At 39.3% G+C, this 72,089-nt stretch overlaps 4 non-coding genes across 4 annotated transcripts; 2 read left to right on the top strand and 2 right to left on the bottom strand.

Annotated features, from left to right (window-relative positions):
- Positions 1 to 5,055: 5,055 nt before the first annotated feature.
- LOC112752813 (small nucleolar RNA R71) lies at positions 5,056 to 5,163 on the bottom strand. The gene has a single exon (XR_003177227.1). It is a non-coding gene; the product is annotated as a small nucleolar RNA R71 (small nucleolar RNA).
- A 41,471-nt stretch (positions 5,164 to 46,634) lies between these two features.
- On the top strand, positions 46,635 to 46,738 carry LOC112753389 (small nucleolar RNA R71). Its single transcript, XR_003177778.1, has one exon. It is a non-coding gene; the product is annotated as a small nucleolar RNA R71 (small nucleolar RNA).
- A 12,873-nt stretch (positions 46,739 to 59,611) lies between these two features.
- On the top strand, positions 59,612 to 59,715 carry LOC112753635 (small nucleolar RNA R71). The gene has a single exon (XR_003178010.1). It is a non-coding gene; the product is annotated as a small nucleolar RNA R71 (small nucleolar RNA).
- Positions 59,716 to 64,535: 4,820 nt separating this feature from the next.
- On the bottom strand, positions 64,536 to 64,639 carry LOC112752993 (small nucleolar RNA R71). The gene has a single exon (XR_003177397.1). It is a non-coding gene; the product is annotated as a small nucleolar RNA R71 (small nucleolar RNA).
- Positions 64,640 to 72,089: the final 7,450 nt, after the last annotated feature.

The raw sequence follows: 72,089 nt of genomic DNA, 5'->3' as shown, positions 1-72,089 counted from the left end.
AAGTTAAAATGCTAGGGGCGATTTCTGAGATTCCCAGGCCCAGATCCAACTCATTCTCTAAGCCTATTACATGCAAAATTGAGGAGAGTCAAGGGGAGAACATATAGTTATAGTTTGGTTCACGCTTTAGTTAGTTTCTAGGGAGAGAAGCGCTCTCTTCTCTCTAGAATTAGGTTAGATCTAGGGATTTCTTAGATCTAGGTTTAATTCTTGCTTTTATCTACTTTTCCTTTACAATTTCTTGTTCCTCTACCTTTTCTTTCTCTAGTTTAGTACTTTAATCCTTGTAATTATTTACGTTGTTGTTGATGCACTCTTGCTCCTTTTATTTTCCTTTAATGCAATTTATGTTTTATGTTCTTTTATTGTTGATTTGAGTTGTTGTTATTAATTTCCTTGCTATTAGTAGTTGTAGATCAACCTTTCTTGCAATTTTATCTCGCTTTCCTTTTATGCCTTCCAAGTGTTTGATAAAATGCTTGGAAGGATGTTAGATTAGATTTTGTGTTCTTGGCTTGGGATGGTAACTTAGGTGAAATTGAGTTGCGAATGTCCAAGTCTTGATAATTGGTGTCCACTGACTCTAGCTTCCACTAAGTTAATTAGTGAGGTGGTTAGGACTTATGGATTAGGATTGGTGTAGCTCATTTGACTTTCCTTCACTTGTTAGAGGATGACTTAATGAGATCGATCCTTGCTAATTATCATGTTGTGATTAGTTACAAGGATATAGATCCTTGACCATCATTCCTTGCCAAGACCTTTTTACATTTGAGTTTCTCTTTACTTTTCTTGTTCCTTATTGATGAGCGGATAATTTATACGCTTTTTGGCATTGTTTTTAGTATGTTTTTAGAAGGATCTAGTTACTTCTAGGGATGTTTTCGTTAGTTTTTATGTTAAATTCAAATTTCTGGACTTTACTATGAGTTTGTGTGCTTTTCTATGATTTCAGGTATTTTCTGGCTGAAATTGACGGACTTGAGCAAAAATCAGATTCAGAGGTTGAAGAAGGACTGCTGATGCTGTTGGATTCTGACCTCCCTGCACTCAAAATGGATTTTCTGGAGCTACAGAACTCAAAATGGCGCGCTTCCAATTGCGTTGAAAAGTAGACATGCAGGGCTTTCCAGCAATATATAATAGTCCATACTTTGCCCAAGTTTAGATGACGCAAACTGGCGTTCAACGCCAGCTCTCTGCCCAATTCTGGCGTCCAGCGCCAGAAACAAGCTGCAAAGTGGAGTTCAACGCCCAAACTGGCACAAAAGCTGGCGTTCAACTCCAGCAAGAGCCTCTGCACGTGTAACATTCAAGCTCAGCCCAAGCACACACCAAGTGGGCCCCGAAAGTGGATTTATGCATCAATTACTTACTTCTGTAAACCCTAGTAGTTAGTTTATTATAAATAGGACTTTTTACTATTGTATTAGACATCCTGAGTTTTATCTTTTGATTATCTTTGGACGCTTGGTTCTTAGATCAGAGGGGCTGGCCATTCGGCCATGCCTGGATCTTTCACTTATGTATTTTCAACGGTAGAGTTTCTGCACTCCATAGATTAAGGTGTGGAGCTCTGCTGTTCCTCAAAGATTAATGCAAAGTACTACTATTTTCTATTCAATTCATCTTATTTCGCTTCTAAGATATTCATTCGCACTTCAACCTGAATGTGATGAATGTGACAATCATCATCATTCCCTATGAACGCGTGCCTGACAACCACTTCCATTCTGCATTAAATTGAATGAGTATCTCTTAGATCTCTTAATCAGAGTCTTCGTGGTATAAGCTAGATTGATGGCAGCATTCATGAGAGTCCGGAAAGTCTAAACCTTGTCCGTGGTATTCCGAGTAGGACTCTGGGATTGAATGACTGTGACGAACTCAAAACTCGCGAGTGCTGGGCGTAGTGACAGATGCAGAAGGATAGTAAATTCTATTCCAGTATGATCGAGAACCTCCAAGATGATTAGCCATGCAGTGACAGCGCATCGAACCATTTTCACAGAGAGGAATAGGATGCAATCAACGACAAGGGTGATGCCTCCAGACGATTAGCCGTGCTGTGACAGAGCATTTGGACCATTTTCCCGAGAGGTTTGAAAGTAACCATTGGCACCGGTAACATCCTTACAAAAAGCCAGCCATAGAAAGGAGTAAGACTGATTGGATGAAGACAGCAGGAAAGCAGAGGTTCAGAGGAACGATTGCATCTCCATACGCTTATTTGAAATTCTCACCAATGATTTACATAAGTATTTCTATCCTTCTTTTATTACTTATTTTCAAGAACCCCATTACTATTTTATATCTGCCTGACTGAGATTCACAAGGTGACCATAGCTTGCTTCATACCAACAATCTCCGTGGGATTCGACCCTTACTCACGTAAGGTATTACTTGGACGACCCAGTGCACTTGCTGGTTAGTTATGCGAAGTTGTGAAGATATGTTTAGACCATGGTTCTGTGCATCTGTTTTTGGTGCCATCGCCAGGGAATCCATTTCGAACAATAATTCACAACCTGAGTAACAATTTCGCATACCATGTTTTTGGCGCCGTTGCCGGGGATTGTTCGAGTTTTCGGCAAGCTTTTGGTCCGGTAACATCAGTGCCAAGTTTGATCCGGCAACAACACCAAGTTTTTGGCGCCGTTGCCGGGGATTGTTCGAGTTTGGACAACTGACGGTTCATCCTGTTGCTCAGATTAGGTAATTTTCTTTTTGTTTTCTTTTCAAAAATTTTTCAAAAATTTCTCCTTTGTTTTTGAAAAAAAAAATTTGTTTAAAATAAATGTTTTCAAAAATATATTTTTCTTCAGAATTTTTAAGAATGAATTCTAGTGTTTCATGATGATTTGTTAAATCCTGGCTGGCTGTAAGCCATGTCTAATTTTTTGGACTGGGGTTTCAACTTACCATCACAAATGAAGAGATTCTCACACACTTAGTTGCTTTATACATGAAAAGTATCAATACATACTAAAGCTTGGCTGGCTATTAAGCCATGCCTAACCCTTTGATTGGAGCTTTAGACTAAAGAGCATAAGATTCCTGGAATTAATATTAAAAATTTTGGAATCCTTATTTTTATTTTTCATAATAATTTTGAAAAAAATACAATTAAAAGAAAATACAAAAAAATCATAAAATCATAAAAATCAAAATATTTTTGTGTTCTTGTTTGAGTCTTGAGTCATGTTATAAGTTTGGTGTCAATTGCATATTCATCTTGCATTTTTCAAAAATTCATGCATTCATAGTGTTCTTCATGATCTTCAAGTTGTTCTTGGTAAGTCTTCTTGTTTGATCTTGATGTTTTCTTGTTTTGTGTTGTATGGTGTTTTTCATATGCATTCTTGCATCCATAGAGTCTAAGCATCAAAGGTTTCTAAGTTTGGTGTCTTGCATGTTTTCTTTGCATATAAAAATTTTCAAAAATAAGTTCTTGGTGTTCATCTTGACATTCAAAGTGTTCTTGGTGTTCATCTTGACATTCATAGCATTCTTGCATGCATTCATTGTTTTGATCTAAAATTTCCATGCATTGAGCATTTTTAGTGTTTTTCTCTCTCATCATAAAAATTCAAAAAAAAATAAAAATAAATATCTTTCCCTTTTTCACTCATAAATTTCGAAAATTTGAGTTGACTTTTTCAAAAATTTTTAAAATCTAGTTGTTTTTCTGAGTCAAATCAAATTTTCAATTTAAAATTCCTATCTTTTTCAAAAATAAAATCTTTTTCATTTTTCTTAGTTATTTTTTAAAATTTTAAAAATATTTTTCAAAAATCTTTTTCTTAATTTTATATCATAATTTTCGAAAACAACATCATCAATTAATGTTTTGATTCAAAAATTTCAAGTTTGTTACTTACTTGTTAAGAAAGATTCAAACTTTAAGTTCTAGAATCATATCTTATGATTTCTTGTGAATCAAGTCATTAATTGTGATTTTAAAAATCAAATATTTTTCAAAAATAATTTCAATCATATCTTTTCAAAAATATCTTCTTATTTTATCTTTTTCAAAAATTTGATTTCAAAATATCTTTTCTAACTTCCTAACTTCTTATCTTTTCAAAATTTGTTTCAACTAACTAACTAACTTTTTGTTTGTTTCTTATCTTTTTCAAAACTACCTAACTAACTCTCTCTCTCTAATTTTCGAAAATATCTCCCCTCTTTTTCAAAAATTCTTTTTAATTAACTAATTATTTTAATTTTCGAAAAAAAAAAACTACTAACCTTTTTCAAAAAACTATTTTCGAAAATCACTAACTCTTTTTCAAAAATTATTTTCGAAATTCACTTCCCCCTCTCATCTTATTCTATTTATTTATTCATCTATTAACATCTCCTCACCTCACATCTCTGCTCTCCACACCCTCGTGTTTCTTTCTTTACATTACATTCTTTGTCCCCTTCCTTTCGTCCACTCACAGAGGGACTTCTATACTGTGGTATAAAGGATCCCTATTATTATTGTTATTTTTTCTGTGCCCTCTTCTTTGTCATATGAGCAGGAGCAAGGACAAGAATATTCTTGTTGAAGCAGATCCAAAACCTGAAAGGACTCTGAAGAGGAAACTAAGAGAAGCTAAATTACAACAATCCAGAGATAACCTTTCAGAAATTTTTGAACAAGATGAGGAGATGGCAGCCGAAAATAATAATAATGCAAGGAGGATGCTTGGTGACTTTACTGCACCTAATTCCAATTTACATGGAAGAAGCATCTCCATTCCTACCATTGGAGCAAACAATTTTGAGCTGAAACCTCAGCTAGTTTCTCTGATGCAGCAGAACTGCAAGTTTCATGGATTTCCATCTGAAGATCCTTTTTAGTTCTTAACTGAATTCTTACAGATCTGTGATACTGTTAAGACTAATGGAGTAGATCCTGAAGTCAACAGGCTCATGCTTTTCCCTTTTGCTGGAAGAGACAGAGCTATAATATGGTTGGACTCTCAACCCAAAGACAGTCTGAACTCTTGGGATAAGCTGGTCACGACTTTCTTAGCCAAGTTCTTTCCTCCTCAAAAGCTGAGCAAGCTTAGAGCTGATGTTCAAACCTTCAGACAGAAAGAAGGTGAATCCCTCTATGAAGCTTGGGAAAGATACAAGCAGCTGACCAAAAAGTGTCCTTCTGACATGCTTTCAGAATGGACCATCCTGGATATATTCTATGATGGTTTATCTGAGCTATCAAAGATGTCATTGGATACTTCTGCAGGTAGATCCATTCACCTAAAGAAAACGCCTGTAGAAGCTCACGAACTTATTGACATGGTTGCTAATAACCAGTTTATGTACACTTCTGAGAGGAATCCTGTGAGTAATGGGACGCCTATGAAGAAGGGAGTTCTTGAAATTGATACTCTGAATGCCATATTGGCTCAGAATAAAATATTGACTCAGCAAGTCAATATGATTTCTCAGAGTCTGAATGGAATGCAAGCTGCATCCAACAGTACTCAAGAGGCATCTTCTGAGGAAGAAGCTTATGATCCTGAGAACCCTGCAATAGCAGAGTTAAAATACATGGGTGAACCATATAGAAACACCTACAATCCATCATGGAGAAATCACCCAAATCTCTCATGGAAGGATCAAAAGCCTCAACAAGGCTTTAATAATGGTGGAAGAAACAGGTTTAGCAATAGCAAGCCTTTTCCATCATCCAGTCAGCAACAGACAGAGAATTCTGAGCAGAATCCATCTAGCTTAGCAAATTTAGTCTCTGATCTATCTAAGGCCACTGTGAGTTTCATGAATGAAACAAGGTCTTCCATTAGAAATTTGGAAGCACAAGTGGGCCAGCTGAGTAAAAGGATCACTGAAATCCCTCCTAGTTCTCTCCCAAGCAATACAGAAGAGAATCCAAAAGGAGAGTGCAAGGCCATTGAATTACTTACCATGGCTGAACCCACAGGAGAGGAGAAGGACGTGAATCCCAAGGAGGAAGACCTCCTGGGACGTCCAGTGATCAATAAGGAACTTCCCTCTGAGGAACCTAAGGAATCTGAGACTCATCTAGAGACCATAGAGATTCCATTGAACCTCCTTATGCCATTCATGAGCTCTGATGAGTATTCCTCTTCTGAAGAGAATGAGGATGTTACTGAAGAGCAAGCTGCCAAGTTCCTTGGTGCAATCATGAAGCTAAATGCCAAATTATTTGGTATTGAAACTTGGGAAGATGAACCTCCCTTGTTCACCAATGAACTAAGTGATCTGGATCAACTGACATTGCCACATAAGAGACAGGATCCTGGAAAGTTCATAATACCTTGTACCATAGGCACCATGATCTTTAAGGCTCTGTGTGACCTTGGTTCAGGAATAAACCTCATGCCCCTCTCTGTAATAGAGAAACTGGGAATCTATGGGGTGCAAGCTGCTAAAATCTCATTAGAGATGGCAGACAATTCAAGAAAACAGGCTTATGGACAAGTAGAGGACGTGTTAGTAAAGGTTGAAGGCCTTTACATCCCTGCTGATTTCATAGTCCTGGATACTGGAAAGGAAGAGGATGAATCCATCATCCTAGGAAGGCCTTTCCTAGCCACAGCAAGAGTTGTGATTGATGTGGACAGAGGAGAATTGATCCTTCAATTAAATAAGGACAACCTTATGTTTACAACTCAAGGATCTCTCTCTACATCCATGGAGAGGAAGCAGAAAAAGCTTCTCTCAAAGCAGAGTCAACCAAAGCCCCCACAGTCAAACTCTAAGTTTGGTGTTGGGAGGCCACAACCAAACTCTAAGTTTGGTGTCAAACCCCCATATCCAAACTCTAAGTTTGGTGTTGGGAGGTCTCAACAAAGCTCTGCACATCTGTGAGGCTCCATGAGAGCCCACTGTCAAGCTATTGACATTAAAGAAGCGCTTATTGGGAGGCAACCCAATGTTTATTTATCTAATTTTATTTTTGTTTTTCATGTTTTCTTAGGTTCTTGATCATGTGGAATCACAAAATAAACGAAAAATTTAGAAACAGAATCAAAAACAGCAGAAAAAAAATCACACCCTAGAAGAAGCACCTGCCTGGCGTTCAATGCCAGAACAGAGCATGGCTCTGGCGCTGAACGCCCAAAATGGGCATAATCTGGGCGGTGAACGCAGAATTGCACCCTGGAGAAGAGCTGGCGCTGAACGCCCACAACAAGCATGGTTCTGGCGTTCAACACCAGAAATGGGCAACAAATGGGCGTTGAACGCCCAAAATGGGCACCAACCTGGCGCTGAAAGCCCAGAGTTGTGTGCAAGGGCATTTTGCATGCCTAAATTGGTGCAGGGATGTAAATGCCTTGACACCTCAAGATCTGTGGACCTCACAGGATCATCTCAGGATCTGTGGACCCCACAGGATCCCCACCTTCCTTCCTCATAATCCTAGTTTTTGTTCTCCACATCTTCTTCTTCATCTATTCCTTCTTCTTTTGCTCGAGGGCGAGCAACATTCTAAGTTTGGTGTGGTAAAACAATTATGTAAAGGATCTATAGCTCAGTGGTAGAACATGTGGCTGCAAATCAAGAGATCCCTGAGATACCTTAGGGGATGCACTTCCCTCCACATAGTTATTGGAAGCAACTGAGGATAGAAATACCAAAAATCACTAGGAATCAAGCCACAAAGGCAAGGAAGAGACATAGAAGAGCTCAAGAACATCATTGGTTCCTCAAGAAGGAAATGCCGTCATCACTAAGGTGGACTCATTCCTTGTTCTTACTTTCTCTGTTTTTCGTTTTCTATGTTAAGTGCTTATCCATGTTTGTGTCTTCATTACATGATCATTAGTAGTTAGTAACCATGTCTTAAAAGTTATGAATGTCCTATGAATCCATCACCTCTCTTAAATGAAAAATGTTTTAATTCAAAAGAACAAGAAGTACATGAGTTTCGAATTTATCCTTGAACTTAGTTTAATTATATTGATGTGGTGACAATGCTTCTTGTTTTCTGAATGAATGCTTGAACAGTGCATATGTCTTTTGAAGTTGTTGTTTAAGAATGTTCAATATGTTGGCTCTTGAAAGAATGATGACAAGGAGACATGTTATTTGATAATCTGAAAAATCATAAAAATGATTCTTGAAGCAAGAAAAAGCAGCAAAGAACAAAGCTTGCAAAAAAAAAAAAAAGAGAAGAAAAAAAAATATAAGCGAAAAAAATAGAAAGAAAAAGCAAGCAGAAAAAGCCAAAAGCTCTTAAAACCAAAAGGCAAGGGTAAATAAAAAGGATCCCAAGGCTTTGAGCATCAGTGGATAGGAGGGCCTAAAGGAATACAATCCTGGCCTAAGCGGCTAAACCAAGCTGTCCCTAACCATGTGCTTTTGGCGTGTAGGTGTCAAGTGAAAACTTGAGACTGAGTGGTTAAAGTCAAGGTCCAAAGCAAAAGAACAGTGTGCTTAAGAACCCTGGACACCTCTAATTGGGGACTTTAGCAAACCTGAGTCACAATCTGAAAAGGGTCACCCAATTATGTGTCTGTGGCATTTATGTATCCGGTGGTAATACTGGAAAACAAAGTGCTTAGGGCCACGGCCAAGACTCATAAAGAAGCTGTGTTCAAGAATCATCATACTAAACTAGGAGAATCAATAACACTATCTGAACTCTGAGTTCCTATAGATGCCAATCATTCTGAACCTCAATGGATAAAGTGAGATGCCAAAACTATTCAAGAGGCAAAAAGCTACAAGTCCCGCTCATCTGATTGAAGCTATGTTTCATTGATAGTTTGGAATTTATAGTATATTCTCTTCTTTTTATCCTATTTGATTTTCAGTTGCTTGGGGACAAGCAACAATTTAAGTTTGGTGTTGTGATGAGCGGATAATTTATACGCTTTTTGGCATAGTTTTTACTATGTTTTTAGTAGGATCTAGTTACTTTTAGGGATGTTTTCATTAGTTTTTATGTTAAATTCACATTTCTGGACTTTACTATGAGTTTTTGTATCTTTCCATGATTTCAGGTATTTTCTGGCTGAAATTGAGGGACTTGAGCAAAAATCAGATTCAGAGGTTGAAGAAGGACTGCTGATGCTGTTGGATTCTGACCTCCCTGTACTCAAAATGGATTTTCTGGAGCTACAGAACTCAAAATGGCGCGCTTTCAATTGCGTTGGAAAGTAGACATGCAGGGCTTTCCAGCAATATATAATAGTCCATACTTTGTCCAAGTTTAGATGACGCAAACTGGCGTTCAACGCCAGCTCTCTGCCCAATTCTGGCGTCCAGCGCCAGAAACAAGCTGCAAAGTGGAGTTCAACGCCCAAACTGGCACAAAAGCTGGCGTTCAACTCCAGCAAGAGCCTTTGCACGTGTAACATTCAAGCTCAGCCCAAGCACACACCAAGTGGGCCCCGAAAGTGGATTTATGCATCAATTACTTACTTCTGTAAACCCTAGTAGCTAGTTTATTATAAATAGGACTTTTTACTATTGTATTAGACATCCTGAGTTTTATCTTTTGATCATCTTTGGACGCTTGGTTCTTAGATCAGAGGGGCTGGCCATTCGGCCATGCCTGGACCTTTCACTTATGTATTTTCAATGGTAGAGTTTCTGCACTCCATAGATTAAGGTATGGAGCTCTGCTGTTCCTCAAAGATTAATACAAAGTACTACTGTTTTCTATTCAATTCATCTTATTTCACTTCTAAGATATTCATTCGCACTTCAACCTGAATGTGATGAACGTGACAATCATCATCATTCCCTATGAACGCGTGCCTGACAACCACTTCCGTTCTGCATTAGATTGAATGAGTATCTCTTAGATCTCTTAATCAGAGTCTTCGTGGTATAAGCTAGATTGATGGCGGCATTCATGAGAGTCCAGAAAGTCTAAACCTTGTCCGTGGTATTCCAAGTAGGACTCTGGGATTGAATGACTGTGACGAACTCAAAACTCGCGAGTGGTGGGCGTAGTGACAGACGCAAAAGGATAGTAAATTCTATTCTAGTATGATCGAGAACCTCCAAGATGATTAGCCATGCAGTGACAGCACATCGGACCATTTTCACAGAGAGAAATAGGATGCAACCAACGACAAGGGTGATGCCTCCAGACGATTAGCCGTGCTGTGACAGAGCATTTGGACCATTTTCCCGAGAGGATTGAAAGTAACCATTGGCACCGGTAACATCCTTACAAAAAGCCAGCCATAGAAAGGAGTAAGACTGATTGGATGAAGACAGCAGGAAAGCAGAGGTTCAGAGGAACGATTGCATCTCCATACGCTTATTTGAAATTTTCACCAATGATTTACATAAGTATTTCTATCCTTCTTTTATTACTTATTTTCGAAAACCCCATTACTATTTTATATCTGCCTGACTGAGATTTACAAGGTGACCATAGCTTGCTTCATACCAACAATCTCCGTGGGATTCGACCCTTACTCACGTAAGGTATTACTTGGACGACCCAGTGCACTTGCTAGTTATTTATGCGAAGTTATGAAGATATGTTTAGACCATGGTTCTGTGCATCTGTTTTTGGTGCCATCGCCAGGGAATCAATTTCGAACAATAATTCACATCCTGAGTAACAATTTCGCATACCACTTATTCAAAATCCCAAAATATGCATCTCATAACCAATAACAAGAACACTTCTCTGCAATTCCTTTGAGAGACGACCCGAGATTTGAATACTTCGGTATTTTTTATTGGGGTTTTACTTCTGCCAAACAATTTTTTGCATGAGAGGATTGTTTGTTGGTTTAAAAACTATACTTGCAACGAGGATTTATTTGTGAAATTCTAAACCACACAAAAATCCGATCATTACTCTATCCTTCACTACTCTCTTGATCAACACTATTCGGGTGGAATTGAGATCCTGAGAGTTAGTGTGGCTTATGGATGAGAGAAATGCACTTAACCTCTTCTCATGACAGTTGGATCAAGGAATTGGCAAGATTGATTGTGATTAGAGAGATTGGATTACCAAGGAATTGGGATCCAATCAATTTCAATCTCCCATAGATCTACCCATATGATTGAGAAAGGAGTTGAGACCCATTTCATTCATGAAGGATTATGATATCTCCAATCCCTGATGAATCACTTTCTTTGAATTTCTTCAACTTAGATCTCTCTGATTTCACTGCAATTCACATTGTCACCTTCTGTTTTAATTTCCTGCACCCAATTCCCTTTATACTTCATGCAATTTAAGTTTTCGTGCCTTTTAAGTTTCTGCACTTTTACTTTCCTCCACTTTGAGACTCAGTTATTTACATTCCTTGCAATTTAAGATTCAGTCCTTTTAATTTCTTGCACTTTAAGTTTCAGTTAATTAAGCTTCTTGCCATTTACTTTTAAAGCTTTTTACATTATGCACTTTAGATTTCTTGCAATTTACTTTCTGTCAATCCAATTTTACTCAATTCATAAATATTAGCTTAACTAGACTAATCACCATATTAAAATTGCTTGATCAATCAATCCCTGTGGGATCGACCTTACTTTCGTGAGTTTTACTACTTGATGCGATCCGATACACTTGCCGGTTAGTTTGTGTGGAATCGATTTTCACTCATCAAGTTTTTGGCGCTGTTGCCGGGGATTGATTTAGATCGACAATGATTAAGTAGGTGATAATCTAGATTAAGCCTTTTTCTTTTGTTTTCTATTAAGCATATTAACTGTTTGACACATTGTGTCACCTAACTCTCTAAAGACATTCTAACACTAGAATGTCCAGTTTTCATTTGGTTTGTTTGTGATTATGCAAGTCATGGAGGATGAGGTGCATGAAGAAGGAGTGACCAACAATGCCAACCTGCAATAAAAGTGTTGGCCTCTTATACTATCCCCAATCCCAGACACTATGGGATCAGCATTCTCACCCCAAATGTTCATGCAAATGAGTTTGAGTTGAAGCCTCAACTAATCACTTTGGTGCAGAACAATTGTGCTTATGGAGGCAGCCCTCTTAAAGACCCCAACTAACATTTGTTTGTTTTCTTGAGGATTTGTGAAACTGTCAAGACAAATGGGGTACATCCTGACATCTACAAATTACTTTTATTCCCATTCTCCTTGAGGGGCAATGCTGTCCAATGGCTAGAAACCTTTCCCAAGGAAAACATCAACAATTGGGATGATTTGGTGAGCAAATTCCTAGCCAAGTTTTACCCACCTCAGAGAATCATCAAGCTGAAAATAGAGGTGCAAACCTTCACACAAAAGGAGGGAAAATCACTCTATGAGGTGTGGAAAAGATACAAGGCTGTCATAAAGAAATGTCCACCAAAGATGTTCAGTGAGTGGGTTAAACTTCAAAACTTTTATGAAAGATTGACCATGAAGGCAAGAAAAGCATTAGATTACTCCTCGGGAGGTTCACTCCAGATGATGAAAACTACCCAAGAAGTATAAGATCTCATTGATATGGTGGCCAACAATCAATATTTTTACTCATCTAAGAGGCACCATGGCATAAGTCCAAAGAGGGGAGTGATGGAACTTGAAGGAGTAAATGCAATCCTGACCCAAAACAAGCAGATGCATCAACAAATTCAGCAACAAATGGAGATGATGGCCAAGAGAATTGATGGACTGCAACTTGCTGCCGTTAACACACAAAGCCAATCTCAAGTCTCACATGGAGGGAATCAATCTGAAGAAGGTTTTGGGGAATTCAACTATGAGCAACAAGGCCCTAAACAGGTGTAAATTATGAACAACACCTCAAGTTCATTCCAACATGACCTCCATGGTGATGCATACAATCCATCCTGGAGGACTCATTCTAACTTGAGGTGGGGTGAGCATCAGAATCAAGGACAAAGGGACTTCAACTCTAACAACTTTTGCAACACCAACAAGCACAACCAACCCCCTATTAACAACAATCATTACACACTACCACAAAATACATACATCCAACCTCATCACACTTCACAAACTCCCCAAAATAACTTCTCCACACCACCATTTAATTCACAAAACAACCCCTCCAATTTTTTAAACAACTTCCACCAACAACCATCACATCCCACACAGCCACATCCAGAATCTGAAAGGATCTCCAACATAGAAATGTTGATCGATAAACTCGTCAAAACTCAAGAGATGGCCAGACAAGATCAAGAAGCTTAAATCAGAAATCTTGAGAGACACATGGGACAAATGGCTAAACAAATTACATAGATGGGTGAGAAGCAACCAAATGCATTCCTTGGTGTCACTGAAAACAACTCAAAGGACAAAGGAAAAGCTACAAAATGGGAAGAGTGCAAAGCAATCACAGTGGGAAGTGAGAAGACTATGGGAAAAGAAGCCATCATTCAGGAAGAACACAACAGAGAAGTTCCGCAAGAAGAGATAGAGGAGAGAAGTGAAGAGGATCAGAAAACCAAGAATGCACAAATCTCAAAGGGAGACAAGAACATCCTTGAACCACAGCTACAAGAGAAGAAGGAAGGGGTGAAGCCATATGTCCCAAACTTCCATACCCTCAAAGGTTCAAGAATGAAAATGAGGATAAGCAATACCCAAAATTCCTGGACATATTCAAGACACTCAACATCAATATTCCTTTCTTAGAAGCACTTCAACAGATGCCAAAAAGCCCAATCCAAATACTTGAGGACTAAATTGGAAAGTGTATAAATAGAAGAGAATTTGATTTAGAAAGGGAGTGAGGCTGGCAGAGCTGGAAGGCCAGTGAGGCAGAAACCCCAATTGGAGAATTCTGCATAGATTTTCTTGTATTTTCCTTTTCTGTAATTTTCTACATTCTTTGTTTTCTGTTTTGATTAGAGCAATGATGAACTAAACCCCAAGATTCATTAGGGGGAGGAGCTCTTGTAATCTTAATGAATCAATGAAATTCTTCTTCTTCTCAACTCAATTGTGTAGCTATAGGATATCTTCTATTTTGATTGTGAATTACTCACTCCGGAAGGGGGTTTAATTCGATTGAATGTGGATGTGAGCCTCAGAAGGGGAATCACTTACATTAGAATTGGAGCTCTATCCTTCACTACTCTCTTGATCAACACTATTCGAGAGGAATTGAGATTTTGAGAGTTAGTGTGGCTTATAGATGAGAGAAATGCACTTAACCTCTTCTCATGACAATTGGATCAAGGAATTGGCAAGACTGACTGTGATTAAAGAGATTGGATTACCAGGGAATTGGGATCCAATCAATTTCAATCTGCCATAAATCTACCCATATGATTGAGAAAGGAGTTGAGACCCATTTGATTCATGAAGGATTATGATATCTCCAATCCCTGATAGCTTCTTGCCATTTACTTTTCAAGCTTTTTACATTATGCACTTTAGATTTCTTGCAATTTACATTCTGTCAATCCAATTTTACCCAGTTCATCGATATTAGCTTAACTAGACTAATCGCCATACTAAAATTTCTTGATCCATCAATCCCTGTGGGATTGACCTTACTTTCGTGAGTTTTACTACTTCATGCGACCCGGTACACTTGCTGGTTAATTTGTGTGGAATCGATTTTCACTCATCAAGTTTTTGGCGCCGTTGCTTTAGATCGACAATGATTAAGTAGGTAATAATCTAGATTAAGCCTTTTTCTTTTGTTTTCTGTTAAGCATATTAATTGTTTGACACATTGTGTCACCTTGATTTGTGTTTTTGGAAAATGAATTCCCAACACACAAATCTAACTGGAAAGTGTACCGGGTCGCATCAAGTAATAATAACTCACGTGAGTGAGGTCGATCCTACAGGGATTGAAGGATTGAGCAATTTTAGTTTAGTGGTTGATTTAGTCAAGCAAACAAGAGTTGATTTGAGTGATTTGTATCTGACAGAAGCTAAATTGCATGAAAAGTAAAGGGAGAGAGGACATTGACAAGAATTTAAAGTGTAGAAGAATTAAAGAGCCGAATCTTAAAGAACAAGTAAAGTAAATGACAGTGACTTAGATCGTAAGAAATGTAAAGAGCTTAAGCTTAGAGTGCAAGAAATGTAAATTGCTTGAATCATAAAAAGGGTCCGGGAGCTGGGAATGCAGAATTTAAACAAAAGACAGTAAACAGCAATCAGTAGAGGAATAGAAGATGACTTGAATTGAAACAGATCTCAAACAGAAGAGTAAAATTGCTTGAAAAAACAAACAACAAATGAACCAAACTTAAATTGCAGACTCTCACTAAGAGAGTAAAGATCTCAGGGGTTAAGAGACTAGAAAACAAGTCTAGATCTCAATTCCTTTCTTGATCCAACCAAGAACAATTACAGAAGAAGTAAAGACGAAAATCAGTAGAGAAACTTAGATCCCAATCACAATTCCTTGAATTATGCAGAAAAATCAACAGAAAGAGATTTCAAGGTGAGATTGAAACAGAATTTTTTTAATTCTCCACCCAAGATCCAAAACAAGAGTCAAGTAAGTAGAAAAGAAAATCCCAGAGGAAGAGAGCTCAATTCTCCTCCCCACTCTCCCAACTAACAGTGAATATTCAAAGATTAAAGTGAACTCCAATGAAAAAATTCCCAAGTAAAATCCCCTTCTTTCTAAATCTAACTAACTTCTATTTATACACTTCCTATTTTTGGAACTCAGAATTTGGAATGGGCCTTTTTTATTTTGTGAAGACTTTACTTAATTTGGAATTTTGATTGAATTTTTAGCCCATGGGTGTTACTCCCAGGGCAAGGCTCGGTTCATGGCATGAGCACAGCATTGGTGCTCCCTGGCCGTATCAATGTTGGTGCGTGACAAGGCTTGGCAAGACAAGGGAGAGCACTCGGTTCATGGCATGAGCGTAGCTTCCTCCTTGTCTCTAGTGTGAACTCAAGTTTGAATCCTTGGGGAAGCATTGCTGGCCCTTTTCCTTTGTGCAACAAAGCAACGCCTCCTTCCCTGCTTCCATGATGTGCATGGTTCGAACCCCAGGGAATGCACTTCAGGCAATTTTGGCTTATTTCCTTTCAAGGGTAGCGCTTCCCTTAATCCCCTTGCCCATGAGTTCAAACCTTGTGGCCTTCACTAGCAAATTTTTTCTTGAATTTATTTTTGGAAGGTTGATTTAAGAAAATTGTCGTGTCGGTACAGAATTTCACACAAAATGAATGAATTCTCGTTGCAAGTATAGTTCTACACCAACAAACAATCCTCCAAATCAAAAATATTGGTTGTGTCACAAGTACAAACCCCAAAAAAGAATTAACCGAAGTATTTGAACTCTGGGTCATCTCACAAGGAGTTGCAATGAAGTGCTCAATTATTGGTTATGAAGATGCAAGGGGGGTTTGGTTTATAAAAGGGGCAATAAAATAAATGACAAGAAAATTAAAAAGAGAAATCAAAGAAAGTAATTAATAAAGAGAGACATTTATGGCAAGGAATTGAGAATATAGGCTTTCTATCATAGTCATTCAATGATTAATTCATCTTATTTAGTTAACTCCAACAAATGGAAGAAGGTATCATGTTATCTTCACATAGGGAGAATGTCAAACAAGACTAGTTAATCTCAATCCAAATGTCCTAATCAACTCACTAATTGGATTAGCAAAAGATTAGCGTCAATGGAAATAATATTAACTAACAACTCTAGATCATCAATGTAAATTGGGTATTCATGACTCAAGATTGCCTAATTACTCTTTCAAAGCCAAGAATGCTCAAAATCTACTCTAAAGCCCAACCAAGCCTTTTGTCAAACACTTGGTGGGTACAAATGGAAATTATGGTAAATGTGCAAGAATAGTAAAATCTACCAACTACAAATTGCAAGGAAAGTAAATCAACAACTCAAATCATCAATAAAACAAACATCATCATTAAATTTCATCAAACGTAAACAAGATCCAACATGAGTGTTCATAGACATAAAAGAGACATAAAAATAAAATTAACAAGAAAACTAAGAAGAATAGAGTAGTAGAACAAGAAATTGTAAAGGAAATAAGATGAGAACATGGAATTAAACCTAGATCTAAGATGGATTAACCTAACCTAATTCTAGAGAGAAGAGGGAGCTTCTCTCTCTAGAAACTAACCTACATGATGCTATACTACCAAACAGTTTTTACCCCCTTGCCCAAGCTTGAATTTTGCATGAAATAGCATTAGAAATGAGTTGGGTTGGGCCCAAAGTGCTTCAAAAATCGATGGGGGCGATTTCACTTTAGTGGGCTACGAGCAGCATCGGCGCACACGCGTACATGACGCATGCGCACCCCTATACGCGAAGTAACATATGGAAAATTTTATATCATGTCAAAGCCACGGATGTTAGATTTCTAACGCAACTGGAACCGTCTCATTTGGACCTCTATAGTACAGGTTATGGTCGATTGAGTGCGAAGAGGTCAGGCTTGACAGCTTTACGGTTCCTTCATTTCTTCATGAGTTCTCCCACTTTGCATGCTTTTTCTTCACTCCTTCAGTCTAATCTATGCCTTCTAAACCTGAAACCACTTAACAAACATATCAAGGCATCGAATGGAATTAAAGTGAGTTAAATTTGGCTATTTTAAGGCCTAAAAAGCTTGTTTTCACATTTAAGCACAAATCAAGGGAAAATTGCAAAACCATGCTATTTCATTGAATAAATGTGAGAAAATGTGATAAAATCCCCCAAATTAAGCACAAGATAAACCACAAAATTGGTGTTTATCAAATCTCCCCACACTTAAACCAAGAATGTCCTCATGCTAAGAATAAAGAAGGACAAGAAAAGGGTTATGAACATTTATTCAATGCAAATAAACTACATGCACCTATCTATATGAATGCAACTATATACACAATGATTCTACCTACTTGGTTAAAAGTAAATCAATCCCCAAGACATACATGAGCAAGTAAGGCTAAGATCATATGACGACTCACAAACTCTACCAATTCAAATATCAAAATGAAGTTCAAATAGGCTTGCTAGAAGAAAAGCTCATGAAAGCCGGGAACAAGGAATTGAGCATCAAACCCTCACCGGAAGTGTATCCACTCCAATCGCTCAAGTGTATAGGGTCGATCACTCAATTCTCTTCTAATCATGCTTTCCATGATTTGTTTTTCATCTAACAATCAACAATTATTCAATGCATGCATACATTCATCATGAGGACTTGTTCATAGGTTGTAATGGGGCTAGGGTCAAGGTAGGATGCATATGGTCAAGTGAGCTTGAAATTTGAATTTTTGATTAGCCTAAGCTATCACCTAACACATATAACAACCTATACAATTCTAATACACAACCTAGCTACCCATGACTCCCACTTTTTCACATACTCATGCATTCTCTTTAATTAACATTTCATATGCATTGATTTTTTAAAGTATATACAAACACATCAATGCATATGGTTTTACATATAGTGCATGAATATGTACCCAATTTCCAATATTTTCAACAAAAATTATACTTTTACATCAACCAATGTCCAAAGTTTCCCATACCCAAATGATACACACCCTCACTAGACTAAGCTAATCAAAGAACCAAATTAAGGACATTATTGTTTTTCACTTAGGGGTAGTGATGTGCTAACATTAAGAACAAAAGGGATTAAATAGGCTCAAAATTGGCTAACAATGGTTGATGAAAGGTAGGCTATTTGGGTAAGTGAACTAAATGAAATGATAGCCTCAATCATATAAATGCATGAATACACAAAATAATGGACATAAAGAATCAAACAAATCAAAGATTACAATCATAGAAAAAGAATAATGCACACAAGAATGAAAATAAGTGATTATAAGTTGTAACCACACAATTGGGCTCAAAACTCACATGCTTGTGTTCTTAGCTCAAAAACCATGTTCCAAAATACATTCTTCAAGCAAGTTTAACAAGAAGGAAAATTTTTTTCAAATTGGTAGGGTACCCTAAAAACAGTTTCTTGGAAAAGAGATCATCACCCTAACCAAGTAGTCCTAAGATAAAAAGAAGTGGTAAAATATTTAAAAATTCTAACTAACATGCAACCTATCATGCAATGCAACAACTAATCTAACAAAGGCAAAAATTGAAAAATTGGTGTTGAAAAAGAAAATTGTTACCCATGGAGATCGATCAGACAACCTCCCCACACTTAGAAATTTGCACCGTCCTCGGTGAATGTAAAGAAGAGCAAAGTGGATGAGTTGCTACAATTGATGAGTGATGGTATTTTTGTGGAAAACTGAATTTTCCAAAACACCAAAAACTCACCGGCAAGTGTACCGGGTCGTATCAAGTAGTAAAACTCACTTAGGGTGAGGTCGATCCCACAGGGATTGATGGATCAAGCAACTTTAGTGGGTGATTAGTTTAGTCAAGCTAATATTTAAGTGAAATTGGGTGAAACTTGAAGCAACAGAATATAAATGACAAGGAATTATAAATTGCAGAAAGTAAATGGGCAGAAAACTTAAAGAGCAAGAAATGTAAATTGCAAGAATCTTAAATGACAAGAAATGTAAATTGCATGAAATATAAAGGGGAGTGGGTGCTGAAAATTAAAGAAAGCAATAGATCAAGCAACTGAAAATTTAAATTGCAGGAAGAATAAATCAAGATCACAACAACTCAACTGTAAAGTGCAGAGGAACAAAAGTGCAGGAAAGTAAATCGGGAACAAGGAGATCAGAGAGCAATCAATCTGAGAACTAGAATGTGAAATCAAATGCAGCAGATTTTAAAGAAAAGTGCTTGAAGAATTAAAAAAATAGAAAGCAATGCTTAATTTGCAGTAATTTAAAAGTGGTTGAAGATCTCAGGAAATCAAAGAGACTAGAAAACAAGTCTAGATCTCAAGTCCGTCCTTGATCCAACAAGAGAATAATTACAGAAAAGTAAAAGAACAGATTGCAGAAGAAGAAGATTTAAAACAGCAAATGAAATTTGAATTATGCAGTAAAAGAACAAGAGAGAATTCAAGGTGAGATTGAAACAGAATTTCTTCAATTCTCCACCCAAAATTCAAAGCAAGAAAAGTAAAAGTGTAGAAGCAAGAACAAGGAAGAAGAGAGATCAATTCTCCTTCCCAATTCCCCCTAGTGCTCTCTAAAATCCAGCTCCCCAAACAAAGATGAAAATAATGCCTTATATAGGCTTTACAAAATGAAAATGAAATGAAAAACAAAATACAATTAAATGAAATTCCTAATCTATCTAATCCTTGTGCCATTGAGTGATGATGTGGGCTTTGCTTACTTTGGATTTGAGGAGAAATGGTTTTGGTTGGCCTTGATGCAATTTGGAGAAGAATTGAATTTAAATGGAATTTTGGTTGAATTTTGGGCCCTTGTGAAAATTGCTTGGGGAAGGCATCAGGGGAGAGCTCAGCTCACAAAGTGAGCTGAGCATTGGTGCCTTGGTGCCAAATTTGTGCGCTCCTTGTGTGCCCCTGGCCGTGTCAAATTGTGCTGCTTGATGCCCATGGGTAGCGCTCTGCTCACTTTGTGAGCTGAGCCCAATATGAGGCCAAGAAACAAGGAAAGGAAAGACCAAGCTCAGCTCACAAAGTGAGCATTATGGAGAGCACAGCACTCTTTAAGTGAGCGCTACTTTGCCTTGGAGTGAGGTTCCAGCTTCGAGCCTTGGTGGAAGCATTTGCTGATTTTTTTGCTTGTTTTTGGCCCTTAAAGATGCATTTCATTCGTGCCTCTATTTCATGCCAAATATAGGTTGCCATACATCGTTGGAAAGCTCTGAATGTCAGCTTTCCAACGCAACTGGAAGCACATCAATCGGACATCTGTAGCTCAAGTTATAGCCCTTGGAAGGAGGCATGGTCATGCTGTGAGCGCTCAGATTTTAACTTAGCCAAAATTTTGTTTTCCAAGCTCATTTTGCACTCTTGTAGCGCTCAGCTCTCCAAGTGAGCTGAGCTTTGTGCTGATTGCCTATTTTCCTTTTATTTGGTCATGGGCCACGCTTTTAAAAGCGTGGCCTAAGGCTCCAAAGTGTACTCCAACTTCAAAGTGTTCCCCAAAGCTCTTTTTTTCTCTTTTTTAGCTTATTTTGTGCTTCTTTGCTTCTCTTTCTTCTTATTTCCTACAAGATTTATAAAATTAAAAGATCAAGAAAATATACCATTTAAGCACAAAAGCATTCAATATTTAAGCACAAATCATCAATTTCTTGTATGAAAAAGCATAGAAAAACATGACATGGTGACATGTCATCAATGAGCTCCTTCAAAATGTTGTGCATGAGGACTTGTTTGTTGCCCCATTTAGAAGCCTTTACAATCCTTTCCTTCTTGGTGGCCAACCTTAAAGGAGAGAAAAAGAAAGAAAATTAAGCCTACAACAAAGATATGAAAGCAATTAGAACATAGGAGGGGGCTAATGCCAAATAAAAGTATGGTTCTCACTACATGTTAGCTACGCATGTAAGTGAGAGAGCAATATAGGCAAAGGGCATATCGACTAATACTTGATGCAAGGGAAAAGTCAAAGCATGGGTACATGTCATGAAGAGCATGTTGCATCAAGCTTAATCAATATTTGACACAAACAAGATTAGTGATAAGCATGAGAGCATTTGGTCCCATCCTAACTCAATGATGATGAGGTACAAAAACAAGGGATCATGAGTCAGGAAGGACTAAAGCACTAATCTTGTGTGTAGCGTAAGTATAACAATTAATGCCAAACAAGTCACAAAGCACCAATAGTAACGAAGAAATTCTCAACAATTAAGTAAGAGCATTCAACACCATTATTAAAATAAGAAACTTAGAAAAGAAAATAAGAATAAGCTATAAAAACAAAATTAAAATACAACGAATGAAAATAGGCAAATGCAATAAAAGAAAATGGAAGAAAAGAAATTTTTTTTTTACCGGCGCGGACGCGTCATGCACGCTTCCGCGCCGATGCGCAGTTTGGCCAAAGGACGCGTACGCGCCAGGTGCGCGCACGCGTGGGTTTCAGGCACAGAATAGGCACAAACTGGGCAAAACTCTTTGGAACATGTACCAGGAGGGCAGGTGGGGCTATCGGCGCGCACGCGCACAGCGTGCGTGCACCCGCATTGCGCGATTAGCTTCAAGGACGCGTACGCGCCATGTGCACGCACGCGCGGGTGGTTTGTGCTTCAGGCATGGTGTTGGCAAAGTGTAGGCGCAACTCTCGGGTCAATGTATGGAGGGGTGAGATTTTTCAATCCACGCGTCCGCGCACATGGCGCGCCCGCGTGGATGGTCGAAAATGCTTGAGGCACGCGTACACGCCAGGTGCGTGCATGCGCGGGTAGGTGCTCTGTTTTTCAAAATTTTTCCATGTTCTTGCACCAATCCAAGCATTCCAAACCTCCAAACAGCTACCCAAATACCATAAAACCTTATTTAACATATTAGACCACCAAATAGATTCAACAAACTACTCTAAATATGAATTTAAACTAATTCTACCAATATTTACAAAAGAGAAAAATGAAAAGATATTACCATGGTGGGGTGTCTCCCACCTAGCGCTTTTGTTTATTGTCCTTAAGTTGGACTTATGGGGAGCTCCTCTTAAGGTGGCTTGTGCTTGAAGCTATCCTTGAACATCCACCAATGCTTGAATCTCCAATAAGCTTTAGTCTTCAAAGATGATAACTCCAAGCCTTGATGGAGTTCCACACAAGCCATGGGCTCCCAAATTTGATTTTCCTTGTGCGATCCGGGATCCCACACTTTGTTTTGACACCCATCTTCAAGTTGATCGTCACAATTCCAATTGGGTGAGAGGTGATCCAAATTCTCAAGTGAACACCCAAGCATCTTCCTAGACCCCTTTAGTTGAGAACTATACCAACCATTGTACTTAGACTTTGAGTTTCCAACCATAAGGAACCTTGATTGGCATTTCCACCCACTAACCAATTCTCTTCTACTCTTAACTCCACAAAGAGCTCTAAGTTTTCTATCCATCTCAAGCAACCCATATTCAAGTGAGAAATTAAAGCTTAAGGATAATAATTTTGCCCACTTGAATGTTGTGTTGGATGGTTGATGAGCGGATATTTTATACGCTTTTTGGGGATAATTTCATGTAGTTTTTAGCATGTTTTAGTTAGTTTTTAGTATATTTTTATTAGTTTCTAGGAAAAATTCATATTTCTGGACTTTACCATGAGTTTGTGTATTTTTCTGTGATTTCAGGTATTTTCTTGCTGAAATTGAGGGAGCTGAGCAAAAATCTGATTCAGGCTGAAAAAGGACTGCAGATGCTGTTGGATTCTGACCTCCCTGCACTCGAAATGGATTTTATGGAGCTATAGAAGTCCAAATTGTGCGCTCTCAATTGCGTTGGAAAGTATACATCCAGGGCTTTCCAGCACTATATAATAGTCCATACTTTGCTCAAGGATAAATGATGTAAACTGGCGTTCAACGCCAGTTCCATGTTGCATTCCGGCATTAAACGCCAGAAACAGGTTACAAGTTGGAGTTAAACGCCAGAAACAGGTTACAACCTGGCGTTTAACTCTGGAAACAGCCTAGGCACGTGTAAAGCTCAAGTCTCAACCCCAGCACACACCAAGTGGGCCCCAGAAGTGGATTTCTGCACTATCCATCTTAGTTTACTCATTTTCTGAAAACCTAGGTTACTAGTTTAGTATTTAAACAACTTTTAAAGATTTATTTTATACCTCATGACATTTTTAGATCTGAACTTTGTACTCTTTGATAGCATGAGTCTCTAAACTCCATTGTTGGGGGTGAGAAGCTCTGCTGTGTCTCGATGAATTAATGCAATTATTTGTGTTTTCCATTCAAACACGCTTGTTTCTATCTAAGATGTTCATTCGCACTTCAATATGATGAATGTGATGATCCGTGACATTCATCGCCATTCTCAATCTATGAACGCGTTCCTGACAACCACTCCCGTTCTACCTTCGATTGAATGAGTATCTCTTGGATTCCTTAATCAGAATCTTCGTGGTATAAGCTAGAATCCATTGGCAGCATTTTTGAGAATTCGGAAAATCTAAACCTTGTCTGTGGTATTCCGAGTAGGATTCAAAGATTGAATGACTATGACGAGCTTCAAACTCACAAGGGTTGGACGTAGTGACAGACGCAAAAGGATCAATGGATCCTATTCCAGCATGAGTGAGAACCGACAGATGATTAGCCGTGCAGTGACAGCGCACCTGGACCATTTTCACTGAGAGGACGGATGGTAGCCATTGACAACGGTGATCCACTAACACACAACTTGCCATAGGAGGAACCTTGTGTGCGTGAAGAAGAAGACAGGGGGAAAGCAGAGATTCAGAAGACAAAGCATCTCCAAAACTCCAACATATTCTCCATTACTGCATAACAAGTATTTATTTCATGCTCTTTTATTTTTTGCAATTCAAACTGATAATCATAATTAATCTCCTGACTAAGATTTACAAGGTAACCATAGATTGCTTCAAGCCAACAATCTCCGTGGGATCGACCCTTACTCACGTAAGGTATTACTTGGACGACCCAGTGCACTTGCTGGTTAGTTGTGCGGAGTTGTGAAAAGTGTGAATCACAATTTCGTGCACCAAGTTTTTGGCGCCGTTGCCGGGGATTATTCGAGTTTGAACAACTGACGGTTTATTTTGTTGCTTAGATTAGGAAAAATTTTTCTTTTTTGGTTTAGAGTCTTCTATCATTGTTTTTGGTTGAATTTTTTTAAATTCTTATTTTCTCTTTTTAATCTTTTTCGAAAATTTTTACAAACTAATAATTGAGTTTTCCTGTTTGATTTTAGTTTCATATTTTAAGTTTGGTGTCAATTACATGTTTTTATTTTCTTTTAAATTTTCGAATTTATATTCATTGTTCTTTCTTAATCTTCAAGTTGTTCTTGTTTATTTTTCTTGTTTGATCTTTAGTTTTTCTTGTTTTGTGATTTTTCTTTTTTTTCTTGTGCTTTTTCAAAATATCAGTTTTCAAAAAAAAAAAATTATACATTAAATACCGTATTAAAACACTTTAAATTTATAACTCAATTGGCTAGAGCGTTGTGTTTATGTTCCTGGTAATTAGGAATTTTCCTTTTAAAACTTTTTTAAAAATAATTTTTCTTTGATTAAATTTGGTGCCAAACTTTTAAGTTTGGTGTTCTCTTGTTATTTTTCTTTAATTTTTGAAAAGTTATTCTTAGTTTTCTAAAAGTTTTAAGTTTGGTGTTCCATTTTATGTTCTTGAATATTTGGATCTTGTTCTTGTTGTTCTTGTAAGTCTTCAAGGTGTTCTTGAGTCTTCTTTGTATTTTGATCTTAAAATTTTTAAGTTTGGTGTTCCTTGGTGTTTTCCCTCTAAAATTTTCGAAAATAAGGAGCATTGGATCAAAAAATTTTAAGTTTTGTGTCTTTTTATTATTTTTCTCTTTCCTCATTGAATTCAAAAATATCCTTTCCCTTTATTTTAACTGATTTTTCGAAAATTACCTTTAAAAATTCAGATTTTTATTTTAAAAATCAAATCTTTTCAAAATTCAAAATCTTATTCAAAAATCATATTAAAAAATTTTCAAATCTTTTCAATTAATTAGTCAATTCAACATTCAAATTTCTTTTTATTCTCTTTTTCTTTTAATTTTCGAAATCTATATTTTATTTTCTAATTATTTTACTTTATTTTATTTCATTTTTTTCGGTAATTTTTAATTAAATAAAACAAAAAATAAAATAAAATATATTTTACTTGCAATTCACATCATCTCCCTTTCTCCGTCATGGATCTAAGTAGAAATGAACAGTCCAGAAGGACTCTGGGGTCATATGCTAACCCCATTACTGCTGCATATGGGAGTAGTATCTGTATACCCTCCATCAAAGCAGGAAGTTTTGAGCTAAATCTTCAGCTCATTGTCATGGTGCAGCAAAACTGCCAGTATTCCGGTCTTCCACAGGAGGAACCTACTGAGTTTCTGGTACAATTCTTGCAAATTGCTGACACAGTACGTGACAAAGAGGTAGATCAGGATGTATACAGACTGTTACTGTTTCCGTTTGCTATAAAAGATCAAGCTAAAAGGTGGTTAAATAACCAACCCACAGCAAGCATAAGGACATGAAAATAGTTATCAGACAAATTTCTGAATCAATATTTCCCTCCAAAAAGGATGACACAGCTAAGGCTGGATATCCAACGCTTTAAACAAGAGGATGATGAATCCCTTTATAATGCATGGAAAAGGTACAGAGGGATGCTAAGGAAATACCCCTCTAAAATGTTTTTAGAGTGGGTGCAGTTAGACATCTTCTACTATGGGCTTACAGAAGGAGCTCAGATGTCCCTAGACCACTCAGCTGGTGGATCTATACACATGAGGAAAACTATTAAAGAGGCTCAAGAGCTTATTGATATAGTTGCCAGAAACCAGCATCTGTACATAAGTAATGGGTCCTCCATAAAAGAAGAAGCCAAAGCAGTATCTACTGAACTTGGTCCTCGAGAACAAGTTACTTAACTTAATCAACAATTGTGCTTTCTAACAAAACAGCTAGCAGAATTCAAGGAGATGCTACAAGACACCAAAAATGCTAATAAAAATATAAAGGCACAATTGAATCAGACAAAACAGCAGTTATCAAAGCAGATAATAGACGAGTGGCAGGCAGTTCAATTAAGAAGTGGGAAAACATTAAATACCTCGCTTCAGAGCAGCAGAAAGCCAAAGAAAGAACAACTGACAGAGGATGAGCAAAATATCATCCAAAATCCCTCTGAGGACAGTAAGAGCCCAGAGAGGAATGATTCTGGCGCTCAAACGCCAGAAAAGGATGGAGAGCTAGTCTTAAACGCCCAACCCATGCTCAGTTTTGGCGTTCAAATGCCACAAACAAGCAAGGAGTTGGTGATAGCACGGAAACTTGTCTCTCAACAATTTTCCTTCGGCAAGTATACCGAATTATCGTCAAGTAAAAACTCACAATAGAGTGAGGTCGAATCCCACAGGGATTGATTGGTCAAGCAACTTTATATAGAGGAATGTTCTAGTTGAGCGAATCAGAATTTGGTTTGAGAGTTGCAGGAAATTAAATGGCGGGAAAGTAAATAGCAGAAATTGTAAATGCTGGAAGTAAAGAACTGAAAGTAAATGACGGAAAGTAAATTGCAGAATTGTAAATGGGAATGGGGAAGATGCTCATAAAAGTAAATTACAGAAATTAAAGAGAATGGGTAAGATCAGAAATGGGGATTCATTGGGCTTAGGAGATGTTACATTCTCCGAATCAAGTTCATTTTCATCTCTTCCTCAATCAATGCATTCATTGATCTCCTTGGCAATCTTAAATGATCGAATTCCAATTCATTGGTAATTCAATCTCTCAAATCTTGATCAATAGCCAATTCCTTGGTCAATTGCTCATGAGAAGAGATGAAGTATGGTCACTGATTATACCACCTACATTCCCAAATCAAGTGTTGGTAGGATTATAGTCACCATACCCAACCAAACCCAATTTGGTCCAACATGAGAAAGCATTTCTAGCATGATCTCTTCATTCCTCTTCGAAGGTTCAGAAGAGATCCAAGTATGAATAGCTTCTTTTCCAAGATAACTACCCAATTGGATGAAGATTGAAAGTTTTCTAGTAAAATCAAGAGAAAAGATAGAAGAAGAGTAATGAAAATTAGTATTGATCCATCAAATTACAACAGAGCTCCCTAACCCAATGAAAGGGGTTTAGTTGTTCATAGCTCTTGAAATAGAAAACAAAGATGGAGAATACATCCTAAAAACTAGAACTAGAAGTGCAGAGAAAGTAAATTATACAGAGAGTAGTTCTCAATTTCCCGTCCCCCAAAAGCTCTTTTCTTTTCTTGATTCAAAACTTCCCCTATATATACTACTCTTCTGATCTTCTAGTTGGTTCTTCAAGTCTTAGATATGGGCCTTTAGATCTTGAGTTTGAAGCAGTTATACTCTTCAGTGGGCTTAGCTTTGCTTGCAGAGAGAAAGTGTGAAGTAGGCAGGGTGGTTAGCTCAGGACGTTAGTGGCGTTAACATTAAGTGAGAATGTGGGTTCGAAAACGTTAGTGACAATCACCTTTTTCACTAACGTTCCTCACCCAGGGATGATCCATGTTAACTTCAACGTTAGTGGCACTAACGTGATCACTAACGTTGCTTCTTGGTCCTTCGCACACGTTATTGGGACTGACCTTTTCCAATAACGTTGAGAGACTTCCCTCCCCCCACGTTAGAGTTCACGTTAACTTAGTTAACGTGGCTCTTAACGTAGGCTTGCCAATTCTTTGAGAACATTAGTGACACTTACCTTTGTCACTAACATTCCAAGGTGCCCCTACTTCCCATGTTAGAGCCCACGTTAACTAGGTTAACGTGGCTTCTAACATAGTAATGCTAGGCATCTCCAACGTTAGTGACAAAGGTGAGTGTCACTAACGTTGGCTCATCATCCCTCTTATCTACTTTAGCTTCCACGTTAACTTAGTTAACGTGGGAGTTAACGTTGCTCATAGTGGCTTGTGTGGGTTCACCCCAACGTTAGTGACAAAGGTAAGTGTCACTAACATTGGCGATCACATGCTTTCTCCACGTTAGCTTCCACGTTAACTAAGTTAATGTGGGAGTTAACGTGGCTCATTGTGGCTTGGCAAACGTTAGTGACAAAGGTGAGTATCACTAACGTTGGCTTCTCTTTTGCTTCCCAACATTAGAGTCCACGTTAACTAAGTTAACGTGGCTCTGGACATGGCCACTTATGAGCTTGGTCCAACGTTAGTGACAAAGGTAAGTATTACTAACGTTGGCTCCATTTTCTTTCTTCCACGTTAGAGTTCACGTTAACTTAGTTAACGTGACTTTTAACGTGGGTTATGATGGCTTCGAGGGCGTTATTGGCGATTACTTTTCTCATTAACGTTGTAAGCTAGCTCCCATTCCACGTTAGTGGTCACGTTAGTTAAACTAACGTGGCTGCTAACGTGGTTCTTCCTTGCTTCCTTTGTCCTGAAATCAAGCCATAAAGTGCATCAAAGTTCTAATCCACATCATGAGACATGCATCATCCAATTTGTCATCTAATTCATGCAAAATTCTCATGAAATCATGTAAAGTGCTCAATGTATGCTTAAATCAAGATGTAAGTTAAATTCTATCCAAAACTTGCTTATTTCCTAAGAAAATGCATGAAACTACCCTAAAATAGTAAAGAAAAGGTCAGTGAAACTGGCCAAAATGCCCTGGCATCACAAAACCAAACTTAAAGCTTGCTTGTCCCTAAGCAAGTACTGGAACCAGAGAATGATGAATGGAATGCCAAGAGGAATGAGTCATTATTGTGGAGGTCATACCCTTGGTTTTATGGTGGTTTCATGCATAGCAACTTAGGTTCATTCCTTCACTGGCTTTCAGACCTTTATCATGTCCTAGAATACTCACTTGATTGCACCCTATGAGACTCTTATTCATTGATCCTTTATTGTTTTTAGGGCTTATTTGTGTTCTTAGGCTAAGTGTTCTATGAGGGGGCAACTCTTTAAGATAAGCTTTCAGCCAGCACTCCCGAACCAGTTGGTTCAAGGTGCTAGGTTTTAAGACACCCCTAAGGACTTACTCCCTCAAGTCTCTTTCCCCCATACATATACACCACAGGCACATGGGTTGTTATTTCCTTTCTTGAGACCTTGGTGTCCAGCACCTCTTTGGGTTACTAAATGCTTTGTAGTGAGGGTTACTCTTGATAGTGGATTTTCAGTTGATAATCCCAGGTTAGTTAACCCAAGTTACCAAGTGATGAAGCACTCCTACGAACTTATTCATCCAAGCAGATCCTTGGTACAGGAGCACCACAGACACATCTCTCAAGTTTAAAACCCTTGGTGCCTAGCCTTATTCTTTATTAACTTTTCTTTCTTTTTCAACTCTTATTGTTCTTTTCCCTTTTTCTTATTAGGATCTTGTTATTTAGCTAGTCTCATGGGGTGTGTTTCAAGCATATGATTCAGGACAGATAGTTGTCTTCTCACCCTTGTTGGTGAACCAACTTAGCTAACTTATGACCACCTCACACACTAAGGAACTTACTCCACAATATGAACTCCACTCTGGTCTTTGATAACAAACATTCTCTTTTTGTTTGATTCAAAAGAAGACAAGCAACACAATAAGCAGGATGGAATTGAAAACAGGCAACTTGACTAGTAATCATAGACCTAGGCAATGAAAAACATAAAGACAGAATTGAAAATTTCTAAACTACCATGGAACATGTTCTATTTCATACATGATTTTCCTTATTTAAAGCTTGAAAAAGATGGAACAAAGAGGGAACTCCACCACCTTTTACTCATGGGGTTTTCCATGCTCTTCCTCTTGCTTGTCCTCTTTGTGTTTCTCTTGAGTGCTTGTACTCCCACTTCCCTTGCCTTTTCCAATCAACTTCTTCCAAAAACCAGCATCTTCCATCTTCTTTTTCATGTTTCCTTCTGCTGTTTTACCTTCCTTTCTTCTTGTTCCATAAAATCTTTTTGGACCTCATCATATGTAGGGATGGCATAGTATAGATTATGCATATGACTAGACATGTAGTTCAACTTGGCTTGAGTGTTTATGTTGAACTCCTCCCTATGTAGTTGCCGTCCTTCATTAAGTACACTGAACTCATTGAATGCCTTCATCTGAGCTAGCTGGCGTTGGTTGAGTTCTTGAAGGCGCTTATCTTGACACTCTTGCCTTTCAGACACTTGATTGATAGCTTGAGTGAGCTGGGAACAATGTTCCATTTACTGTTTCTGCCACTCCCCTTGTTGATTCATCCAATTAGAAAGGAGTTCTTCTTGATGATCCATCCTTTGAGCTTGAACATGCAGTTGTTGTTCTTGTCCCTCCATATAACTCCTTGCTAGTTCCTCAATGGCTCCATGAATGTGATTCAGGTTTATGTTGGTTGGGTCATAATATTCCCTTTGTTGGTGTTCTTCCTGATGAGATTCTTCTTGGTGGGCTCCTTCTTTTGGTTTTCGCTTTCCTATTTGAGGTCTTCTTTGTTGTTGGGCGGGCGTAGTATAGATCAGACGCTGAAGTGTAACTAGCCTCCCAGGGTTCACCCAGTCTGGATTGCTATCCTCGAAGACTACCTTGCCCTTTGTACACAATCTGAGAATGGTGCTGAGGTACCAAAGCCTGGCACCCGAATCAACCTTCTCAGCTGACTCTTGAATCCCCTCAGCTATGAGTTCATGCACATTGATTTCTCCACCCTGTACTAGGCAATGTACCATAGTTGCTCGATTAATATTGACCTCTGAATTATTTGCAGCTGGGAGGATAGACCTCATCACGAGTTCAAACCATCCCTTGGCTTTCGGGCTAAGGTCTCCCCTTTTGATGAACCGGGGTCTCTTATCCGCATATCTTTCCCAGTCAGCTCCTATGACACATATGTCAGTCACTATTTCTTCGAGTTCATCATTGTCAGGGCTCTTACTTATCCTTGCATGATAACTAAACTCATCAAAATGTGGTGATTTCAGCTGAAGAGTTCTTATTATAGCATTTGGGCTGAAGTCCACCTCTCTTCCTCTTGGGTAACTTTTGAAGGTTGGGGCCTTAGTTTTGTCTTCTCTAACCACATTTGCATAAAACTCTTTGATGAGGTTTGCATTGATCTTCCCCTCTGGGTTCGTGAGCCTTTGCCACCCTCTTTGTTCAATCTTCTCTCGAATCTGTGGGCACTCATCCTCGTCAATTTGGAACGTTAACTCAGGCAGTATTTTCTTGAGCTTTATCCGCTCAAATTCCTATTCATAGAACGCAGTTTTGAATCTCTTTTCATCGAAAGGGACGCTCTCCACCGGTTCTTTCCTCTTTTGCCTCTTGGCACTTGATGATGCCATAAGTAGGAGTTGATGTGTGAAGGTAGTGGAAGGTATGGATAGGTGAGGGAATTCGGTTAGGTTAAGCTTTGGTGCAATGAAGGGGAAGAGTGTTTGGTTTTGAGACTGAGAAGTGTGGGGAGTGAAATTGGAATGTTAAGGGTGTACTTAGTGCGAACCACTTATATAGGGAAGTGGTGTGTGGATGAAAGGTGTGGATTGATGGGGTTGGTGTATGATGAACGGATGGGGTTCTGCAGGGGATGAACACAAGGATCATCATCTTTATGAGGGAGATTGGTTCGGTCTTCAAGGGTCTCATTCTTTCAATGTTGCATGGCACATTTCCCAATGCATTTCCCCTTGAGACATGTGTGTACTCTCCCTTCATGAAGTGGCCGAACCCTCCTCATTTAATTGTCCACTCAATCCACTTCAATACCCCTTTCTTTTCTCCTACAAAATAAAAGAATTGTGATTAAAAAAAATAAAAAAAATAAAATATGTGTGGAAAGTGGTGGCAAAATTAAAAGAATAACTACTTTTTAAAGTTTTTGTTTTAACTAACTAAATGCCATTCAATAGAGCAAACCAACTGACTAACTCAACATCCATGTGTGCAACATTGGCAACACCAAACTTAGTTTGGTGCCGTGTGGTGTAAAAGATTTGTTCAAGGCCCCTAAGAGTGACATGATATGGGTTACATTGATGTTCTCTTAGTGTGCCTTGAACACCAAACTTGTTCTTCACTATATGTTGCACACAAGGATTCATTCAAGTCCATGTCAAGTTGATTTGAAATCCCTGAACCTTGCATTATTAACTACTTTTAAAAGCATGTAAAACATGGGTTGCCTCCCATGAAGTGCTTCTTTAGCATCACTAGCTTGACATTTTGCCTTTGTCATGGCGGTTGGTAATGCTTCAGATCTTCCCCTCTTGCAGTAGACCTATATCCATTGGCTTCATCAAGGATCTCCACATGTTCTAAGGAAAGAACTCTGTTGATGGTGAAGACCTTAGGTAACTGCGATTGGATAGTGGGGAGATGAGGTGGAATATCTGGGAAGTAGGCTGAGATTACTTTATCCCCTGGAGAGAAGTCCTCTGTAGGGATCTTCTTGTTCTTCCACCTCCTTGGTGCCTTCTTCTTTGTCTCTTTTGATGTTGCCTTACTCTTTGTGACCTCCTCTTCTAAGGGAATCTTTTACTGGTCTCATATGACTCTGGTGGTTTAGGTTCCTTCTTATTTTCCTTGAGTTGTGACAGCTGTTGATTCCCTTGTTCTTCAACCAAGTGGTTTCCCAGAGGTGTTGGTTGTGCTTCAGTGCTTGCCTCCTCCCTCAGTATCTCATTATGATCTGTTTCTTTTGAGAGTTTGAATACATTGAAGCTGAGTTGTTCATCATGGATCCTCAAAATTAGCTCCCCTCGCTCCACATCTATGAGTGCTCTGGCTGTAACTAAGAACGGTCTTCCCAATATGATTGGGTGAGTGTGACTTTCTTCCATGTCCAAGATGACAAAGTCTGTGGGAAGGAAGTATTTTCCCACCTTCACTAGCACATTTTCAACCACTCCTACTGCTTGTTTTTAAGTTTTGTCAGCCAGCCTGATAACTACATCTGTTGGTATTATCTCATTGATCTGCAGCCTTTTCATAAGGGATAAAGGCATTAAGTTGATGCTTGCTCCCAAATCACAGAGTGCTTTATCAAACATTATTTCTCCTATGGCACAGGGGATGTGAAAACTCCCTGGGTCTTTCCTTTTTATAGGCAACTCTGGTTGAATGAGAGCACTGCACTCTTTATTCATCACTATTGTTTGTCCTTCCTTGAGTGAACTTTTCCTGGTCAGCAGCTCCTTCATATACTTAATATATGAGGGGCATTTGTTGGAGGGCCTTGATGAATGGTATGTGATGACATGTCACCATGTCATGTTTTTCTATGCTTTTTCATACAAGAAATTGATAATTAGTACTTAAATATTGCATTCTTTTATGCTTAAATGGTATATTTCCTTGATCTTTTAATTTTATAAATTTGGTAGGAAATAAGAAGAAAAAGAAGCACAAAATAAGCTAAAAAGGAGAAAAAAAGAGCTTTGGGGCACACTTTGAAGTTGGAGCACACTTTGGAGCCTTAGGCCACGCTTTTAAAAGCGTGGCCCGTGACCAAATCAAGGAAGCATGAACAATCAGCACACAAAGCTCAGTTCACTAAGTGAACTTAGCTTTGCCGTACAAGAAAAATGTGCTTGGAGGCAAGAAATTTCGCTAAGTTAAAAGTGGGCGTTCACAGCATGACCATGCCTCTTTCAAAGGGCAATAACTTGAGTTACAGACGTCCAATTGATGTGCTTCCAGTTGCGTTGGAAAGCTGACATTTAGAGCTTTCCAACGATGTATCATAGTCTATATTTGGCAGGAAATTGAGGCACGAGTGAAATGCATCTTTAAGGGCTAAAAATAAGCAAAAAAATCAGCCAATGCTTCCACCAAGTCTCGAAGGGGGAGACACAAGGAAAACAAGGAAAGCAAAATAAAGCTCAGTTCACTTTCTCAACTGAGCTTTATCGGGCTCCCACTCATGAAAATACAAGAAAAAAAGCTCACAAAAGTGCTTCCACCAAGTGTTGAACCTAAGACCTTGAGGCCGAAAGCAAGGCACCACAAAGGAAAGCTCAGTTGGTTTTTCCAACTGAGCACTACCTCCCCAAGCTCCCCAAACTTTGGCGCACAATTTTGGCACACAACCAAGGCTGGACGCGCATCAAATGACACGGACAGCACAACTTGAAAGCTAAGTTGGGTTTTCCAACTGAGCTTTGCCCTGGGAGTTGCACCATGGTCCAAAATTCAATTAAAAATCAAATTGGATTTAATTCTTCATCAATTAAACCAAGGCCAACTAGATCCATCTCTCTTCAAATCCAAAGCAAGCCAAGCCCACATCATCACTCAAAGGCACAAGAACAAGCTAGAATTGGGATTTTCATTTAATTTGTTTTTCATTTCAATTTCATTTTTATTTTGTAAAAAGCCTATATAAAGGCATCACTTTCATTTTCAAAGGGAGCTCAATTGTATGAGGGGTTGGCTCCACTAGGGAGCATCAGCATTAGAGAGCTCTCTCTCTTTAGTTTTTTTTTCTTTGTTTTTGAATCTTGGGTGGAGAATTGAAGGAGTTCTGTTTCATTCTCCCTCTGAGATTTCCCTTTGTTTGCCTTGCTGCATAATTTCAGTGAATTGCAATTTGAATCAAAGTTCTCTTACTGCTTCCATTTGTCTTTATTCTTCAATCTGTTTATTGTTGGATCAAGGAAGGATTTGAGATCTAGACTTGCTTTCTAGTTTCTTCCACTCCTGAGATCTTCAACATACATTTAAATTGCTGCAAATTAAGCACTACTTTTCTGTTTTGAATTCTTCAAGCAATTTCCCTTTTCTGTTTAGATCTGTTGCATGATTTTGCACCTTTTACTTCTCTGTTTGATTGCTATTTACACTTTCCTGTTAAATTTTAATTTCCAGCACCCACTCCCCTTTATATTTCATGCAATTTACATTTCTTGTCATTTAAGATTCTTGCAATTTACATTTCTTGCTCTTTAAGTTTCTGTTCAATTTACTTTCTGTAATTTATAATTCCTTGTCATTTACATTCTGTTGCTTCAAGTCTCACCCAATTTCACTTAAATGTTAGCTTGACTAAACTAATCACCCACTAAAGTTGCTTGATCCATCAATCCCTGTGGGGTCGACCTCACTCTAAGTGAGTTTTACTACTTGATACGACCCGGTACACTTGCCGGTGAGTTTTTGGTGTTTTGGAAAATTCAGTTTTCCACAAAAATACCATCAGTATGTTTACATGGAGGGTTGCAAACAGGTCAAGAAACCTTGAGTATATTCTCTTCTCTACAGCACCATCGAGTAATTGGGGAAACGGTGCATAGAGTTTCAGCAGCTCCTTCTGTGTCAGCTCTTTTTGTAAATTTTTGGGTTCTTGGTGATCCTTTACCTATTTCTCTACTGATGTCTCTCCAAGTTGTTCTAATGGCTTGTTTTGCTTTTCCTCTGTCTCCTTATTACTTATAGTAACCATCTTGCAATCTTCCCATCTGACTTTCTTTGCTTCACCTCTCGGATTTTTCTCTGTGTCACTTGGGAAGCTATCAGTAGGTTTGGGAATCTTTTCAGATCAGTATCCCACTTGAAATTCCAGCCTCTTGATGGTATCCCCCTGGTTCTTGATACTAGCTCGCACCTCCTCTTTGAATACCTTATTATCTTGAATCTCTTTGCATATGCCTTCAAGCAGAGTCTCAATTTTGGAGAGTCTTTCTTCAGATGATGGTGAGTTGAGAGTGGATGGGTGAGTTGGGTCATTTTGGTTTTGGTATGGATATGGAGAGGTGTTGTTAGGGTGGTGTTGATATGATCTCTGCGTGGAATGTTGGTGAGCTGCATGGTTGTTGAGGATGTGATGTCTCTGATCTTGGTTTTGATCTTGTTGATTTTCCCACCCAAAGTTTGGGTGATTCCTCCAACCAGGGTTGTACGTTTTGGAGTAAGGATCATGGGTCTACCTGGGTGAGTTTCCAATGTAGTTGGCTTGTTCTTGCTCCTCCTCTGCCTCAGTATTCACTCCCTCAGCTACTTGGTTCCTCTCCATCTTCTTGGTGAGGTCAGCCAGCTGCTTGGTAATAAGCTTGTTCTGGGCCAGCAGTGCATCCATATTGTTTAGTTCCATCACTCCTCTAGTGTTCCCTCTTTCAAAAGCATAGAAATAGTCATTCTCTGCTACAGTTTCAATGACATCTATGGCCCCCTCAATGGTCTTCTTCTTGTTCAGAGATCCCCCAGATGAATGGTCCACTGCCTTCTTTGATTCAAAAGAAAGGCCTTCATAGAAAATGTGTAACTGCACCCATTCATTGAACATATCTGGTGGGCACCTTCTTGTCAGGTCCTTGAACCTCTCCCATGCTTCGTATAGAGTCTCACCATCTTGCTGCCTGAATGTTTGCACCTCAGCTCTCAGCCTGTTGATCCGTTGAGGAGGATAGAATCTTGCCAAGAATTTGTTTACCACATCTTCCCAGGTTGCTAAACTCTCCTTTGGGAAGGATTCCAGCCATTTAGATGCCTTGTCCTTATGTGAGAAAGGGAACAGAAGTAGTCTATAGGTGTCAGGATGAACACCATTAGACTTCACAGTATCACATATCCTCAGGAAGGTGGTTAGATGTTGATTGGGGTCTTCTTGGACACCTCCTCCGAATGAACAATTGTTCTGAACAAGAGTGATGAGCTGTGGCTTTAGTTCAAAGTTGTTGGCATGTATGGTTGGCCTTTGGATGCTACTCCCACAGTTTCCTGGGTTTGGGTTGATGTAAGAGCCTAGAACTCTTCTCTCTTGCCCAGCATGATTTGCTAGACCTTCTCTGCCATGGTTGTGAGTCTCTTCTTCATGATGGTTCTCCATGTTCTCATCCATGTCTGGTTCAAAGTACTCCTCCTCTTCCTCAGCACCAACTACTCTCTTTCCTCTTACTTCCCTCCTTAATCTAAGGAAGGTCCTCTCAGGTTCAGAATCAAAGGAAGTTGAAGCCCCGCTTCTTCTCCCTGTCATACAACCAACAAGGCACAAGCAAGGAAATAGATGCAGAAAGTACTCTTGCTAAAATTGCTGTTAGTGCGAGTGATGCAATATATCAACCAGTTAGTGGGTTAATATACTGAATGGTAAATAACTAAGAAAAAGGAGTAGGGGGAAGGGAGGAAAATAACTAAAATTGAAAGTAATTAACTCAAACAGAAATTTAAATCAAACAAAAGAAAAATGCTCAATCTAGTTATCCTCTAATTTAATCATTGTTTATACAAAATCAATCCCCAGCAACGGCGCCATAAACTTGATAGCACAGAAACTTGTCTCTCAACAATTTTCCTTCGGCAAGTATACCGAATTGTTGTCAAGTAAAAACTCACAATAGAGTGAGGTCGAATCCCACAGGGATTGATTGGTCAAGCAACTTAATTAGAGGAATGTTCTAGTTGAGCGAATCAGAATTTGGTTTGAGAGTTGTAGGAAATTAAATGGCGGGAAAGTAAATAGCAGAAAATGTAAATGCTGGAAGTAAAGAGCTGAAAGTAAATGACGGAAAGTAAATTACAGAATTGTAAATGGGAATGGGGAAGATGCTCATAAAAGTAAATTGCATAAATTAAAGAGAATGGGTAAGATCAGAAATGGGGATTCATTGGGTTTAGGAGATGTTACATTCTCCGGATCAAGTTCATTTTTATCTCTTCCTCAATCAATGCATTCATTGATCTCCTTGGCAATCTTAAATGATCGAATTCCAATTCCTTGGTAATTCAATCTCTCAAATCTTGATCAATAGCCAATTCCTTGGTCAATTGCTCATGAGAAGAGATGAAGAATGGTCACTGATTATACCACATGCATTCCCAAATCAAGTGTTGGTAGGATTATAGTCACCATACCTAACCAAACCCAATTTGGTCCAACATGGGAAAGCATTTCTAGCATGATCTCTTCATTCCTCTTCCAAGGTTCAGAAGAGATCCAAGTATGAATAGCTTCTTTTCCAAGATAACTACCCAATTGGATGAAGATTGAAAGCTTTCTAGTAAAATCAAGAGAAAAGATAGAAGAAGAGTAATGAAAATTAGTATTGATCCATCAAATTACAACAGAGCTCCCTAACCCAATGAAAGAGGTTTAGTTGTTGATAGCTCTTGAAATGGAAAACAAAGATGGAGAATACATCCTAAAAACTAGAACTAGAAGTGCAGAGAAAGTAAATTATACAGAGAGTAGTTCTCAATTTCCTATTGATGCATGAAAAACTTGTCTCATAACAAATTTCCTTCGGCAAGTGTACCGAATTTGTCATCAAGTAAAAACTCACAATAGAGTGAGGTCGAATCCCACAAGGATTGATTGATCAAGCAACTTTAATTAGAGGAATGTTCTAGTTGAGCGAATCCCGAATTTGGTTTGAGAGTTGCAGGAAATTAAATGGCGGGAAAGTAAATAGCAGAAAATGTAAATACTGGAATTAAAGAGCTGAAAGTAAATGACGGAAAGTAACTTACAGAATTGTAAATGGGAATGGGGAAGATGCTCATAAAAGTAAATTGCATAAATTAAAGAGAATGGGTAAGATCAGAAATGGGGATTCATTGGGTTTAGGAGATGTTACATTCTCCGGATCAAGTTCATTTTTATCTCTTCCTCAATCAATGCATTCATTGATCTCCTTGGCAATCTTAAATGATCGAATTCCAATTCCTTGGTAATTCAATCTCTCAAATCTTGATCAATAGCCAATTCCTTGGTCAATTGCTCATGAGAAGAGATGAAGAATGGTCACTGATTATACCACATGCATTCCCAAATCAAGTGTTGGTAGGATTATAGTCACCATACCTAACCAAACCCAATTTGGTCCAACATGGGAAAGCATTTCTAGCATGATCTCTTCATTCCTCTTCCAAGGTTCAGAAGAGATCCAAGTATGAATAGCTTCTTTTCCAAGATAACTACCCAATTGGATGAAGATTGAAAGCTTTCTAGTAAAATCAAGAGAAAAGATAGAAGAAGAGTAATGAAAATTAGTATTGATCCATCAAATTACAACAGAGCTCCCTAACCCAATGAAAGAGGTTTAGTTGTTGATAGCTCTTGAAATGGAAAACAAAGATGGAGAATACATCCTAAAAACTAGAACTAGAAGTGCAGAGAAAGTAAATTATACAGAGAGTAGTTCTCAATTTCCTATTGATGCATGAAAAACTTGTCTCATAACAAATTTCCTTCGGCAAGTGTACCGAATTTGTCATCAAGTAAAAACTCACAATAGAGTGAGGTCGAATCCCACAAGGATTGATTGATCAAGCAACTTTAATTAGAGGAATGTTCTAGTTGAGCGAATCCCGAATTTGGTTTGAGAGTTGCAGGAAATTAAATGGCGGGAAAGTAAATAGCAGAAAATGTAAATACTGGAATTAAAAAGCTGAAAGTAAATGACGGAAAGTAACTTACAGAATTGTAAATGGGAATGGGGAAGATGCTCATAAAAGTAAATTGCATAAATTAAAGAGAATGGGTAAAATCAGAAATGGGGATTCATTGGGCTTAGGAGATGTTACGTTCTCCGGATCAAGTTCATTTTCATCTCTTCCTCAATCAATGCATTCATTGATCTCCTTGGCAATCTTAAGTCATCGAATTCCAATTCCTTGGTAATTCAATCTCTCAAATCTTGATCAATAGCCAATTCCTTGGTCAATTGCTCATGAGAAGAGATGAAGTATGGTCACTGATTATACCACATGCATTCTAAAATCAAGTGTTGGTAGGATTATAATCACCATACCCAACCAAACCCAATTTGGTCCAGCATGAGAAAGCATTTCTAGCTTGATCTCTTCATTCCTCTTTCAAGGTTTAGAAGAGATCCAAGTTTGAATAAAGAGAAAAGATAGAAGAAGAATAATGAAAGCTTTCAAGTAAAATCAAGAGAAAAGATAGAAGAAGAATAACGAAAACTAGTATTGATCCATCAAATTACAACAGAGCTCCCTAACACAATGAAAGGGGTTTAATTGTTCATAGCTCTGGAAAATGAAAACAAAGATGGAGAATACATGATGAAACTAGAAGTGCAGAGAAAGTAAAATACAGAGAGTAGTTCTATGCCAAGAGGCTCCCTATAATTTCCAACTCTCCAAATAATTCAAAGCTACTCCTATATATACTACTCTTCCACTCTTCTAGTTGGTTTTTCAAGTCTTGGGTCTGGGCCTTCGGATCTTGAGTTTGAAGCAGTTATCTTCTTCATTGGACTTGGCTTTACTTGCAGAGAGAAATTGTGAAGTGGGCAGAGACTTTAGCTCAGGACGTTAGTGGTGTTAACGTTTAGTGAAAATATTGGTTCGAGAACGTTAGTAACTTTCAACTTTTTCACTAATGTTCCTCACCCAAGTAAGAGCCACGTTAACCTCAATGTGCCACTAACGTTGCCTCTTTGTCCTTCGCGACGTTATTGGGACTCAACTTTCCTAATAACGTTGAGAAGCCTCCCCCTTTCCTACGTTAGAGTCCACGTTAACTTAGTTAACGTGGCTCTTTTAACGTAGGCTTGCCAATCTTCAAGAACGTTAGTGACATTTAACATTGTCACTAACGTTCCAATGTGCCCCTTAGCTCCCACGTTAGAGTCCATGTTAACTAGGTTAACGTGGCTTCTAACGTGGCTGTGCTAGCCATCTCCAATATTAGTGACAAAGTTGAATGTCACTAACGTTGGCTCATCATCCCTCTCCTCACGTTAGCTTCCACGTTAACTAAGTTAATGTGGGAGTTAACGTGGCTCATTGTGGCTTGTGTTGGCAACTTCCAACGTTAGTGACAATGTTTGGTGTCACTAACGTTGTCGACAACCTTTGTTCTTCGCGTTAACTTCCACGTTAACTAGGTTAACGTGGGAGTTAATGTGGCCTCTTGGGGATAGTGTGTGTTCATCCCAACGTTAGTGACAATGTTTGGTGTCACTAACGTTGTCGACCACCTAGTTTCTTCACGTTAGCTTCCACGTTAACTAGGTTAACGTGGGAGTTAACATGGCTTCTTGTGACTTGGCCAACGTTAGTGAGAATATTGAATGACACTAACGTTGGCGTCCCCCTTTTCTTCTTAACGTTAGAGGCCACGTTAACTAAGTTAACGCGGCAACTAACGTGGCCACTTATGAGCTTGGTCCAACGTTAGTGATAATGTTAAGTGTCACTAACGTTGGCTCCATTCCTTTATTCCACGTTAGAGTTCACGTTAGCTTAGTTAACGTGACTCTTAACGTGGGCAATGATGGTTTCGAGAGCGTTATTGGCAATGACTTTTCTCATTAACTTTGCAAGCTACTCCCATTCCACGTTAGTGTTAACGTTAGTGTAACTAACGTAGCTACTAATGTGGTTCTTCTTTGCTTCCTTTGTCCTGAAATCAAGCAATAAAGTGCATCAAAGTTCTAGTCTAAGTCATGGGAAATGCAACAACCAATTTGTCATTAAATTCATGCAAAATCCTCATGAAATCATGTAAAGTGCACAATGTATGCTTGAATCAAGATGTAAATGAATATCTACCAAAAACTAGCTTATTTCCTAAGGAAATGCATGAAACTACCCTAAAAACAGTAAAGAGAAGGTCAGTAAAACTGGCCAAAATTCCCTGGCATCACAACACCAAACTTAAAGCTTGCTTGTCCCTAAGCAAGTATTGGAACAAGAGAATGATGAATGGAATCCCAAGAGACATGAGTCATTCTTGTGGAAGTCATGTCCCAGGATTTTTGGTGGTTTCATGCATAGCAACTTAGATTCATTCCGGGCTTTCAGACCTTTATCATGTCCTAGAATACTCACTGTGGTTGCATCCCATGAGACTTTTATTCATTGATCCTTTTGTTGTTATTTCAGGACTTATTTTTGTTCTTAAGCTAAGTGCTCTGTAAGGGGGCAACTCTTTAAAATAAGCTTTCAGTCAACACTCCCGAACCAGTTGGTTCAAGGTGCTAGGTGTTGAAGCACCCCTAAGGGCTTACTTGCTCAAGTCTCTCCCCCATACATACACACCAAAGGCACATAGTTTATTTATTTTCTTTTCTTGAGACCTTGGTGTCCAGCACCTCTTTGGGTTACTAAATGCTCTGTATTGAGGGTTACTCTTGATAGTGGACTTTCAGCTGATAATCCCGAGTTAGTTAACCCAAGTTACCAAGTGATAAGGCACCCCTAAGAGCTTATTCATCCAAGTAGATCCCTCACACAGGAGCACCACAGACACATGTCTCAAGATTAAAACCATAGGTGCCTAGCCTTGTTGCTTACTCTTTTTCTTTTATTTTTCAACCTTTATTGTTCTTTCCCTTTTTCTTATTAGGATCTTCTTATTTAGCTAGTCTCATGAGGTGTGTCTCAAGCATAGTATCCATAACAGATAGTTGTCCTCCCACCTTATGGTTGAGCCAACTTAGCTAACTTATGACTATACCATAAACTCATGAACTTATTCCATAGTATGAACTCTACTCTGGTCTCTTAAAAAAACTCATTCTCTTTTCATTTGATTCAAAGGGACAGGCATACAAGTAAGTAAGGAGATGATGTAGTAACATAAAGACTAGCAAACATAGACCTATTCAGAAAGAAAACATTAAAGACAGAATTTAAAAAGTTCAACTAACATGGAAGCATGTTCTATTTCATACAAGATCTTCCTTATTTAAAGCATAGAAAAAGATCGACCAAAGAAGGAACTCCACCACCTTTTACTCTTGTGGATGTCCATGCTCTCCTTCTTGCTTGTCTTCTTGGTGTTTTTCTTGATTGCTTGTGCTCCCACTTCCCTTGCCTTTTCCAAGCAGCTTCTTCCAGAAACCACCATCTTCCATCTTCTTCTTGAGTGTTTCCTTCTACTGTTTCACCTTCCTCTCTTCTTGTTCTACAAGATCTTTTTAGACCTTATCATATGTAGGGATGGCATAGTGTAGATGATGCATATTACTAGACATGTAGTTCAACTTGGCTTGAGTGTTTACGTTGAACTCCTCCCTATGTAGTTGCCGTCCTTCATTAAGTACAGTGAACTCATTGAATGTTTTCATCTGAGCTATTTGTCGCTGATTGAGTTCCTGCAAATACTTATCTTGACGTTCTTGCCTCTCAGTAACTTGGTAGATGGCTTGAGTGAGCTGGGAGTATTGTTCCTATTGCTGCTCCATTTGTTGTTTCTGCCTCTTTTGCCTCTTGGAGCTTGATGCTGCCATGAATGAAGTTAATGCGAAAAGGGTGTAATGAAGGGAAGAAATGTGGGATTTAGAGAGTGGGAAGTTGAAGAACTAGTTGCTGGAAATTGAAGTGTAAGGGATATGAATTTCGAATGTGGAGATGGTGCGGATTGGATCCACTTATATAGAGAAGTGATAAAGAGATGAAAGGTGTGGATTGATGGGGTTGGTGTATAATGAACGGATGGGGTTTTGTATGGAGTAAGCACGAGGATTACCAACTTTATGATGGAGTTGGTTCAGTTTCCAAGTTTGTTCTTCCTCCAATGTTGCATGACAACCATTCCCAATGCATTCCCCCTTGAGGCACGTGTGTAGTACCCTCTTCATGAAGTGGCCGAACCTTTCTCATTAAATTGTCCAATCAATCTCCTTCAATGCTCCTTTCCTTTCCCTATAAAGATCAAATAAGAAAAGTAAGAAATATCATAAAAAAAATCAATTTAAATTTTACGGCTAGAATAATAAAGATAAGAAAAGATTTTGTTTATTCATGAACTCCAACTAACTAACTAACTGTGTATCCTTATATGCACATTGGTGGCACCATGGGGTGACACCAAACTTAGTTTGGAGCACTGTGATGAAAAGTTCTGTTCAAAGCTCCACGACTAGCATGCTCTCAGTTGCATTCATGCTTTCTTGGCATGCTTTGAACACCAAACTTGTTCTTCACTATATACTGCAATATAAGGATTTCACCAAGTGTTGTCAAGTTTAGGTTGGAATTCATGAATATTGACTTATTCAATAGTAAAAGCTCATAAAACATGGGTTGCCTCCCATGAAGCGCTTCTTTAGCGTCACTAGCTTGACGTTTCTCCTTCATCAGGGAGGTTGATAATGCTTCAAGTCCTCCCCTCTTGCCTTGGACTTATATCCATTGGTTGTATCAATGATCTCTACATGTTCCAAGGAGAGAACTCTGTTGATAGTGAAAACCTTAAGTAACTGAGATGGTACAGTGGGGAGATCAGGGGGGATATCTGGGAAGTAACCTGAGATCACTTTATCCCCTAGAGAGAAGTCTTCTGTAGGGATCTTCTTGTTCTTCCACCCTCTTGGTACCTTCTTCTTTGTCCCTTTTGATGTTGCCTTGCTCTTGGTTACTTCTTCTTCTAAGGGAATTTTGTTGTTGTCTTCACATGTCTCTGGTGGTTTAGGTTCCTCCAGCTTTTCCTTGAGTTGTGACAACTGCTTATTTCCTTGTTCATCAACCAAGGGATTTCCCAGATGGGTTGGTTGTGCTTCATTGCTTGCTTCCTCTGTCAGCATCTCATTATGATCCTTGCTTGATTTTTTGTTTTCTTGGTCTGCTTCTTGTGAGAGTTTGAAGACATTAAAGCTGAGTCGTTCATCATGGATCCTCAATATTAGCTCCCCTCGCTCCACATCTATGAGTGCTCTGGCTGTAGCTAGGAATGGTCTTCCCAATATGATTGGGTGAGTGTGACTATCTTCCATGTCCAAGATGACAAAGTCTGTGGGAAGAAAGTATTTCCCAACCTTTAACAACACGTTTTCCACCACCCCTATTGCTTATTTTTGAGTTTTGTCAGCCAGCCTGATGACTACATCTGTGGGTAATATCTCATTGATCTGCAGCCTCTTTACCAGGGATAAGGGCATTAAGTTGATGCTTGCTACCAAATCACAGAGTGCTCTATCAAACATTGTTTCCCCTATGGCACAGGGGACATGAAAACTCCCTAGATCTTTTCTTTTTGTAGGCAACTGTGGTTGAATGAGGGCACTGCACTTCTTGTTCATCACTATAGTTTGGCCTCCCTTGAGTGAGCTTTTCTTGGGAAGCAGCTCCTTCATATACTTGATTTATGCGGGAATTTGTTGAATAGTCTTGATGAATGGTATGTTGACATGCAGAGATGCAAACAAATCTAGAAACCTTGAGTATATTCTCTTCTCCACAGCACCATTGAGCAGTTGGGGAAAAGGTGCATAGAGTCTCAGCAGCTCCTGTTGTGAGATTTCTGGTTCTTGATGATCTTTTTCCTTCTTCTCTACTGAGGTATCTTCAGGTTGTTCTGACAGCTTGCTTGGCTTGTCCTCAGTCTCCTTATCACTTATAGTGACCATCTTGCAATCTTCCCATCTTACTTTCTTTGTTTCACCTCTCGGATTCTTCTCTGTGTCACTTGGGAATCCATCTATGGGTTTGGGAATTTGTTCAGAGAGATACCCCACTTGAGATTCCAACCTCTTTGATTGTGTCTCCCTGGTTCTTGAAACTGGCTCGCACTTCCTCCTTGAACACCTTGTTGTCTTTAATCTCCTTGCCTATGCCTTCAAGTAGATTCTCAATCCTTGAGATTCTTTCATCAAATGATGATAGGTCAGGCAGAGGAGGGTTATTCTGGCTTTGATATGAATGTGGAGAGGTATTGTTATGGGGGTGTTGATATGGTCTAGATGTGAAGTGTTGATGGGCTGCATTGTTTGGATTTGGGCGTCTTTGATCAAGGCTTTGGTCTTGTTGATTTCCCCACCCAAAGTTTGGGTGATTCCTCCATCCAGGGTTGTAGGTCTTGGAGTATGGATCATGGTTTTGCCTAGGTGAATTCCCAATGTAGTTGGCTTGCTCCTAACTACCCTCTGCTTCTTCATTCACTCCTTCTTGGGTTGTTGATGAAGTGGAGATTGCTGCTACTTGGTTCCTCTCCATCTTCTTGGTAAGGTCAGCCAGCTACTGGGTAATGAGCTTGTTTTGGGCCAGCAGAGCATCTACATTGTTTAGCTCCATTACTCCTCTTGTGTTCCCTCTTTCGGAGGCATAGAAGTAGTCGTTCTCTGCTACAGTTTCAATGACATCTATGGCCTCCTCAATGGTCTTCTTCTTGTTCAAAGATCCTCTGGATGAATGGTCTACTGCCTTCTTTGACTCATAGGAGAGCCCTTCATAGAAAATGTGCAGCTGCACCCATTCATTGAACATGTCAGGTGGACACCTCCTTGTTAAGTCTTTAAACCTCTCCCATGCTTCATACAGAGTCTCACCATTTTGTTGGCTGAAAGTTTGGACCTCAGCTCTCAGCCTATTGATTCGTTGAGGGGGGTAAAATCTTGCTAAGAATTTGTTCACCACATCTTCCCAAGTTATCAAGCTCTCTTTTGGGAAAGATTCCAGCCACTTGGCTGCCTTATCCTTGAGTGAGAATGGAAATAAGAGCAGTCTATAGGCGTCAGGATGAACACCATTAGACTTCACTGTGTCACATATTCTCAGGAAGGTGGTCAGATGTTGATTGGGGTTTTCTTGGACACTTCCTCCGAACGAACAGTTGTTCTGAACAAGGGTGATGAGCTGTGGTTTTAGTTCAAAATTATTGGCATGGATGGTTGGCTTTTGAATGCTACTTCCACAGTTTCCTGGGTTTGGATTGATGTAAGAGCCTAAAACTCTTCTATCCTCCCCAGCATGATTTGCTCGACCTCTTCCGCCATGGTTGTGAGTCTCTTCTTCGTGATAGTTTTCCATGTTTTCTTCCATGTTTGGTTCAAAGTATTCTTCAAAGTATTCCTCCTCTTCTTCAGCACCAACTACATGTTTTTCTCTTGCCTCCCTCCTTAGTCTAAGGAAGGTTCTCTCAGGTTCAGAATCAAAGGAAGTTGAAGCCCCGCTTCTTCTCCCTGTCATACAACCAACAAGTACAAGCAAAGAGAATAGGTGTAGAAAGTATATCAGTCAGAATTACTGTTAGTGTGAGTGATGCAATATATCAAACAGTTAGTGGGTTAGTGAAATGAATTGTAAATAACAAAGCAAAAGTAGGGGGAAGGGAAGAAATTAACTAAAACGGAAAGTAAACTACTCAAACAGAAAATTAAATCAAACAAAACAAAAATGCTCAATCTAGTTATCTTCCAATTTAATCATTGTTGATGCACAGTCAATCCCCGGCAACGGCGCCATAAACTTGATGCACGGAAAATTTGTCTCATAACAAATTTCCTTCGGCAAGTGTACCGAATTTGTCGTCAAGTAAAAACTCACAATAGAGTGAGGTTGAATCCCACAAGGATTGATTGATCAAGCAACTTTAATTAGAGGAATGTTCTAGTTGAGCGAATCCAGGATTTGAGTTGAGAATTGCAGAAAATTAAGTGGCGGGAATTTAAATAACAGAAAAGTAAATGCTAGAAATAAAAGAACTGAAAGTAAATGACTGAAAGTAAATTGAAGAATTGTAAATGGGAATGGGGGAATTGCTCATAAAAGTAAATGACAGAAATTAAAGAGAATGTGTAAGATCAGAAATGGGGAGTTCATTGGGCTCAGGAGATGTTGCATTCTCCGGATCAATTTCATTTTCATCTCTTCCTCAATCAATGTACTCATTGATCTCCTTGGCAATCTTAAGTAATCGAATTACAATTTCTTGTAATTCAATCTCTTAAATCTTGATCAATAGCCAATTCCTTGGTCAATTGCTCATGAGAAGAGATGACGTATGGTCACTGATTATACCACATGCATTTCCCAAATCAAGTGTTGAGAGGATTATAGTCACATATCCATCCAAACCCAATTTGGTCCAGCATGAGAAAGCATTTCTAGCTTGATCTCTTTATTCCTCTTTCAAGGTTCAGAAGAGATCCAAGTTTGAATAGCTTCTTTTCCAAGATAACTACCCAATTGGATGAAGATCGAAAGCTTTCAAGTAAAATCAAGAGAAAAGATAGAAGAAGAATAATGAAATCTAGTATTGATCCATCAAATTACAACAGAGCTCCCTAACCCAATGAAAGGGGTTTAGTTGTTCATAGCTCTGGAAATTGAAAACAAAGATGGAGAATACATGATGAAACTAGAAGTGCAGAGAAAGTAAAATACAGAGAGTAGTTCTATGCCAAGAGGCTCCCTATAATTTCCAACTCTCCAAATAATTCAAAGCTACTCCTATATATACTACTCTTCCACTCTTCTAGTTGGTTCTTCAAGTCTTGGGTCTGGGCTTTTGGATCTTGAGTTTGAAGCAGTTATCTTCTTCATTGGGCTTGGCTTTACTTGCAGAGAGAAAGTGTGAAGTGGGCAGAGACTTTAGCTCAGGACGTTAGTGGTGTTAACGTTTAGTGAAAATATGGGTTCGAGAACGTTAGTGACTTTCAACTTTTTCACTAACGTTCCTCACCCAAGTAAGAGCCACGTTAACCTCAACGTTAGTGGCACAAACGTTGCCACTAACGTTGCCTCTTTGTCCTTCGCGCACGTTATTGGGACTCAACTTTCCCAATAACGTTGAGAAGCCTCCCCCTTCCCTACGTTAGAGTCCACATTAACTTAGTTAACGTGGCTCTTTTAACGTAGGCTTGCCAACCTTCGAGAACGATAGTGACACTTAACATTGTCACTAACGTTCCAATGTGCCCCTTAGCTCTGGCTTCTAACGTGGCTGTGCTAGCCATCTCCAACATTAGTGGCAAAGTTGAATGTCACTAACGTTGGCTCATCATCCCTCTCCTCACATTAGCTTCCACGTTAACTAAGTTAACGTGGGAGTTAACGTGGCTCATTGTGGCTTGTGTTGGCTCCTTCCAACGTTAGTGACAATGTTTGGTGTCACTAACGTTGTCGACAACCTTTCTTCTTCACGTTAACTTCCACGTTAACTAGGTTAACGTGGGAGTTAACGTTGCCTCTTGGGGATAGTGTGTGTTTATCCCAACGTTAGAGACAATGTTTGGTGTCACTAACGTTGTCGACCACCTAGTTTCTTCACGTTAGCTTCCACGTTAACTAGGTTAACGTGGGAGTTAACGTGGCTTCTTGTGACTTGGCCAACGTTAGTGAGAATGTTGAATGAAACTAATGTTGGCGTCCCCCTTTTATTCTTAACGTTAGAGGCCACGTTAACAAAGTTAACGTGGCAACTAATATGGCCACTTATGAGCTTGGTCCAACGTTAGTGATAATGTTAAGTGTCACTAACGTTGGCTCCATTTCCTTTATTCCACGTTAGAGTTCACATTAGCTTAGTTAACGTGACTCTTAACGTGGGCAATGATGGCTTCGAGAGCGTTATTGGCAATGACTTTTCTCATTAACTTTGCAAGTTACACCCATTCCACGTTAGTGTTAACGTTAGTGTAACTGACGTAGCTATTAATGTGGTTCTTCTTTGCTTCCTTTGTCCTGAAATCAAGCAATAAAGTGCATCAAAGTTCTAGTCCAAGTCATGGGAAATGCAACATCCAATTTGTCATTAAATTCATGCAAAATCCTCATGAAATCATGTAAAGTGCACAATATATGCTTGAATCAAGATGTAAATGAATATCTACCCAAAACTAGCTTATTTCCTAAGGAAATGCATGAAACTACCCTAAAAACAGTAAAGAGAAGGTCAGTGTGATGCTAGGGCATTTTGGCCAGTTTCACTGACCTTTTCTTTACTGTTTTTAGGTTAGTTTCATGCATTTCTTTAGGAAATAAGCTAGTTTTGGGTAAATATTCACTTATGCCTTGACTTAAGCATACATTGTGCATTTTACATAATTTCATGAGGATTTTGCATAGGTTTAGTGACAAATATTATGTTGCATTACTCATCACTTGGACTAGAGCTTTGATGCACTTTGTTGCTTGATTTCAGGACCGAAAGGAAGCAAGAAAAGGGGAGGTAACTTGCAAGATTAATGAGAAAAGTGATTGCCAATAACACTCTCAAAAAGCCATCAATGCCCACGTTATAGAGTCACGTTAACCAAGTTAACGTGAACTCTAACGTGGAGAAAAGAAGTTGAGCCAACATTAGTGACACTCAACATTGTCACTAACGTTGGCAATTACTCATAAGTGGCCACGTTAGAAGCCACGTTAACCTAGTTAACGTGGCCTCTAACGTTAAAGGGGAGGGGGAGAGAAGCCAACGTTAGTGACACTCAACATTGTCACTAACGTTGGCCTATGGTGCAAAGTACCACGTTAACTTGGTTAACGTGGGAACTAACGTAGAGGATGAAGAGTTGTCGACAACATTAGTGACACTCAACATTGTCACTAACGTTGAAGCAACCACACAACCCCCAAGAGTCACGTTAACTTCCACGTTAACTTGGTTAACGTGGAAGCTAACGATGAGAAATGAAGGATGAGCCAACATTAATGACACTCAACATTGTCACTAACGTTGGGATGGCTAAAAGATGGCCACGTTAGAAGCCACGTTAACCTAGTTAACGTGGACTCCAACGTGAGACCTAGGGGCACATTGGAACGTTAGTGACAATGTTGAATGTCACTAATGTTCTCGAAGGATGGAAAAGGCCACGTAAGAAGCCACGTTAACCTAGTTAACGTGAGCTTTAACGTGAAGCAAGAAGGGGCACACTGGAACGTTAGTGACAATGTTGAGTGTCACTAACGTTCTCGAAGGTTGACAAGGCAACGTTAAAAGCCACGTTAACCTAGTTAACGTGGGTTTTAGCGTGAGGCAAAGGGGTGCATTGGAACGTTAGTGACAATGTTAAGCGTCACTAACATTCCCGAACTTAGAGTTTCACTAAATGATTAACACTCCTTACGCCCTGAGCTTAAGTCTCTGCCCACTTCGCACTTTCTCTCTGCAAGTAAAGCCAAGCCCAAATAAAGAAAGGAACTGCTTCAAACTCAAGATCCAAAGGCCCAAGACTTGAAGAGTAAACTAGAAGCTGAGAAGAGTAGTATATATAGGAGTAGCTTTGAATTGTAAAGAAGTTCGGGAGGCTGGGAAAAAGGAGAACTACTCTCTGTATTTTAATTTCTTTGCAATTTCTAGTTTTATGATGTATTCTCCATCTTTGTTTTCATTTTCAAGAGCTATGAATGGTGCGCATAAACTAGTTATGCCACGATTTAGGAAATTGCACGATCGGCAAAATTCCTTCCGGCAAGTGCACCGGTTATCGTCAAGTAAAAACTCACAATAGAGTGAGGTCGAATCCCACAAGGATTGGTTGAATGAGCAATTCGGATTAGAAGTGTGTCTAGTTGAGCGGAATCAAGAATTAGATGAGAATTGCGGAATGTAAAATTGGCGGGAAACGTAAATGACAAGAAATTGAAATGGCGGAATCTTAAATTGCATGAATTAAAGAGCAGAAGCTAAATTGCTGAAATTAAAAGGGAATGGGGGTGATTGCATGAATTGAGTTGCAGAATGTAAAGAGAAAGTGGAAATCAGAAATGGGGAATTCATTGGGTGTTAGGAGATATTGAGATCTCCGAATCAAAACATTTTTATTCCTTCCTCAACCAATGCATTCATTGAATTTTGCTTGGCAATCTTATATGATTGGATCCCAATCCCTTGGCTCACCAATTCTCTCTAAAAACGAACAAATTCCCAATCCCTTGGTTTAAATGTTCATAAGAAGAGATGATGCTCGATCACTGATTATACCACACAGTTTCATGAACCACAATTTGGTAGGATTACATGTCACAATATCCATCCAAACCCCAATCCAATTCACTGTGAGAAAGCTTCTCTAGCATGAATCCTCCATTCCTTTCCCAAGGTTCCGAAGGATTCCAATTATGGGTAGTTTCTTTCCCAAGACAACTATCCAATGGAATTAGATCGAGAAGCTTTCTAACAAAATTCAAGAGAAAAGATTGAAGAAGAAGATAAAACTATTATTGATTCATTGAATTACAATAGAGCTCCCTAACCCAATGAAAGGGGTTTAGTGAGTCATAGCTCTGAATTCAATTACAAAGGTATGAAAAGTAGCAAAATGAAAAGGTCCCCCCTCCTAACTTAAATTCTATCCTATTTATACACTTTCTATATTGAGCCTCTGTTGTGTTTCTTGGGCTTTGAGGCTTCTCCCTGCTTTCCTTTTGCTTTGGGTTTATGATCCATAATCCTGATGAGGCTGTGATCCAATTCTGTAACATTCATTGAGCAAACTTAGTGATAAACAAGTAATGACACAAGACTCAACAAATTAAAGCTCCAGACTCATCAATTCTTCAGGCCCAATTCCATAAACCATGATATTCAATTGGGTTTCATACCAGAGTAAGTTTAAGTTAATGTTTGTGCTCAAAAGCTAACTTAAACTGCAATATTTTTGGCCCAGAAACCTTTTCCAATAGTGGCGTTTAAGTTGCAGTTTAAGCTTAAACTGCAGCTTAAACGCCAGACACTTCCAGTGATGCCTTTTGTGGAAGCACGTTTAAGCTTCAGTTTAAGGTTAAACTGAAGCTTAAACGTGGAAATGGAAGAAGGCAGCCCTGGAGGGTAACGTAGTCGAACACGTTTAAGCTTCAGTTTAAGGTTAAACTGAAGCTTAAACGTGGAGATAGGAAAAGCAGCCCTGGAGGTCGAACACGTTTAAGCTCCAGTTTAAGGTTAAACTGGAGCTTAAACGTGGGAATAGAGAAAGCTATCCTGGAGGTCGAACACGTTTAAGCTCCAGTTTAAGGTTAAACTGGAGCTTAAACGTGGAAGCGGAGAAAGGTAGCCCTGGAGGTGTCGAACACGTTTAAGCTCCAGTTTAAGGTTAAACTGGAGCTTAAACGTGGAAGCGGAGAAAGCAACCCCTGGAGGTCGAACACGTTTAAGCTCCAGTTTAAGGTTAAACTGGAGCTTAAACGTGGAAATGGAGAAAGCAACCCTGGAGGAGAAAACTTGGTCGAACACGTTTAAGCTCCAGTTTAAGGTTAAACTGGAGCTTAAACGTGGAAATGGCTCCCTGGTGCATTTCCCATTTCTGGCGTTTAACTTCCAATTTAAGGTTAAACTGGAGGTTAAACGCCACTTTCACCCTTTCCTCAGCTTTCATGATTTTGGCCGTTTAATTTCCAGTTTAAGCTTAAACTGGAACTTAAACTCCACATGTGATATTCAAGCTTCCTTTATTGATTTTTGTTGCTTCCTTGCCTAGCCTCTTCTTTCCTGAAATCATCCAAACAACTGCATCAAAGTCTTGCAAATTTTCATGAGAATCTTCCATTCATAGCATTCAAGTAATATAACTAAAAACTCATGAAATTTGCATAAAAATCATACTGTTTGGATGGTTCATTGCTTTGTTATTCATTTAACCATTCTTGGTTACTTTAAGCTCAAGAAAGTGCATAAAACACTAAAACTAACAGAAAAATGCTAGTGAAACTCGCCTAAGATGCCTTGGCATCACAACACCAAACTTAATACTTGCTTGTCCCTAAGCAAGTCCTGAGTTATTTGAGAAGGAAGTTTGAAACAGAAAGCAATTACATTGGCTATATTAGTAAGCACTTGAAGTTCATCAGAAGGGTTTTATGCAGAAAGTTGCAGTATCACTTTTTCATTCTTATCAGGTAAGATTATCACTTTTTCATTGCATTCATCAAACACTGCTCTGGCCTCTTGTTATTCTTATGTCCTTGGCACTTTTCTCTTCTTTGTTTTTCTTTTCTTTTTCTTTGAGCTCCTTTGCTCCTTGTTTGCTTAGTGTCATGTGTTGCACACGCCTTTGGCATTTTCTTTTTCTTATCAGTGCACTACACATATCCACTGCAGGCATTTTAGTTCACATTTCTTCTTGAGACATTAGTGCCCAGCACCTCTTTGTGTGACTAAATGTTTTGTATTTAGGTTGCTCTTGATAATGGACTTTTGGTTGATAATCCCGGGTTAGTTAACCCAAGTTACCAAGTGTTGAAACACTCCTCAGAACCTATTCATCCAAGCATATCCTTAATACATAAACACCACAGGCATTTGTCTCAGAAGTTCAAACCATTGGTGCCTAGCTTATTTTCTCAATTTTTTTGCTTTTTGGTTGCCCTTTTTCAGTGGCTTTTTCTTCTTCTTTTTCTTTCTTTTTCATGGCCAAAGACATTTATTCATCAAGATCCATAGACAGTTTTCAATTTTTACACAAAAAATGATAATTCTACACTCTATTTCCAGTGATCTGACTAAACAATCAAGCATGCATACCACCACTTAATTCTACTTGATTTGTCACTAATTGAGCCAAGTTACTTTTGTTCAAACTTTTCTTTTATTTTTGGAAACAGAACAAGCATGGCAAGCATTTGTTTAAGAAGGTGAAGTTATATCCAAACATCTAGGCATTCACTTTATTCAAAGCACTAAACAGACAAACATACTAGAAACTTCACATAAAACTCAAATGACTTATAATGGAAGAAAGCTCATAAAGACAATTCACCAATTATCATTTGATTGATAAGGAACGAGACCACCTCTCATTTATTGATTCTTGGGATCCTGCTTCTTCTTGCTTCCTACCTCTTTTTGACCACTTGTATTTCCTTTGTCTTTTCATATGAGCTTTTTCCAGAATCCAGCCTTTTTCATTGTTTCTTCCACTCCTTTTTCAAGGATCATTGCCTTGTTTATTTCTCCTTCTTTCCTCCCCTTGAAATACTCATCAAAAGCTGGGAATGCTGGGTCCATCTTGTGTAGATGTTCCCCTATGTAGTTAAGCTTGATTTGAGAACTGATGTTGTAATCAGCTTGAACTGAGTATCTTGCATTCTGTAAAGTGGTGGCTTCCTTGATTGCCAAGACATTGGCATCTTGGTGTTGGCATATGTGGCTGAAGGATTCCTGTAAGTGTAAATTCTGTTCCCTTTGCAGATCTAAGAATCTTGATTCAAAGTTCCTTTGCATATCCATCATTTTTAGGTGAAAGTCCTCTTGTCTCTCCTGAGACCTCATGTATTGTTGAGACATTCCTTCTATGATTTCCTGCATTCTGCTCATATCCATGGGGTCTCTGGGACTTCGTTGTCTTCTTTCTGGAATTCCTTGCTCTTCTTGCTCTTCTTCTCCATCTTCTCCTTCTTGTCCTTCTTGTTCTGCTTCTTGCTCTGCTTCTGCTTGTTGCCCTTCTTCATTTCTTCTTTTTGTATGTCTTGGAGCAATTGGGCCAAGAGTCATTCTGTACGCAGTTATGGCCAATCCAGGATATAGCCAATTAGGTCTTTCATCTTCAAGTGGTACTTGGGCATCGATGCATAGTCTAATGATGGTGCTAGGGAAGTGGAGCCAGGATTCAGGGTCACTTTTCTCACTAAGCTCTTGTATCTGTTCAGCAATGAGTTTATGAACTTTGATCTCCCCTCCCACCATAATGCAATGTAGCAAGATGGCTCTTTTAGGGACTATTTCTGAAGAGTTTGCAGTGGGTAGGATGGATCTCCTAACTATTGCATACCACCCTTTAGCTTCAGGTGTTAGGTCTCCCCTTCTCAAGACTCTTGGAGCCCCTCTTGTTTTTCTCACCCATTCAGCTCTGATGGCACAAAGGTCTTCAGCAATAGTTGTATAGTCAGGTTCTCCTATCATCCTTTCTTCATAACTTGCTTGGCTGAAACGTATGTTTTTCAGGCCAAGAGTTTTCATGATTGCCTTGGGGCTGAAGTCAACTTCCACCCCTCTCACATAGCTTTTGTATGTGGGTTTCACGGTTGAATCCTCCCTCACTGCATTTGCATAAAACTCTTTTACCAGGTTGATGTTGATTTTAGTGATTGGCTTAGTCAGGAGCTCCCACTTCCTCTTTTTGATCTTCTCCCAAACACCTGGGAACTCATCCTTTTCAAGGTCAAAGGGAACCTCAGCTAGTACCGTTTTAGGTCTCATCCATTCGGCTTGAATCTCATGGAAAACTGATTTGTATCTCCATGCATCGAATTCCCTATTCTCCTCCATTGGCTGCTTGTCTTTTCTTCTTTTGTGGCTAGATGAGGCTGCCATTGGTTCTTTAGTTTTGGTAAGTGACAAGCTAAAGTTGACAAGGTGAAGCAAGAAGTGTTGTTGGAAGTGTGGTGAGGTTGTTTTCGGCAAGAGATAGTTATGCTATGATGAAAGAAAATGTGCATGAAGGAGAATTGGTGGTGTGGAACTCGTTCCCCAAGTGGTTCTTTATAGTCCCTGTAAGTGAAAAATGGACAGCTAGGGTGATTTGTGAAGGGTGGCTTGATGGTAAATATATGAATTAGGGAGAAGGACGAATTGCTTTTCATTTTCTTGGAAGTATTCTGAGTGCATTAGGTTGTACATGTAGCTATCTTTTCATGCAGAACTTCCTTTTCCCATGTGTTAGTTTCAAAGACTTGTGAACTTCCTTTTTGACCAAGCACCGTACCTCCCCCCTTGTCTTTTTCCTCCATTCTTATCCTTCCTTTTGTACCTGCACAAACAAACAAAATTGCTATCATTTTCTTTTTTTTTCGTTCATGTGAATAATGAATAGTACTTGTACATGTTTTTTTTTTTCTTCTATTTGAATTGTAAATCAATGATTGACTTCCTGAGCTTATAGCCGTGACCTTTGTATGTATGCACACTTATTACTGGACACCAAACTTAGTGTTTGGTAATGTCTCCTGATGACATGAAATCCATGCTGGTTATCCTTAATGAATGTGCATAATTCTAACAAATCATAGTCACTTTGGCTCTTTGATCCTAAACAATTTTACTACCTAAAGTAATTGAAATCAAAGTATTAAAACATGCAAATGGTATACTTGTCATGAATTTCTAAATCCAGAGGAACTTCTTGCTTTTCATTAACTGTGTTCAAAAGGAACACCAAACTTAATGTTTGGTTGTGCACTTTGAATGAAAGATTGAATACAATTTGAATAAAATTTGGGGTGCCTTCAGGCACACCAAACTTAGATACCAATTGTATTTTACATGCAATGTTTAGTGCACTCTTTCAACAGTTGTCCTGAGGATTCAAGTTCATGCATAAGAAACCATGCTTTATTAGATGCAAAGCAAAACAATAAAGAGTAAGGATACTAAAACATGGGTTGCCTCCCATGAAGCGCTTCTTTAACGTCACTAGCTTGACGGTTGTCCCTTGTTAGGGTGGATTGTAGTGCTTGATGCCTTCTCCTCTCATTATGAAAACGTCCCCATTTGATTCCTTCATGACTTCTAAATGTTCCATAGAAAGAACTTTCCTGATTGTGAACACTTGAGGGAGCTGGGAAGGAATGGTTTTGAGGCCAGGTGGAATTGGCAGATAATGACTTGATATCACTTTATCTCCCGGAGAGAAACCTTCAGTGGGAATTTTCTTGTTTCTCCATCCTCTTGGCAATTTCTTTACAATTCTTCCCTTTCTCTTGAGGATTTCTTCATTGACCCTCATGCCATGAGGATCCTTCTGATCTGTTTCTATTGATTCTTGTGGCTTTAACTCTTGCAATTCTTGTTTGCCTTCCAAGGACTGTTTCAGAATTTCAGCTGCTGGATTGTTTTCTTCCAAACACAGATGGCTATTATAATCCTTAAGCTTTTCAGGTTCTGATTCAGGCTCAGATGCAAGTTTGAAAACCTTGAATTTGAGCTGTTCGTCATGTATTCTCAAAATTAGCTCTCCTTGTTCTACATCTACGAGCACTCTAGCAGTGGCTAGAAATGGCCTTCCCAGAATGATAGGGTGTAGGTAGCTTTCCTCCATGTCCAAAATGACAAAGTCTGTGGGGAAGAAATAATTTCCCACTTTCACCAGCACATTCTCAACTACCCCTTCAGCTTGCTTCTGAGTTTTGTCAGCCAGTTGTATGATTACATCAGTGGATTTCACCTCATTCAGTTGTAGCCTCTTCATAAGAGTCAGAGGCATCACATTTATGCTAGCTCCTAGATCACAGAATCCTCTGTCAATTTTTGTTTCCCCTATGATGCAGGGGATATGAAAACTTCCTGGGTCTGTTTTCTTAGAGACTATGTCCTTCTTGATGAGGGCACTGCATTCTTTGTTCATTATTACAGTTTGTCCTCCCTTCAAAACTCTTTTCTTGTTCAGCAATTCCTTTAAATACTTGATATGTGTAGGCATCTGCTGGAGAATCTCAAGGAAGGGAATATTGATATAGAGAGACTTAAATGTCTCTAAAAGCCTTGAATAGGTTTTCCCTTTTTCACCTCCTCCTAACCTCTGAGGAAATGGTGCTTTTGGTTGGTATGTTTCCAGCATGCCTTTTTGCAGTTCCTTGGCTTGCTCAGTTTCACTTTCCTGCTTAGCTTCTTCCACACCTTCCTTCAAGATTTCTGGCTCCTGTTCTGAGGGTCTAATTCCTTCTTCTTCTGAGACTTCCTTCAATATGGTGATGGCCTTGCATTCTTCCCATCTCACTCTCTTTTGTTCCCCTTTAGGATTCTTTTCTGTGTCACTAGGGAACACTGCAGTTGATTTGGGGGCCTGTTGAGATAGCTCTCCTACTTGAGACTCCATACTCTTGAGTTTTTCACCATGGTTTCTTAAGGTAGGTCTCACATCATCCCTGAAGCTTTTCAACTCACTTATGTCCTGGCCCATGTTTGCCAACATTCCTTCTATCCTGTTTAATTGATCTTGAAATTGTTGGTTCGGATTAGGTTGGGTAGGTTGATTATTTTGGCCATGATATGATGGTTGGGAGTAAGTGTTTTGTGTGGCTTGGTATGATCTTTGGTTGGAGTTTTGGTATGTGGACTTGTTATGTTGGTTTTGCTGGTTTCCCCACCCAAAGTTTGGGTGGTTTTTCCATCCTGGATTGTAAGTGTTGGAATGTGGATCATATGATTGCCTTTGTTGGTTTCCCACATAGTTGGCCTCTTCCCAATCACCTCCTTCAGTGCTTACTTCCTCTTGATCTTGTGTGTGTATTGCAGCCACTTGCTTTGTTTCTAATTTCTTGGTGAGCTCTGCTAGTTGCTTGGCAAACAGCTTGTTTTGGGCTAAAATTGTATCAACATGGTTCAGCTCCATGACTCCCTTAGTGTTGTGTCTCTCTGAAGCATAGTAGTACTCATTCTCAGCCACTGTCTCAATCACTTCAATGGCTTCTTCCACAGTCTTTTTCCTGTTCAATGAACCTCCTGATGAATGGTCTACAGCCTTCCTTGATTCATAAGAAAGTCCATCATAGAAAATATGCAATTGCACCCAGTCATGGAACATGTCTGGTGGGCATTTCCTTGTTAAATCCTTGAATCTCTCCCATGCCTCGTAGAGAGTTTCACCATCTTGTTGTCTAAACGTCTGAACCTCAGATCGAAGCCTATTGACCTTTTGTGGGGGGTAGAAACGTGCCAGAAACTTGCTTTCCACCTCATCCCAGGTTGTTAGGCTCCCCCTTGGGAATGATTCCAGCCACTTAGCTGCCTTGTCCCTAAGTGAAAATGGGAACAAGAGCAGTTTATAGGTATCTTCCTGGACTCCATTGGACTTTACAGTGTCGCAAATTCTCAGAAATTTTGTGAGATGTTGGTTTGGATCTTCATTAGCACTCCCACCAAATGAACAATGATTCTCCACAAGTGATATTAGCTGTGGTTTGAGTTCAAAATTGTTGGCCTGAATGGGTGGTTTCTGAATGCTGCTACCACAATTCCCAGAGGTTGGGTTTATGTATGAACTAAGAACCCTCCTCTCGGGAATGGCATTGTTTCCATCAGCTCTCTCATGGTTGTGAACTTCTCTATCCATGTTGAGATCTAGAGCTTCCTCAAAATTGTCCTCAGATTCTCCTTCAGATTCCTCTTCTCTCAGTACTCTCTTCCCTCTTGCTTCCCTTCTAAGTCTATGAAGGGTCCTCTCTGGTTCAGTATATGGAGGGGTTGATGTCTCTTCTCTCCTACCTGTCATACAAGAACACAGCACAGGCAACAAACAAGTGAAATACTCTTGGTTAATGGAAGAGTATGGTTAGAGTAGTTGAGGAATTAATTCAAATAGTTAGTGAGTCAGTGAGTTAGTTGCTTGAATTTATAGGCATAAAGAAAGAAAGCATGTAACAGAGTGCAGAAATTAAAATTCAACAAGTAACTTAAACTGAATTAACAAAGCAAGAAAAATGCTCAATCTAGTTAACTTCCAATTTGAGAATTGTCAATCGAAAACCAATCCCCGGCAACGGCGCCATAAACTTGGTGCGCATAAACTAGTTATGCCACGATTTAGGAAATTGCACGATCGGCAAAATTCCTTCCGGCAAGTGCACCGGTTATCGTCAAGTAAAAACTCACAATAGAGTGAGGTCGAATCCCACAAGGATTGGTTGAATGAGCAATTCGGATTAGAAGTGTGTCTAGTTGAGCGGAATCAAGAATTAGATGAGAATTGCGGAATGTAAAATTGGCGGGAAACGTAAATGACAAGAAATTGAAATGGCAGAATCTTAAATTGCATGAATTAAAGAGCAGAAGCTAAATTGCTGAAATTAAAAGGGAATGGGGGTGATTGCATGAATTGAGTTGCAGAATGTAAAGAGAAAGTGGAAATCAGAAATGGGGAATTCATTGGGTGTTAGGAGATATTGAGATCTCCGAATCAAAACATTTTTATTCCTTCCTCAACCAATGCATTCATTGAATTTTGCTTGGCAATCTTATATGATTGGATCCCAATCCCTTGGCTCACCAATTCTCTCTAAAAATGAACAAATTCCCAATCCCTTGGTTTAAATGTTCATAAGAAGAGATGATGCTCGATCACTGATTATACCACACAGTTTCATGAACCACAATTTGGTAGGATTACATGTCACAATATCCATCCAAACCCCAATCCAATTCACTGTGAGAAAGCTTCTCTAGCATGAATCCTCCATTCCTTTCCCAAGGTTCCGAAGGATTCCAATTATGGGTAGTTTCTTTCCCAAGACAACTACCCAATGGAATTAGATCGAGAAGCTTTCTAACAAAATTCAAGAGAAAAGATTGAAGAAGAAGATAAAACTATTATTGATTCATTGAATTACAATAGAGCTCCCTAACCCAATGAAAGGGGTTTAGTGAGTCATAGCTCTGAATTCAATTACAAAGGTATGAAAACTAGCAAAATGAAAAGGTCCCCCCTCCTAACTTAAATTCTATCCTATTTATACACTTTCTATATTGAGCTTCTGTTGTGTTTCTTGGGCTTTGAGGCTTCTCCCTGCTTTCCTTTTGCTTTGGGTTTATGATCCATAATCCTGATGAGGCTGTGATCCAATTCTGTAACATTCATTGAGCAAACTTAGTGATAAACAAGTAATGACACAAGACTCAACAAATTAAAGCTCCAGACTCATCAATTCTTCAGGCCCAATTCCATAAACCATGATATTCAATTGGGTTTCATACCAGAGTAAGTTTAAGTTAATGTTTGTGCTCAAAAGCTAACTTAAACTGCAATATTTTTGGCCCAGAAACCTTTTCCAATAGTGGCGTTTAAGTTGCAGTTTAAGCTTAAACTGCAGCTTAAACGCCAGACACTTCCAGTGATGCCTTTTGTGGAAGCACGTTTAAGCTTCAGTTTAAGGTTAAACTGAAGCTTAAACGTGGAAATGGAAGAAGGCAGCCCTGGAGGGTAACGTAGTCGAACACGTTTAAGCTTCAGTTTAAGGTTAAACTGAAGCTTAAACGTGGAGATAGGAAAAGCAGCCCTGGAGGTCGAACACATTTAAGCTCCAGTTTAAGGTTAAACTGGAGCTTAAACGTGGGAATAGAGAAAGCTCTCCTGGAGGTCGAACATGTTTAAGCTCCAGTTTAAGGTTAAACTGGAGCTTAAACGTGGAAGCGGAGAAAGGTAGCCCTGGAGGTGTCGAACACGTTTAAGCTCCAGTTTAAGGTTAAACTGGAGCTTAAACGTGGAAGCGGAGAAAGCAACCCCTGGAGGTCGAACACGTTTAAGCTCCAGTTTAAGGTTAAACTGGAGCTTAAACGTGGAAATGGAGAAAGCAACCCTGGAGGAGAAAACTTGGTCGAACACGTTTAAGCTCCAGTTTAAGGTTAAACTGGAGCTTAAACGTGGAAATGGCTCCCTGGTGCATTTCCCATTTCTGGCGTTTAACTTCCAGTTTAAGGTTAAACTGGAGGTTAAACGCCACTTTCACCCTTTCCTCAGCTTTCATGATTTTGGCCGTTTAAGTTCTAGTTTAAGCTTAAACTGGAACTTAAACTCCACATGTGATATTCAAGCTTCCTTTATTGATTTTTGTTGCTTCCTTGCCTAGCCTCTTCTTTCCTGAAATCATCCAAACAACTGCATCAAAGTCTTGCAAATTTTCATGAGAATCTTCCATTCATAGCACTCAAGTAATATAACTAAAAACTCATGAAATTTGCATGAAAATCATACTGTTTGGATGGTTCATTGCTTTGTTATTCATTTAACCATTCTTGGTTACTTTAAGCTCAAGAAAGTGCATAAAACACTAAAACTAACAGAAAAATGCTAGTGAAACTCGCCTAAGATGCCTTGGGATCAATGAACAACTAAACCCATTTCATTGGGTTAGGGAGCTCTGTTGTAATTTGATGGATCAATACTAATCTTCATTATTCTTCTTCTATCTTTCCTCTTGATTTTACTTGAAAGCTTTCGATCTTCATCCAATTGAGTAGTTATCTTGGAAGAGAAGCTATTCAAACTTGGATCTCTTTTGAACCTTGGAAGAGGAATGAAGAGATCAAGCTAGAAATGCTTTCTCGTGCTGGTCCAAATTGAGTTTGGATGGGTATGTGACTATAACCCTCTCAATACTTGGTTTGGGAAATGCATGTGATATAATCAGTGACCATACTTCATCTCTTCTCATGAGCAATTGACCAAGGAATTGGCTATTGATCAAGATTTGAGAGATTGAATTGCAAGAAATTGTAATTCAATCACTTAAGATTGTCAAGGAGATCAATGAGTGCATTGATTGAGGAAGAGATGAAATCCCCCATTCCCATTTACAATTCTGCAATTTATTTTCAGTCATTTACTTCCAGTCCTTTAATTCTAGCATTTACTTTTCTGTTATTTACATTCCCGCCATTTTATTTTCTGCAACTCTCAACCCAAATCCTGGATTTGCTCAACTAGAACATTCTTCTAATTAAAGTTGCTTGATCAATCAATCCCTGTGGGATTCAACCTCACACTATTGTGAGTTTTTACTTGACGATAACTTCGGTACACTTGCCGAAGGGAGATTTGTTGAGAGACAAGTTTTTCGTGCATCAAGTTTATGGCGCCGTTGCCGGGGATTGATTGTGCATCAACAATGATTAGATTGGAAGATCACTAGATTGAGCATTTTATTTTGTGAATTTCATTTTCTGTTTGAGTGGTTTACTTTTTGTTTTAGTTAAACTTCTTCCCTTCTCCCTCTACTCTTTTGTTTTTCTTTGTTATTTTCAATTCTGTTTGCTAACCCACTAACTGTTTGATATATTGCATCACCCACAACTAACAGCAATTCTGACACAAATACTGTCTGCACCTATTTTCTCTGCTTGTACTTGTTGGTTATATGACAGGGAGAAGAAGCGGGGCTTCAACTTCCTTTGATTCTGAACCAGAGAGAACCTTCCTTAGACTAAGGAGGGAGGCAAAAGAAAAACGAGTAGTTGGTGCTGAAGAAGAGGAGGAACAGTTTGTGGAATACTTTGAACCAAACATGGAAGAAAACATGGAAAATCATCATGAAGAAGAGACTCACAACCATGGCAGAGGAGGTGGAACAAATCATGCTGCGGAGGATAGAATAGTTTTGGGCTCTTACATTAATCCAAACCCAGGCAATTGTGGAAGTAGCATCCAAAAGCCAACAATCTATGCCAACAACTTTGAACTTAAACCACAGCTCATCACCCTTGTCCAGAACAACTGTTCGTTTGGAGGAGGTGTTCAAGAAGACCCCAATCAACATTTGACCACCTTCCTGAGAATATGTGACACAGTGAAATCTAATGGTGTTCATCCTGACGCCTATAGACTGCCCTTATTTCCCTTCTCACTCAGACAAGGCAGCCAAGTGGCTGGAATCCTTTCCAAGGGAGAGCTTGACAACTTGGGAGGATGTGGTGAACAAATTCTTAGCAAGATTCTACCCTCCTCAACGAATCAATAGGCTGAGAGCTGAGGTTCAAACCTTCAGGCAACAAGATGGTGAGACTCTGTATGAAGCATGGGAGAGGTTCAAAGACTTAACAAGGAGATGTCCACCTGACATGTTCAACGAATGGGTCCAGCTGCACATTTTCTATGAAGGGCTCTCTTATGAGTCAAAGAAGGCAGTAGACCATTCATCTGGAGGATCCTTGAACAAGAAGAAGACCATTGAGGAAGCCATAGATGTTATTGAAACAGTAGCAGAAAATGACTACTTCTATGCTTCCGAAAGAGGGAACACAAGAGGAGTGATAGAGCTAAACAATGTAGATGCTCTGTTGGCCCAAAACAAGCTCATTACCCAGCAGCTGGCTGACCTCACCAAGAAGATGGAGAGGAACCAAGTAGCAACAATCTCCACTTCATCAACAACACAAGAAGGAGTAAACGAAGAAGCAGAGGGGAGTCAGGAGCAAGCCAACTACATTGGGAATTCACCAAGGAAAAACTATGATCCATACTCCAAGACTTACAACCCTGGATGGAGAAATCACCCGAACTTTGGGTGGGGAAGTGAGCAAGATCAAAACCAAGACCAGAGACGTTACAACTCCAACAACAATGCAGCTCACCAGCAATTCACCCAGAGGACATCTCAACACCCCCACAACAACACTTCTCCACATCCTTATCAAAACCAAAACAGCACATCTGCTCCGAACCACTCATCAATTGATGACAAGCTCTCTAAGATTGAAACCTTCATTGAAGGATTATGCAGAGACATTCAAGACAGTAAAGCATTTAGAGAGGAAGTGCAGTCAAACATGCAGAATCAAAATGCTGCCATCACAAAACTGGAAACACAAATCAGCTATCTGTTTAAGCAACTTCCTAACCACAATTTTTGCTATGATGCCTATTCAAGCAAAAGGGAGGAGTGTCAAGCTATCACACTTAGGAGTGGGAAGGAACTGAAGGAACATCCCCAAAAACCACAAGAAGAAGGCTCAAATAAAAAGGGAGAAGAGCAAGATGGAATGCAACCCCCCACGCCAAGTCTGCAGAAAGAAAAGAAGATACCCCAACTAAACATCTCAAGAGCTCCATACCCCCAGCTATTGAAGAAAAAGGAAGATGACAACCAATTCTTGAGATTTTTGGAAATCTTCAAGAAACTACAAATCAACATACCATTTGTCGAAGCCATAGAACAAATGCCACTTTATGCCAAGTTTTTGAAGGAGCTAATGACTAAGAAGAGAAGTTGGAAAAACAATGAAACTGTGATACTAACTGAAGAGTGCAGTGCTATCATTCAGCATAAACTACCTCAGAAACTGAAGGATCCTGGGAGTTTTCAGATCCCTTGCATTATAGGAGAAATCACAGTATAAAAAGCTCTTTGTGACTTAGGGGCCAGCATCAATTTGATGTCAGTAGCTATGATGAGAAAGATGAAAATTGAGGAGGCTAAACTAACAAAAATGGCTTTACAACTGGCAGACCGGTCGTTCAAATTCCCTCACGGGATAGTCGAGAATTTGCTAGCAAAAGTAGGAGATTTCATATTCCCAGCAGATTTTGTGGTGCTGGACATGCAGGAAGACGCCAAGACCTCCATCATCTTGGGAAGGCCATTCTTGGCCACTGCTGGGGCTGTCATTGATGTTCAGAAGGGTGACCTCACCCTGTGATTACACAATAAAAAGATGACATTCAATGTGTTCAAGGCCATGAGTTACCCACCGGAACAATTGGGGGAATGCATGAGGTTATATGCACTTGAGGATGAAGTGCAGGAGAATTTTGAAGGAGATGAACCTGAAGAGAACGAGAGATTGGTGGAGGAAGAAGCTGAATCAAGTGAAGAGGCAGTTACAGCAGAAATATATATACCAGATGCACCAAAGGAAGGGAACGAAAAATCAGAAGCACCCAAACCTGAACTCAAAGCATTGCCACCCACTCTCAAATATGCATATCTAGGAGAAAATGAAAACTACCCAGTGATCATAAATTCATCCCTCAGTGAAGATCAAGAAGACGAGCTACTCAAGGTGTTGCGGGAGCATAAGGATGCCATTGGATGGACCCTTGCTGACTTGAAGGGAATCAGTTCAGCCATATGCATGCATAAAATACTGTTGGAAGATGACGCCAAGCCATCCATTCAATCCCAAAGAAGGCTGAACCCGATCATGAAGGAAGTGGTACAGAAAGAGGTTATGAAGCTTTGGCAAGGAGGAGTCATATACCCAATTTCGGACAGTCCTTGGGTTAGCCCCATACATGTTGTACCAAAGAAGGGAGGGATCACTGTGGTTACCAATGAGAAGAACGAGCTCATACCTACAAGGACCATCACAGGATGACGGATGTGCATAGACTACAGGAAACTCAATGAGGCTACACGAAAGGACCATTTTCCCCTTCCGTTCATGGATCAGATGTTGGAAAGACTTGCAGGGCACGCTTATTATTGTTTTCTCGACGGTTATTCAGGATACAACCAAATAGTGGTTGATCCAAGAGACCAAGAGAAAACCTCATTTACCTGTCCGTATGGAGTGTTTGCCTATAGGCGCATGCCATTTGGGTTATGTAATGCCCCTGCAACTTTCCAACGCTGCATGCTTTCTATCTTTTCAGATATGATAGAAAAATTCATTGAAGTTTTTATGGATGATTTCTCGGTATTCGGAGATTCTTTTCCTAGTTGCCTACATCACCTTGCCTTGGTATTGAAAAGATGCCAAGAGACCAATTTGATCTTGAACTGGGAAAAATGCCACTTCATGGTGACAGGGGGAATAGTCCTTGGTCACAAAGTCTCTCACCAAGGCATTGAGGTTGATAGAGCTAAAGTAGAACTTATTGAAAAACTACCCCCACCCAGTGATGTCAAGGCAATTAGAAGTTTTTTAGGGCATGCTGGTTTTTACAGAAGATTTATTAAAGATTTTTCAAAGATAGCCAAGCCCTTAAGCAATCTCCTTGTATCTGATACACCATTCATCTTTGATGAAACATGCATGCTAGCATTTGCACATTTGAAAATGAGGTTATCCTCTGCTCCTATCATTTCCCCACCTGATTGGAACCTACCATTTGAATTGATGTGCGACGCATATGATTTTGCAGTTGGGGCAGTGTTAGGACAAATCAAAGATAACCTAGTTCGTGTGATATACTATGCTAGCAAAGTCCTTAATGAAACTCAAAGAAATTATACCACTACTAAAAAGGAGTTGCTAGCAATAGTTTTTGCATTTGACAAATTTAGATCATACCTCATTGGTGCTAAAGTGATCGTTTTTACAGATCACACAGCACTTAAATATTTGTTTGCCAAGCAAGAATCAAAGCCAAGACTAATAAGGTGGATCTTACTGTTGCAGGAATTCGATATTGAAATCAGAGACAAGAAGGGAGTGGAGAACAAGGTGGCAGATCACTTATCTAGAATCCCTCATGATCAAGGTGGAGAAAATGATACAAATGTGAACGAGCTCTTCCCTGATGAGCAGTTGATGACAGTTCATAAAGCACCACGATTCGCAGATATTGCAAATTTCAAGACAACTGGGGCACTACCCCCAGGGATCAATAAACATCAAAAGAGGAAGCTCATGAATGATGCAAAATACTTTGTCTGGGATGAGCCATATCTCTTCAAGAAATGTTCAGATTGAATTCTTAGAAGATGTGTTTCGGAAGAGGAAGGGAGAGAAGTCCTGTGGAACTACCACGGTTCATGCTATGGCGGGCACTTTGGAGGGGACAGAACTACAGCAAAGGTGTTACAAAGCGGATTCTTTTGGCCCACTCTTTTCAAGGATGCCAAGGAACTAGTAAAAAGCTGCAATGAATGCCAAAGATCTGGAAACCTGCCCAAAAGAAACGCCATGCCACAAAATTTCATCTTGGAACTTGAACTGTTTGATGTGTGGGGAATTGATTTCATGGGACCATTCCCAACCTCATATGCAAACAATTACATCCTGGTAGCAGTAGATTATGTTTCCAAGTGGGTAGAGGCTATTGCAACCCCAACTAATGATAACAAGGTAGTCATGAACTTCCTCAGGAAGAATATCTTTAGCCGGTTTGGAGTCCCAAGAGCCCTCATCAATGATGGAGGGAGCCACTTTTGTAACAAAACACTAGAAGCTCTCCTCTTACGATATGGGGTAAAACACAAAGTAGCCACACCTTACCATCCTCAAACAAGTGGGCAAACTGAGATATCCAACAGAGAGCTGAAGAGGATCCTGGAAAAGACTGTGGGCGCATCTAGAAAGGATTGGTCGAAGAAGTTGGATGATGCTCTGTGGGCATACAGAACAGCATTCAAAACTCCACTTGGAATGTCTCCATATCAATTAGTCTATGGGAAGGCTTGTCATTTATCACTGGAGGTGGAACACAAAGCTCTTTGGGCTATCAAGATACTAAATTTTGACAGCATTGCTGTTGGTGCAAAAAGAATCTTGCAGCTGCAAGAGATGGAGGAATTCAGGTCACAAGCCTATGAAAACACTAAGATGTATAAAGAGAAGGCAAAGAGAAAACATGACATGCATTTGGCACCCAGGAGTTTCGAAAAAGGGCAGCAAGTACTCCTTTACAATTCTAAATTAAGGCTGTTCCCAAGAAAACTCAAGTCAAGGTGGTCCGGACCTTTCTTGGTTACAAAAGTATCACCCTATGGCCACATCGAAATCACGGATGAAGGTTTAGAGAGGACTTTTACAGTGAATGGACAAAGACTCAAGCATTATCTGGGAAACATGGGGGAAGACCCTAGAGTAAAGTACCATCTCAAGTAATTTAAGGACTCGTCGAGCTAGCGACGATAAAAGAGCGCTCTATTGGGAGGCAACCCAACCTCAGGTAGTTTCACTTTCATCTTTATTTCAATAAAAATCACAAGTTGTTTCCCCTGTATTGTAAGGAGCTAAGTTTGGTGTTCCACACCAGAACAATCCAAGAGTGATAGTGTAATTCTAAGTTTGGTGTTCCACTAAAGGACATTGGTTATAATTAAACTCCACTCCCAAAGAACATTGCTAGCTCCATCCAACCAAGAGAAACCACTTAGATGTAGTTAGACTATAGGTGATCATTGCTTTGTTGATAACAAGATATGAGGGTCTCTGCATATATGTAATGTTGTGTACTGGGCAAAGAACTAAGTTTGGTGTTCACACACCAAATTGAGTTCAAGAGGCACAAGTATACATGTAAGCTAACTATGTCTCAAGTGTTTTGGGAACAAGCAACTTCCAGTAACCTTGTAGGAATCTTATAAGGAAATGGTGCACCTTCACCCAAAGAAGCGAGGCAGCAAAAACTAGGATGATGACAAAGAAAGAGGGGGACCAGAGATCATCACCCGAAGGTTGTATTGTTACCTAATTCCATTGTACTTAGAATTGTTGAAAGTTGGAAGTCTGAATGCACTTTTGATTTGTAGTTACTCGTAGTTGAACCCTTTTTAAATTCTGTCTTTTAAGTTTTCCTTCTGAATAGGTCCATGATTTCTGGTTTAAATGTCACTGCACCATCACTTAACCTACTTGTAAACTTGTCCCTTTTAAAATCAAATAAAAAGAGAATGATTATGTTTGTAAAAGACCAGAGTGGAGTTTATATTGTGGAAGTGCATTCATGATCTTTGGGGTAGTCATAAGTTAGCTAAGTTGGTTCAACCACAAGGCTAGGAGGACAACTATCTATCCTGAATACTTTGCTTTGGATACACTCATGAGACTAAGTTAATAACAAGATCCTAAGAAGAGAAAAGGGAAAGAACAATGGAAGTGAAAAAAAAAATAGTAAGCAATAAGGCTAGGCATCAATGGTTTTAAGCTTGAGGCAAGTGTCTGTGGTGCTCCTGTGTGAGGGATCTACTTGGATGAATAAGCTCTTAGGGGTGCCTTATCACTTGGTAACTTGGGTTAACTAACTCAGGATTATCAGCTGAAAGTCCACTATCAAGAGTAACCTTCACTACAGAACACTTAGTAACCCAAAGAGGTGCTGGACACCAAGGTCTCAAGAAAAGAAAATAAATAAACTAAATGCCTGTAGTGTGTATGTATGGGGGATAGGCTTGAGGGAGTAAGTCCTTAGGGGTGTCTCAATACCTAGCACCTTGAACCAACTAGTTTGGGAGTGTTGGCTGAAAGCTTATCTTAAAGAGTTGCCCCCTTACAGAGCACTTAGCCTAAATAACACAAAAAACCCTTGTAATAACAATAAAAGGATCAATGAATAAAAGTCTCATGGGATATGAACAAAGTGGGTGTTTTAGGACAGAATAAAGGTCTGAAAGCCAGTAATGGAATGAACCTAAGTTGCTATGCATGAAACCACCATAAAATCAGTAATATGACTTCCACAAGGATGACTCATTCCTCTGGATATTCCATTCATCATTCTCTTGTTCCAGTACTTGCTTAGGGACAAGCAAGCTTTAAGTTTGGTGTTGTGATGCCAGGGCATTTTGGCCAGTTTCACTGACCTTTTCTTTACTGTTTTTAGGTTAGTTTCATGCATTTCTTTAGGAAATAAGCTAGTTTTGGGTAAATATTCACTTATGCCTTGACTCAAGCATACATTGTGCATTTTACATAATTTCATGAGGATTTTGCATAAGTTTAGTGACAAATATTATGGTGCATTACTCATGACTTGGACTAGAGCTTTGATGCACTTTGTTGCTTGATTTCAGGACCAAAAGGAAGCAAGAAAAGGGGAGGTAACTTGCAAGATTAATGAGAAAAGTGATTGCCAATAACACTCTCAAAAAGCCATCAATGCCCACGTTAGAGAGTCACGTTAACCAAGTTAACGTGAACTCTAACGTGGAGAAAAGAAGTTGAGCCAACGTTAGTGACACTCAACATTGTCACTAACGTTGGCAATTACTCATAAGTGGCCACGTTAGAAGCCACGTTAACCTAGTTAACGTGGCCTCTAACGTTAAAGGGGGGAGAGAAGCCAACGTTAGTGACACTCAACATTGTCACTAACGTTGGCCTATGGTGCAAAGTACCACGTTAACTCCAATGTTAACTTGGTTAACGTGGGAACTAACGTAGAGGATGAAGAGTTGTCGACAACGTTAGTGACACTCAACATTGTCACTAACGTTGAAGCAACCACACAACCCCCAAGAGTCACGTTAACTTCCACGTTAACTTGGTTAACGTGGAAGCTAACGATGAGAAATGAAGGATGAGCCAACGTTAGTGACACTCAACATTGTCACTAATGTTGGGATGGCTAAAAGATGGCCACGTTAGAAGCCACGTTAACCTAGTTAACGTGGACTCCAACGTGAGACCTAAGGGCACATTGGAACGTTAGTGACAATGTTGAATGTCACTAACATTCTCGAAGGATGGCAAAGGCCACGTTAACCTAGTTAACGTGAGCTTTAACGTGAAGCAAGAAGGGGCACACTGGAACGTTAGTGACAATGTTGAGTGTCACTAACGTTCTCGAAGGTTGACAAGGCAACGTTAAAAGCCATGTTAACCTAGTTAACGTGGGTTTTAACG

This window comes from Arachis hypogaea, chromosome 15 (assembly GCF_003086295.3).
Source record: "Arachis hypogaea cultivar Tifrunner chromosome 15, arahy.Tifrunner.gnm2.J5K5, whole genome shotgun sequence".
Lineage (NCBI taxonomy): Eukaryota > Viridiplantae > Streptophyta > Magnoliopsida > Fabales > Fabaceae > Arachis > Arachis hypogaea.
Note: the sequence above shows the minus strand (reverse complement) of the source record. Positions and strands in the feature narration are given on the sequence as shown.